General features: G+C 40.5%; 2 protein-coding genes across 2 annotated transcripts; one reads left to right on the top strand and one right to left on the bottom strand.

The window, feature by feature from the left end:
* Positions 1 to 6,469: 6,469 nt before the first annotated feature.
* si:dkey-177p2.18 (phospholipase B1, membrane-associated) lies at positions 6,470 to 35,284 on the bottom strand. Its single transcript, XM_064924590.1, has 16 exons — positions 35,230 to 35,284; positions 34,535 to 34,599; positions 33,212 to 33,302; positions 31,905 to 31,963; positions 28,837 to 28,904; positions 28,556 to 28,599; positions 27,729 to 27,849; positions 26,025 to 26,076; positions 25,608 to 25,688; positions 25,437 to 25,502; positions 23,120 to 23,211; positions 19,576 to 19,657; positions 18,076 to 18,177; positions 16,196 to 16,291; positions 15,624 to 15,695; positions 6,470 to 7,610 (listed from the first exon to the last, which is right to left on the bottom strand). Exons 1-16 carry the CDS (start codon positions 35,282 to 35,284, stop codon positions 7,449 to 7,451), a joined length of 1,308 nt encoding a protein of 435 aa, XP_064780662.1. The 3' UTR covers positions 6,470 to 7,448.
* Positions 35,285 to 35,928: 644 nt separating this feature from the next.
* Positions 35,929 to 37,288, top strand: LOC135505546 (protein sel-1 homolog 1-like). Its single transcript, XM_064924612.1, has 3 exons — positions 35,929 to 36,045; positions 36,128 to 36,256; positions 36,514 to 37,288. Exons 1-3 carry the CDS (start codon positions 35,932 to 35,934, stop codon positions 36,751 to 36,753), a joined length of 483 nt encoding a protein of 160 aa, XP_064780684.1. The 5' UTR covers positions 35,929 to 35,931; the 3' UTR covers positions 36,754 to 37,288.
* The last annotated feature ends 19,257 nt before the right edge of the window (positions 37,289 to 56,545 follow it).

The following is a 56,545-nucleotide window of genomic DNA, read 5'->3' as shown; positions in this document are numbered from 1 at the left end:
AATGTGGTTTGATCTCTGTGGTTACTTGTGTCTGTACAGGGTGAAGTCTGAATTACTATATGCAAAAAGGTTTTATGGTCCTTTCAGGAATTGTCTTATTTACTTCGGTCTCATTCCCCACACAAGCATTTCAATCACAGGAGGTTGATGGCACCTTAATTGGGGAGAATGGGCTCCTAGTGATGGCTGGAGCGGAATTGGTGGAATGGTATCAAATACAGAAAACACATAGTTTCCATGTGTTTGATGCCATTCCATTTACTCCGTTCCAGCCATTATTATGAGCCGTCCTCCCCTCAGCAGCCTCCACTGATTTCAATGCTGCGACATCCCGTTGAGATTGGTTCTGGGAGTGTTAAGTTTACTGTAAACTTGGTATTGTTTGATTGGTCGATTGTGGTTGGTTTTGGGTTGAAAAGTTATACCTTCATTTGTTATAAAAGGAATGAAATGCCTTTGTTCTCTCTCTTATCCTGTATCCAGTCCATGGAGGAAGGTTGTATGATCAATTATAATTTCGTAGGCTTCTAGGCCTCTGGCCGAGTAGGCATCTCTTTGTTCATGCTTTGTCCTGTAAATGAATTCAATATACTTTAAATAATGCCTTGTAATGCTTGTTAATGCTTGTAACTGAAGCTTTATGCATTGTATGTGTATCCATTCATTGTAAAATGTCAATTAAATATCGGCCTTTGATATAGACCATTCTCAGAGGAATTCTTGCTAGTCTATGTCAACTCATTGTCTAATGCTTGCGTGTATATTTTAATTATCTTTATGGAGTCAGATAAACATTTTAATAGGCTAACTGCTTAGTCTTATTACGAGTCACATGAGAGGTATATATAATATCGTATATACTGTATATACACATGTCAAATATCACTGCCCACGACACAGACTCTAAACTCATTATGAGTTTAAATCTTATGTATTTCCTTGGTAAAAATGTTTTAATAAAAGGTTGGGTCACTATCTGTATTTAGGCCTTCTGTCCCACTGAATCTTAGGTCATTTGATTAGTCAAGAGCACACTCTGTTTTGATTATGGAACCATTTGGCATTCAGTTTAATAACCTCTTGCATCATTGGCCTTTTTAGTACTCTAACGCTCTAACGCACAGATTCATGCCCACCAGCCCATGGTTCAATGAGACAAAAGCCGCACCTCCTCTTTTGTGGACTCTGAAACAGATATCTCTTATTTACCTGGATGAGTTGCTAGGTGATAGGTCCCTGAAACGGAATTATCTTTGCCATGACAGTGTTTGACAAAGTTTGATCCATTTTGTTAACTTGTGACCTGATTGGAAGGGGGGGGGGGGGGGTCGGTGGAGGGGTTTGGGGCAGATTGAAAGGGATTATTTTCCATTTCATAACCCATGAATGGGACTCAAACAATATATGGATAACATGAGTTGTACATGTAAATATTTGCGTTCCATCTCCATCATTCACAGAATAGGAGTAAATATTACAGTGCATATTATTACGACTATTCACAAGGTTTGTGTTCCATCAAATGAGCAGGTGCTTTTTGTAAGCCTATGCTACTTACCATCACATTGTTACTGAAGGTCTTTGTTTAGACAATGACTAGTTGTCATGTAAAAAAGCAAATGAATAGAAATACATATAAATGGTAATAAATGATGTAATCTGATGCACCACTACACTTTTTAAAGTCACAATGTTTCACAGCTAAGATTTAATTTAACGGACACAGCTAATGGATAAGACTTACTTGGCCCAGATAGTCTCCTCCCAAGTTGATATGAAAAATGCTTAATAGAATTACCCTGAGCTTGGGAAAAATAGAGTTACAGTCATATTAGGATGAATAGTGGCTGGAGCGTCAATAGATAATGTTATGAAATGAATATATGTCTATAAAGTAGAGATCAAGTAAAAGACATTCATAATGAGATGTGGGGCTCTATTCAATCCGTATCACTGAAGTTCAGCTTTACAGTGTGATTGAAATTTAAAGGTGCAATATGTAGAAATCACTCCACTATTTCCTGGTTGCTAAAATTCAAATAGTTTGAATAATTTAATACTTTTATGTGACAAAACAAGTAGATATTGTGTAGAGAATCATTGTACCATCTTGTACTCCTATGAAATATATTTTTCATAAGCAAAAATGTAGAATTTTCAGCTGTTTGAAGCTGGTGTTTCTCAGATAGCACAGAATCTAGAATGACGTAGCGAAGTCAGCACTTTCCTAATGTGGAGGATAACCTCCTTGCAAAAACAACAGCCCAGTCTAACCAAATTTCACTGAGTGAGGTTAGGTTTTGAAAAAAATAGGTTTTGAGCGATGTAAGTAAAGTAACGGACCCAGAAGTGTTTTTCGGTTGTAAAATTGTGTTGAGTTGTTTAAGGTTCCAAATGTATGTATTTTTTTAACCCATCTATTGACTAAATGAGAGCATAGGTTTCAAGTATCATGCTAGCTAATGTTGGGTGTTAGCCTGGGAGAAGTTACAGGAGAGACGGGCGGGACCAAAGTAACAAAATGTAAACTGATGACCTAGAAAAACATTTTAAAACATTTAAGCACAGGCCATTGTCTCTTTTATAATGTTAGCAAAATATCAACAAGTGACTGAATGTTAGAAAATGATATGACATCATAAGAATTATCCCTTAATCTATTGAGCTTTAAATCGACAGGTTAGTGGTACAAAATAAATATATCTTTATGATTCTTGTGGTCAATTACCTTAGGTCAAGCCATGGAAATGTGATGAGCTTGCCATTTGTAAAGAGAATTAAGGTGTTTAATCTATCAAGACACGAGGAGCGTGCATTACAAGGACAGGCTGAAGCACACTGATTGGTACGAACAGTCATTGAAAATGGGGGAAACCATCTTCTACTACATTCTCATTAAACTGAGATGAGAAAATGATGGATAAATCTGCAATTAGTACCTTTTTGGGCGACCAGGCCAAATTCATATTGAAATTTGTGTTATAGATCTGTCATTCTCATTGAACGCAAGTCTAGTGTTAGATTTATTCTACGTGCACTATTTCTGTTTCCTGTTCTTAAGTTGAATTTTTATGTCTTTTAATTTCGTTTCGTACACCAGCTGAAAATAAAACATTTTTGGTCATGGAAAGTATATTTCACAACAGTTCCGATAGTACAAGTTTTCTCTACACTATACTTGCTTGTTTTGTCGCATAAACTGAAATTAGGCAAACTATTTGATTTTTAGCAACAGGAAATGGAGGAGCAATTTCTGCATAGTGCATCTTTAATACAGCTATTATGTGATCCAATTTAGTCAGATGAATATCTAAAGGCAAAATATTGTGGTTGTCCTGTAACCATTAATTAACCAGCATTCATTTTTTAAATCGACACAAACATGAAATTATGGCTGATAGTACATTTGTTGAAAGTAATGAGCATTACAAACCAGAAACGTGGAGATAAGATATTGTTCACTTCTCATCAGCTGTTACTTCCAACCCAAGGCTGTGTTACTCCCACCCTGCCTGCAGGTACAAAAGTAAGGTTGCGCTCGTTCTGTTCTCGGTCTATTTGATTTCAACTCATTTACCCTAGAAATTCAATTACATTTGCTAATGGTAGAGGATATGTATAAGTTGTTTGTCATAAAATATGGTGTCTCTATCTCTATCTACAGTATCTCTGAGTAATTAGTTTAAAAAACAGTGTACTTTCCTGCTGGTTCTCCCCTACAAAACCAAAAGTAAAAGATACAAAAATAAAACTTAAGAATAGGAAGCATAGAAATAGCACACATAGAATATATCTACAGCTTCTTAGACTTGCTGTCAATGAGAATGACAGATCTATAACTCACATTTCTATGTGAATGTGGTGGGGTCACCAAAAAGTTACAGATTGCAGCTTTAAAGGTAATGTTCCTGCTTCAGCGGAGACTGCATTCACGGTAAACGCTGCATATGTAGGTTCAATCTGAAATTCCCTTTACATTTCTATCCCAGAATCATTAAGCTTCAGCTTTACAGATCGAACAGAGCCCTTACCTTAGATACATGATTCACGAAAGTTATGTCTATTTTCAAATGATTGTACATCCAGCGCTCGTCACACTTTAGATTTCGACTGTTTCTGCACAGACATCTCATTGTGTTAGGAGATGGCACTGTCATAGGATGTATATACAATCATTTACATGTTGGTAATTTAGTAGCAGACACTCTTATCCAGAGCAATTTACAATCAGTAGTCAGTAATACAACACACTGGGTGTACTAGATTTACTACAACAATAAACAGGGGGTCAAAGGTCATTCTCCAATCTCCATGGCAAATCATCAAAAATCTGATGCATCCTTCTGGAGTATAAATGCATGTTTATGTTTTCCTGTTTAGTAAGTATAATCATATTTTTGTTCCTTACTTAATCATCGTTTTGTTTCTTACTTAAAGATACACTTAATTATATTATTTCAATAATGTTCCATATTAAAATGGGAGGGGAAGTTGTTAAAAGTCCTTTATGAAGTGACAGCAGCTATTTTCAGAACAATCCCTTTTTATGGATGTGTATTTTAATATATTGTTGATGGCTGCTGTGTTAGGTAGGTACAATACACTATATAATTTGAAGGAAGAACAAACCTGATGAAACAGCAACTTTTCTACAGTCTTCTTTCAATCTTATAATGGATTTTACATTTGCTTTAATGATTTTTAAAGCAGTTCCTGGCCATGCACCTAAATATGTGCCTGGTCGGTCCGTCAGATCCTCTGGCACTGACCTTTTAGTTGTTCCAGAGGTCAGAACCAAAATGTTTGTTGAGGCTGTATTCAGCCACGATGGTGGTCCTGGCCTTTGGAAAAGCCTGCCGGAGGACCTGAGGGCCTAGGTAACTGTAGACATTTTTAAGAAAGATCTTAAGATGCACCTTTTTAGCCTTGCTTTACATATGGTGCAATACTATACAGATAGTAATACTATCTGTTTTTACCGGAAACTATTCTCTGTGTATGGTACATCAGCCCGAGGCCTGTAATGCATTTTATGTTCTGAATGAAGTAGGTCTACCTAATTTTTGAAATAACTCACCTAATGCCCCCTTCTGGCTCAGCAGCCTGGTCTCATAGACTAGACGTAGCATAGTAAATGTAAATACGGACACTCAAATTAATATAATATGTTATGCTTGGTATGGTATGGTAACATCAGACAGATGGTTACATAAGGCAAAATTGAAAGTAGGTTGGTTGGTCAGGGTGGATTGGTAGGTGTATAACGTAAATGTATAGCAACCCAAAGGTTGCGAGTTCAAATCTCATCACACACAATTTCAGCTAATTAGCAACTTTTCAACAAAATACTACTTTTTAGCTACTTTGCAACTACTTAGCATGTTAGCTAACCCTTACCCTAATCTTAACCCTTTTAGCTAACCCTTCCCTAACCCTAACCTAAACCCTTTAACCTTACTCCTAAACTTAACCCTAACCCCTAACTCCTAACCCTAACTCCTAGACTTGCTAAAGTTAGCCAGCTAGCTAACGTTTGCCACCAAGCAAGAATTTCTAACATATCATACATTTAGCAAATTCATAACATATTGCACGTTTTGCAAATTCGTAACATATAATGCAAATTGTAATTCGTAACATATCATAGGAAATAGGTGATGGACATCCGCAAATTACTACATACCATACGAAAGTAACATATTTACATTTACATTTAAGTCATTTAGCAGACGCTCTTATCCAGAGCGACTTACATATCACACTAAATGGAGTGTCTTGGATCTGCATACAGAATAATGCTAAATGCTCTGAGACCAGGTTGGGCTCAGTGGCAGTATTTTTAAGAGTGGAAAGGGGATAATGAATTGCATTTTATATAGGCCTCCAACATACAGCATACAAGTCCATACATCAATTGCAAATATTTTGCGACCTCTTCCCCGTTCCTGCTGCATGACTAAAATCTTTGATGAATTGGGTGCTTAGATTGTGAATCCTGTTACTCTTTCCACCTCTTTCACCAGAAAAGAAGGACAATTTAATGAGAAGCGAGAAATAGACGTACGGACATTCAGCAGTGTTTGCAGGCTCAAATTTCCTATTGCACAGCACTCCGAGAGCTCAATCAGAGTGCTTTCCTAGAACTAATAAAGGCAGTTTTGCGTCAGAAGTGGACCTGTGTTTGTCCTGTATCAAATGATTGTAAGGTTGTGTTTGCACAAAAACAGGGTTTACAATGAACGCAAGTCATTATTAAATCCACTGAAACACTTACACTGATGGCAATGAAAGTTACGTAGAACCAACCAAGATAAATTGTCAAAAAGATCACAAAGAAGACTATTAGGCCTAATAATCATGGCAAATATGAGAAATACATCAACCTTTATTCATTTTACCAAATTAAATGTAGTATTTGTTATACTAATGTTATAGAAATGACCAGTAAGACACTTTCCATGAGTTGAATTGCCAAACTGTTTATTGCCCTTTAAAGCAGATACACAAGGCTAAGTTTGAATATGTATGAATATGCCAGGTTACCTGTTGAAAAACCAATTATCCCATGCCTATAGCCTATGGGACACCTCACAGTTTACATTTTCACCTAAATATGTTCTTTTCAGAGCCAGCCCATTATACTCTCAATGCAACTCAATGTTTATTATGCGGTTCTTGCTATTCTAGTCTAAAGGAAACAGAAAATGCTCAAATAATTAGCCTCAGAGCAAACCCATTGAAACATCATGATGAGCTAAATTTAGCCATCACCTGGCCTTTTTGTTTGGTGTGGATTGTTATTGTAGAAGGGGTTCACAATTAGATGAATGATGAACAGGCTCTGCCACAGCCCAGGGGAAAATCACAATGCCTATTGACAGTCCCATCCCCCTCTCAATGATAGATAGATAGATTTCTAAAGCAGCTTGTGTCATTCTGTGTGTATTGGACGTCACATATTGCACTGACATATCACGTCCACCTCCAATATCAGATTTCCATTGTTGGTCTTTTTGTCTTCTCAGTCACAGCCATAGAGATAGATAGAGAACTCATAATCGGTGCCATTATAGTGTCTGTGACAGCATGGGCATATCCATTTTGAAGTAGTCAATTTTCTTCTTCACGATTAGCTGATTCCTCCTGATGACCCGGTTGGACATGACTCCAACAGGGTCACCAGGAGGGATCAGCCAGTTGTCTACATGAAAATGGTAGAAGACCTCAATGGCTCTGCCCATGCTTATAAGACCTTTTGGCTACTAGAGGCCTCTATCATTCTCTATGGTCATAGAACACAGGGGTTGGTAGAGGTCCAGGGTCAGTGGGCCCTCTTGTGTTCAATACTTGACAATGCAGGCATGGCAGCAACAAAGAAAACACCCACAATCATTACAACTGCAACCATAATATTGCCTATATTCACCCCACGTATAAGTGTATTATTGTTATAGAGAGGCTAAAGCAGTGATGGCCCAGGACAGAATACCAGCCAGGACCACAAGGTGAGACAGAAGAAGGGTTTCCCGCGTTGGAATAGCCGAACTGGGGACAACGGGTATGGTGGACTGGCCTCTTTTGGCAGGTCGGGTGTAGATGTAGGGGTGATCCTAAACATCCAAAACAGCTTTAGTCACGAAAGAAATTGGTAAACAATAAATTTGAGGTCACTGATAAACAGCTTCTATCTCCAGGCCATCAGACTGTTAAACATTCATTACTAGCCGGCCTCCTCCCAGTAGACTGCTCTGAACCTTAGAGACTGCTGCCCTATGTACATATAGTCATTGAAAACTTGTCACTTTAAAAATCTTTACATATTATTTTACCCACTTTATACAGTGCATTCAAAGAGTATTCAAACCCCTTGACTTTATCCACATTCTGTTGCATTACAGCCGTATACTAAAATGTATTGAATATTCACAACCGTTCAAAAATTTGGGGTCACTTAGACACTTCCTTGTTTTTGAAAGAGTTGCAAAGAAAAATACATATTTCATACTGGCAAATAAAAATAAAATATTAAGTTGGGCAAAAGAACACAGACACTGGAAGAGGAACTCTGCCTAGAAGGTCAGCATCCCGGAGTCGCCTCTTCACTGTTGACATTGAGACTGGTGTTTTGCGGGTACTTTTGAATGAAGCTGCCAGTTGAGGATTTGTGTGGTGTCTGTTTCTCAAACTAGACACTCTAATATACTTGTCCTCTTACTCAGTTGTACACCGGGACTTCCCACTCCTCTTTCTATTCTGGTTAGAGCCAGTTTGCGCTGTTCTGTGAAGGGAGTAGTACACAGCGTTGCATGAGATCTTCAGTTTCTTGGCAATTACTCACATGGAATAGCATTCATTTCTCAGAACAAGAATAGACTGACGAGTTTCAGAAGAAAGTCTTTTGTTTCTGGCCATTTTGAGCCTGTAATCGAACGCACAAATGCTGATACTCCAAATACTCAACTAGTCTAAAGAAGGACAGTTTTACTGCTTCTTTAATAGCACAACAGTTTGCAGCTGTGCTAACATAATTGCAAAAGGGTTTTCTAATGATCAATTAGCCCTTTAAAATGATAAACTTGGATTAGATAAAACAATGTGCCATTGGAACACAGGAGTAATGGTTGCTGATAATGGGCCTCTGTACGCCTATGTAGATATTCCATGAAAATTCAGCCGTTTCCAAAATTCAAAATTCAGTTACAATAGTCATTTACAACATTAACTTATCTAGGGTAGGGGGCAGCATTGGGAATTTTGGATGAAAAGTGTGCCCAAATTAAACTGCCTGCTACTCACCCATAGAAGATAGAATATCAATGTAATTAGTAGATTTGGATAGAAAACACTCTGAAGTTTCTAAAACTGTTTGAATGATGTCTATGAGTATAACAGAACTCATATGGCAGGCAAAAACATGAGAAAAAATCCAACCAGGAAGTGGGAAATCGGAGGTTTGTAGTTTTTCAACTCTTGCCCTATCGAATACACAGTGTCTACGGGGTCATATTGCACTTCCTAAGGCTTCCACTAGATGTCAACAGTCTTTAGGACCTTGTTTGATGCTTCTACTGTGAGGTGGGGGCGAATGAGAGGTGAATGAGTCAGAGGTCTGCCAGAGAGCCACGAGCCTCACGCGTTCACGTGAGATTTAGCTTGAGTACCATTGCATTTCTGCAGACAAAGGAATTCTCCGGTTGGAACTTTATTGAAGATTTATGATAAAAACATCCTAAAGATTAATTCTATATATTGTTTGACATGTTTCTACGGACTGTAACGGAACCTTTTGACTTTTCGTCTGCTCCTAGTGATCGCAAATCGTGAGTTTGGATTGTGTACTGAACGCGCAAAACAAAAATGAGGTATTTCGACATAAATGATGGACATTATCGAACAAAACAAACATTTATTGTGGAACTGGGATTCCTGGGAGTGCATTCTGATGAAGATCATCAAAGGTAAGTGAATATTTATAATGCTATTTCTGACTTCTGTTGACTCCAACATGGTGGATATCTGTTTGGCTTGATTTGTTGTCTGAGCGCCGTACTCAGATTATTGCATGTTTTGCTTTTTCCGTAAAGTGTTTTTGAAATCTGACACAGCGTTTGCATTAAGAAGAAGTGGATCTAATATTCCATGTATAACGGTTGTATCTTTTAGCATTGTTTATTATTCTGTAAATTGATGTGGCTCTCTGCAAAATCACCGGATGTTTTGGAACTACTGAACATAACATGCCAATGTAAACTCAGATTTTTTTATATAAATATGAACTTTATCGAACAAAACATACATGTATTGTGTAACATGAAGTCCTATGAGTGTCATCTGATGAAGATCATCAAAGGTTAGTGATTCATTTTATCTATATTTCTGCTTTTTGTGACTCCTCTCTTTGGCTGGAAAAATGGCTGTGTTTTTATGTGACTTGGCTCTTACCTAACATAATCATTTGGTTTGCTTTCGTCGTAAAGCCTTTTTGAAATCTGACACCGTGGCTGGATTTACAAGTGTATATTTAAAATGGTGTAAAATACATGTATGTTTGAGGAATTTTAATTATGGGATATCTGTTGTTTTGAATTTGGCGCCCTGCAGTTTCACTGGCTGTTGACGAGGTGGGACGCTACCCTAGAGAGGTTTTAACAATGTCTACGCTGTATTTCTGATCAATTTGATGTTATTTTAATGGACAAACATTTTTATTTAAAAAAAACAAGGACATTTCTAAGTGACCCCAAACTTTTGAACAATAGTATACATATGTCATGAGTAAAGTAGTATGTAAACATTATTAAAGTGGCCGGTGATTCCATGTCTATGTATATAGGGCAGCAGCCTCTAAGGTGCAGGGTTGAGTAACTGGGTGGTGGCCAGCTAGTGATTTGTGGTAATGTCTTTAAAGGGATGGTTCACCCAAATTCCAAAAACATATCGGTTTCCTTGCCCTCTAAGCAGTCTATGGACATTAACAATGTCTACACTGTATTTCTGATAAATTTGATGTTATTTTAATGGACATAAAATGTGCTTTTCTTTCAGAAACAAGGAAAATTCGAAGTGTCCCTATTTTTTTCATGGTAGTGTATATTTACACACAATACCCCATAATGACAAAGCAAATGTTTTGAAAATGTATACAAAATAAAAACCGTATTTATATAAGTGTTCAGATCCTTTGCTATGAGACTCGAAATTGAGCTCAGGTGCATCCTGTTTCCATTGATCATCCTTGAGATGTTTCTCCAACTTGATTGGAGTCCACCTGTGGTAAATTCAGTTGATTGAACATGATTTGGAAAGGCACACAACTGTCTATATAAGGTCCCACAGTTGTCAGTGCGTGTCAGAACAAAAACCAAGCCACGAGGTCAAAGGAATTGTCCGTAGATCTCAGAGACAGGATTGTGTCAAGGCACAGATCTGGGGAAGGGTACCAACAAATGTGTGCAGCACTGAAGGTCCCCAAGAACACAGTAGGCTCCATCATTCTTAAATGGAAGAAGTTTGTTACCATCAAGACTCTTCCTAGAGCTGGCCGCCCGGCCAAACTGAGCAATCAGGGGAGAAGGGCCTTGGTCAGGGAGGTGACCAAGAATCTAATGGTCACTCTGACAGAGCTCCAGAGTTCCTCTATGGAGATGGGAGAACCTTCCAGAAGGACAACCATCTCTGCAGCACTCCACCAATAAGGCCTTTCTGGTAGAGTGGCCAGACGGAAGCCACTCCTCAGTAGAAGGCACATGACAGCCGTCTTCAAGTCTGCCATAAGGCACCTAAAGACTCTCAGAGCATGAGAAACAAGATTCTCTTGTCTGATGAAACCAAGATTGAACTCTTTGACCTGAATGCCAAGAGTCACGTCTGGAGGAACCTGTCACCTTCCCTACGGTGAAGCATGGTGGTGGCAGCATCATGCTGTGGGGATGGATTTCAGCGGCAGGGACTGGGAGACTAGTCAGGATTGAGAGAAAGATGAACGGAGCTTAGTACAGAGAGATCTTTGAAGAAAACCTGCTCCAGAGTGGTCAGCACCTCACACTGGGGCGAAAGCTCACCTTCCAACAGGACAACGACCCTAAGCAAGTCTCTGAATGTCCTTGAGTGGCCCAGCCAGAGCCTGTACATCGAACATCTCTGGAGAGACCTGAAAATAGTTGTGCTGCGATACTCCCCATCCAACCTGACAGTTTGAGAGGATCTGCAGAGAAGTAATGGGAAAAACTCCCAAATACAGGTGCCAAGTTCTAAAACCCTTTTTTTGCTTTGTAATTATGGCGTATTGGGTGTATATTGATTATGTAACTGTTCTCTTTAATCCATTTTAGAATAAGTCTGTAACGTAACAACGTGGAAAAAGTCAAGGGGTCTGAATACTTTCTGAAAGCACTGTATGTATATACTGTATTCTTGTCATGGCTCATCCTATGAAACTACTACTGTACACACATTTCTAATCACATACTGTCCATACTGTCTATGTACACCATTCACATACACATACAGTGGCAAGAAAATGTATGTGAACTCTTTGGAAATACCTGGATTTCTGCATAAATTGGTCATAAAATTTTATCTGATCTTCATCTAGGTCACAACAACAGACAAACACAGTCTGCTTAAGCTAATAACGCACAAACAATTATATGTTTTCTTGTCTTTATTGAACACACCGTGTAAGCATTCACAGTGCAGGATGGGAAAAGTATGTGAACCCTTGGATTTAATAACTGGTTGACCCTCTTTTGGCAGCAATAACCTCAACCAAACGTTTTCTGTAGTTGCGGATCAGACCTGCACAACGGTCAGGAGGAATTTTAGACCATTCCTCTTCACAAAACTGTTTCATTTCAGCTACATTCCTGGGATGTCTGGTGTGAACTGCTCTCGAGATCATGCCACAGCATCTCAATCAGGTTGAGGTCAGTACTCCATAAGGTGGATTTTCTTCTGTTGAAGCCATTCTGTTGTTGATTTACTTCTGTGTTTTGGGTCGTTGTCCTGTTGCATCACCCAAATTCTGTTGAGCTTCAATTGGCAGACAGATAGCCTTCTCCTGCAAAATGTCTTGATAAACTTGGGAATTTCTTTTTCCGTCAATGATAGCAAGCTGTCCAGGCCCTGAGGCAGCAAAGCAGCCCCAAATAATGATGCTCCCTCCACCATAATTTACAGTTGGGATGAGGTTTTGATGTTGGTGTGCTGTGCCTTTTTTTCTCCACACATAGTGTTGAGTGTTCCTTCCAAACAGCTCAATTGTAGTTTCAAACTTCAGATGTGCAGCAATGTTTTTTTTTTGGACAGCAGTAGCTTCTTTCGTGGTGGCCTCCCATGAACACCATTCTTGATTAGTATTTTACGTTTCGTAGACTCGTCAACAGAGATGTTAGCATTTCTATAAGTGTTTAGCTGACACTAGGATTCTTCACAACCTCATTAAGCATTCTGCGCTGTGCTCTTACAGTCATCTTTGCAGGACGGCCACTCCTAGGGAGAGTAGCAATAGTGCTGAACTTTCTCCATTTATAGACAATTTGTCTTACCGTGGACTGATGAACATCAAGGCTTTTAGAAATACTTTTGTAACCCTTTCCAGCGTTATGCAAGTCAACATTTCTTCATCTTAGGACTTCTGAGATCTCTTTTGTTCGAGGCATGGTTCACATCAGGCAATACTTCTTTTGAATAGCAAACTCAAATTTTGTGAGTGTTTTTTATAGGGCAGGGCAGCTCTAATTGGAGTCATCTCCAATCTCGTCTCATTGATTGGACTCCAGGTTAGCTGACGTCTAGGGGTTCACATACTTTTTCCAATCTACACTGTGAATGTATAAATTATGTATTCAATATAGACAAGAAAAATACAATAATTTGTGTGTTATTAGTTTAAGCACACCATGTTTGTCTATTGTCGTGACTTAGATGAAGATCAGATCAAATTTGATAACCAATTTATGCAGAAATCCAGGTAATTCCAAAGGGTTCACATACTTTTTCTTGCCACTGTATTCTCTGGTCTGGAAGCTAAATCCCTACAATTCTATCCATTTTGCCATGGGGTTTTGTACTGTATTTAAATGCTGTATTCTCGACATGTTCCTTCTATTATTTCTACTACTGTACATTGCATTTCAGTTACCCTGCTTCTACACACTGCATTTGTGTATATACTGTATTCATTTATATCCTGGATACATCACTCTAATGTACATATTATATCTGTGTAAATTAAAAAAAATTGCATTATTATTTGTGTAGTTTGACATTTCACTGCATTTTTAAGAGCTAGTAACATCTGCTAAACTGTGTACGTGACCAATAAACTTTGATTTGAGTTGTATCCTATTCCTACTTTCATTCTTTTATCGTAACATAATATAGTCTGTAATATATATATATACACACACACACACACACACAGTTGAGGTCGGAAGTTTACATACACTTAGGTTGGAGTCATTAAAACTCGTTTTTCAACCACTCCACAAATTTCTTGTTAACAAACTATAGCTTTGGCAAGTCGGTTAGGACATCTACTTTGTGCATGACACAAGTAATTTTTTCAACAATTGCTTACAGACAGATTATTTCACTTATAATTCACTGTATCACAATTCCAGTGGGTCAGAAGTTTACATACACTAAGTTGACTGTGCCTTTAAACAGCTTGGAAAATTCCTGAAAATTATATCATGGCTTCAGAAACTTCTGATAGGCTAATTGACATCATTTGAGTCAATTGGAGGTGTACCTGTGAATGTATTTCAAGGCCTAACTCAGTGCCTCTTTGCTTGACATCATGGGAAAATCAAAAGAAAACAGACAAGAAAAAAATTGTAGACCTCCACAAGTGGTTCATCATTGGGAGCAATTTCCAAACGCCTGAAGGTACCACATTCATCTGTACAAACAATAGTATGCAAGTATAAACATCATGGGACAACCCAGCCGCCATACCGCTCAGGATGGAGATGCATTCTGACTCCTAGAGATGAACGTACCTTGGTGCGAAAGTGCAAATCGATCTCAGAACAACAGAAAAGGACCTTGTGAAGATGCTGGAGGAAACAGGTACAAAAGTATCTATATCCACAGTAAAACGAGTAATATATCGACATAACCTGAAAGGCCGCTGAGCAAGGAAGAAGCCACAGCTCCAAAACCACCATAAAAAAGCCAGACTACGGTTTGCAACTGCACATGGGGATAAAGATCGTACTTTTTGGAGAAATGTCCTCTGGTCTGATGAAACAAAAATAGAACTGTTTGGCCATAATGACCATCGTTATGTTTGGAGGTTAAAGGGGAAGCTTGCAAGCCGAAGAACACCATCCCAACCGTGAAGCATGGGGGTGGCAGCATCATGTTGTGGGGGTGCTCTGCTGCAGGAGGGACTGGTGCACTTCACAAAATAGATGGCATCACGAGGATGGAAAATTATGTGGATATATTGAAGCAACATCTCAAGACATCAGTCAGGAAGTTAAAGCTTGGTCGCAAATGGGTCTTCCAAATGGACTTTGACCCCAAGCATACTTTCAAAGTTGTGGCAAAATGGTTTAAGGACAACAAAGTCAAGGTATTGGAGTGGCCATTACAAAGCCTTGACCTCAATCCTATAGAAAATGTGTGGGCAGAACTGAAAAAGCGTGTGGAAGCAAGGAGGCCTACAAACCTGACTCAGTTACATCAGCTCTGTCAGAAGGAATGGGACAAAATTCACCCAACTTCTTGTGGGAAGCTTGTGGAAGGCTACCCAAAACGTTTGACCGTTTGACCCAAGTTAAACAATTTAAATTGAGTGTATGTAAACTTCTGACCCACTGGAAATGTGATGATAGGAATAAAAGCTGAAATAAATAATTCTCTCTACTATTATTCTGACATTTCACATTCTTAAAATAAAGGGGTGATCCTAACTGCCTAAAATGGGGAATTTGTACTAGGATTAAATGTCAGGAATTGTGGAAAAACTGAGTTTAAACTTGGCTAAGGTTTATGGCTAAGGTGTATGTAGGTGTATGTAAACTTCCGACTTCAACTCTATGTATATACTGTATATGTATATATAATAGTATCAAATACAAACAAAGGACACTCAGTCACAGCTCAGGTCTTACCATCGGTGGACAGATGAGCTCGATGGGGTCAGAAAAGCTTGACACCATAAGCTTCCCTCCCTCTGGCTGGAACTGGGGAAATTAGATAAGAAACATCTGATGGTGACATCGCTAATGTTTCAACTATTGTGCCTTTCTGTTATTTCTTGTCATGCTCCCTTCCAAATACTCCATGAACAATTACACGTATGCAGTGTATGGAGTTACAATCAGCATGTATATAAAATGGTGTTGGGATAATTCTGACCTTTCAAAAGAAATGCTCATATATCAACACAATTCAATTCAGAAGCAGCTACTGTCCCTCTTCTTTGTTGATGTGTCATGGTTTTGGATTGTAGTATGTTTGACAACGGGATCATGGCATCTTTCATTTTTAGACCTTTCCAGGAATGAAACATCTGCAGTAGGACTAATAACCAGCCTTCACTCAGCCAAAGTGACATAATTAATACCAGTCATTAGTAGCAGACTGAATGGAGAAATTGTATGAGCAATGCTCATGACCTTTTACCATGCTAGCTAGATATTAGCATCTTGTTAGCATCCTGTTAGCATTATGTAGCGCTCACCATGTTGTTCCACAGCCCCTTAGCTAGCTCCTCATGGCCCTTTATGGTGAAGTGAAAGCAGTCATGGGTGAAAAAGGTCATGTCGATCTTGCCGTTCTGTTCGGAGAGACACAAACATCACAAAAGTGACAGGTCATGGGAATAATTTAAACTATTCTCACATAAATGTCTCTGTGAATGTGTTACCATGCATTATTTTCTCACTTAGTCTTTTTATATACAGTATCAGTCAAATGTTTGGACACACCTACTCATTCTAGGGTTTTTCTTTATTTTTACTATTTTCTACATTGTAGAATAATAGTGAAGATATCAAAACTATGAAATAACACATATGGAAGTAACCAAAAAAGTGTTAAACAAATCAAAATATATTTTTCTTCAAAGTAGCCACCCTTTGCCTTGATGACAGCTTTGCACACTCTTGGTATTCTCTCAAACAGCTTCATGAGGTAGTCACCTGGAATGCATTTCAGTTAACAAGTGTGCCTTGTTAAAAGTTCATTTGTGGATTTTTTTCCCTTAATGCATTTGAGCAATTTAGTTGTGTTGTAACAAGGTAGGGGTGGTATACAGAAGATAGCCCTATTTGATAAAAGATCAAGTCCATATTATGGCGAGAACAGCTCAAATAAGCTAAGAGAAATTACAGTCCGTAATTTATTTAAGACATGAAGTTCAGTCAATGCACAAAACTTCAAGAACTTGAACATTTCTTAAAGTGTAGTCGCAAAATCCATCAAGCTCTATGATGAAACTGGCTCTCATGAGGAACGCCACAGGAAAGGAAGAACCAGTGTTACCTCTGCTGCAGATTATAAATTCATTACAGTTAACTGCACCTCAGATTGCAGCCCAAATAAATGCTTCACAGAGTTCAAGCAACAGACACATGTCAACATCAACATCAACTGTTCAGAGTAGACTGCGCGAATCAGGCCTTCATGGTCAAATTGCTGCAAATAAACCACTACTAAAGGACACCAATAAGAAGAAGAGACTTGCTTGGGCCAAGAAACACAAGCAATGGACATTAGACTGGTGGAAATCTGTCCTTTGGTCTGATTAGTCCAAATGTGACATTTTTGGTTCCAACTGCCGTGTCTTTGTGAGACGCAGAGTAGGATGATCTCCTGATGTGTGGTTCCCACCGTGAAGCATGGAGGAGGAGGTGTGATGATGTGTTTTGCTGGTGACACTGTCTGTGATTCATTTAGAATTCAAGGCACACTTAACCAGCATGGCTGCCACAACATTCTGCAGAGTTACGCCATCCCATCTGGTTTGCGCTTAGTGGGACTATAATTCGTTTTTTTCAACAGGAAAATTACCTATCACACCTCCAGTCAGTGTAAGGGCTATTTGACCAAGAAGGAGAGCGATGGAGTGCTGCATCAGATTACCTGGCCTCCACAATCACCCGACCTCAACCCAATTGAGAGGTTTGGGAAAAGCATCCTATGAAAAACAGTCACAAGTGGTCAGCATATTTGGGAGCTCCTTCAAGACGGTTGGAAAAGCATTCCAGGTGAAGCTAGTTGAGAGAATGCCAAGAGTGTGCAAAGCTGTCATCAAGGCAAAGGGTTGCTACTTTGAAGAATCTAAAATAGAACATATATTTAGAAATGTTTAACACTTTTTTGGTTACAAAATGATTCCATATGTTTTATTTCATAGTTTTGATGTCTTCACTATTATTCTACAATGTAGAAAATAGTTGAAATAAAGAACAACCCTGGAATAGTAGGTGTGTCCAAACTATTAACTGGTACTGTATGTATAAACTATGTGAGATAATCACACATAGCTCATAAATATATATATATTGAAACAGGCTTGAAACAGCAAAAGGATTCCAGATTAAAGCAAAGAGACTTTACCGGGAGGCGAGGAGGGTCTGCTTGTTTCATGAAGGGCTGGAGAACAACGGCGAAGTCCTCCCTGAAGAAGCTATCACTGTGGAGGAGCTGCTCCAGACGTTTCTGGAGAGTTAATGAGGTGTGTGTTAGCGTAGGGCTCGAACAGAAATATGCACACTGCTGTGAGGTCAGACATTGAAAAGACGTATTTTCCAGACGTTGAAAATACGTTTTTTTCCGGACATTCAAAATAAGTATTTTTACAGAAGTTGACATTGATAAAACTACATGTCAATGAAGAAATCATTATTTCACATTCCAAAATGTTCATTAAAATTTAAATAGGAAAATGGAAATAACTGAAGATTGCAGTACGGAATATTTATTATTGCTCCCATCTGTCACATGTATTTATGTTAGCTTTTTCCAAAGCTTAAGAACTGGTAGTGGTCAAGTTTAACGTTTCCAGACCAACAGAAAGAAACACACAGAAGAACACTTCAACTTAACAATCTCAGTAACGGTTTCAGAAACTTTTTTCTTGTTATGACTGTGATATGTGGTTGTTTATCTACCTTAGTAGAATGTCACTCTGGATAAGAGTGTCTGCTAAATGACAAATGTAAATGCAAAAATTAACACTGGGTATTATTTTAATGAGCTCCGCTTTCCAAACAAGACCACATTTGGTCAGTCCGGACCTTATCTGAACCAATCATAGACGTCTACGTTTCACAAGTTTGGACAGTATAGCACAGTACAGTAGAGCACAGTAGAGTACAGTAGAATGCAGTTTAGTACAGTACAGTACAGTAGGGTATAGTCAGGTACAATACATTACATTATACTGTACTATACTCTACTGTACTGAACTATACTACTTTTCTTTACTGTCCTGTACTCTGCTGTCCTGTACCCTGCTGTGGTCTACTGTTTTGTACTCCTATACTATTCTGTCCAAACTTGTTTATGTTTGGTCAAAATCAAGTCCAGTCCAGATCAAATCTGAACCAATTATGGACTTCAATGTTTGGGCCAAATCAAGGCCAGTCCGGACCAAACTATAGATGTCTGTTTGGGCCAAATCAAGTCGGGTCTATCCCAGACATCTGTAGATGGTGGAATGAAATTGGATCAGATTTGGTCCGGTCCGTACCGGACCAGAAATGAACGGCTGGGGACGTTGAAAACACATCTGTGAATGGGGTGGAAATCAAGGCCAGGGGAGACTAAGCAAATTTACACTACTTTTCAATGTCCATGGATGTCGGTCAGTGCCCTCGGGCTACGTTTCAAATACTCAAAGAATCTGTTAAAGATCTTTTAAAGAGTCTGCCTGGAGTGCCAGATGGGAGGGTTTTGCAGGTTTGGGTCTTTTCTATTAGTTTATTAAACCAGACAGGTTCAAACAGGCACAGATAAAGTAAATTAATAGATCTTTTCCATTTTTGAAACCCAGGTCTGCCGATACTGATAGGTTTCTGTGCTGTAGGTGGTGGCATTAACCGCTAGGCCACCCACCTGAAACTCTAGGTTGATCTCCACTAGCTCCTTCAGTTCAGGGGAACCAGCCCCGGGCTTGATCAGGCAGGAACAGAATGATCTGGAACAAATGATGGGTCAAGAATCAAGGTCATGTTCAATAGGCCCAAAATGTGGTACCTTCTACAATTCTACCAATAAGAAACGCTGAGAAACGTTTTGCTACGGTGTGTTCTAATGAGAATGACCCGAGGATCCAACTCGGTTACATAACAATTCAGGGCATCCTACGGATCTTTAAAATATTGACGTGGGGTGCCACATAAGCGACATCATCATACACAATAGAGCGAGTTGATCACACCAATATTTAAAATCTGCCACGATTGCCATAATTGGCCGGCCTTAATTTGTTCCCTCCTTAAAGGAACATAAACATTGGGAAGAGACAATAATACCATCAGAAGTTGCCCTGCCGTAACCTGACAATGCCATATTGCAGAGTCTACCTTTGATGCTTATTGGGAGCCCCTAGAGCCCTCAAACTCAACTCTGGACCTCGAAGCCAGTCCCACTCTATTGTTTTTGTTGTTGCCCTCTTATCAGGGACTGATTTAGACCTGGGACACCAGGTGGGTGCAGTTAATTATCAGGTAGAACAGAAAACCAGTAGTCTCCAGACCTCGTAAGGAAAGAGTTGAAAATATTTTCAAGATGATGTAGGTGCAAGGGAAGAGTGACTGTGTTCATTATGGTTTACATTTCAAGGAGATTTGGACAATTGCCTCAAGGAGGGGTGAGGCGAGAGGCTTGAGGATGCTCTAAATGTACACCGTAGTAAGCTGAGGGTGTCCTAAAATGTACACCGTATTGCAGGGGTGTCAAAGTCAAATGGACGGAGGGCCAAATAAAAAATTTAGCTACAAGCCGAGGGCCGGACTGTTCGAATGTTCATTGAAAAATTTTTAAATGACGCATATAGTCTAGTGAACCTAATTGAACCTACTGAAAACCTAACAAATATATTCCAATATGATCAGATAAATAAAGCAATATTTTCTTATGGCTCTGTCAGTAATCTTTAATTTTCAACAGACACAAAAGACAAATTTCCTTTATATAAAAATCCCCATAACATGAACATTAAATGAAAGAAACCGGTATTCAAGGCACCATCAGTAGCCTATATTTTCTATTTTAGCAAAAGTGGGCTAAATTTACTTCAAAGAAAAAAACAATAATAGCAATTTTCTATCATCCACTCAACTGAAATATTTTTAAAATATAATTGGATTGAAATACAATAAAATAAAGTGCAAAAATCTATTAATCAAAAACAACACTTTGTTTAAGGAGAAGTAACATGCAGTGAAAACAAATATTAAACTTTAACTTTTAAACTTGAACTGAGTAAAAACTCTAAATATGTGATTGCACAGTAATGTTCACTTGTTTGAGGTTGAGGGTGATACTTGGTGGTGTCCCATCTTTTCCACAAGTTCATCAATGTTCGGGGTAAGGCTCTGAGCTGAGGAAATCCTCAGAATTGAGTGGAGGTGTTCAGCAGTAAGTCGACTTCTGTGTGATGTTTTGTTCAGGTTCATCAAAGAAAAAGTTGTTCACACAGGTATGTGCTGCCAAACATAGACAACGTTTGAGCAGCCTGGATGCGCAGCTGGGGCATTGTGTCGGGGAGGAAACGGGCGAACTCCGCAGCACCCACTGCCGCATATTTTGCCCTCAGTGCATCATTGCATTGGAGGTCAATCAACTCCATTTGGAGGTTTGGTGGTGAGCTTTCCACGTCAACAGCAAATGGGTTACCGAGCAGTTCCAACCTGCTTTTTTGTGCTTCAAAGTCAGCAAATCGGCGTCGAAAGTCAGCGGCAAGCATACCTATTTTATCAGCCAACTGTGCGCTCGGGAACGCACTGGTAGAGAGCTTCTCTTTCATGGTCTGGCAGCTGGGAAAGTGGCTCAAATTTTCTTTCCGCATCTGCGTCTCCCACAGAGTCAGTTTGGTTTTAAATGCCTTCACTGTACTGTACATATCAGAGATGACATGATCCCGACCCTGCAGCTGCAAGTTCATTGCATTCAGATGACTCGTAATGTCACACAGAAAAGCCATTTCACACAGAAACATTTCGTCTCGGAGTTGTGTTGTGTCTTTCCCTTTGCTGTCCAAGAACAGACAAATCTCCTCACGAAGCTCGAAACATCTTTGAAGCACCTTTCCCTGGCTTAGCCATCGCACCTCTGTGTGATAAGGCAAATCACCATGCTCCGTTTCTAACTCCGTCAGAAATGCCTTGAACTGGCGGTGATTCAAACCTTTGGCTCTGATAAAGTTAACTGTGCGCGTGATGATGCTCATTACATGCTCCATTTTCAAGGCTTTACCGCACAACGCTTCCTGGTGTATGATACAATGATAAGCTGTCAGCTCACCTGTCGCGTTTTCCTCTTGCATCTTTTCCCGTATCTTCACCACCAGTCCGCTCCTGTGTCCACACATCGCAGGTGCTCCGTCGGTTGTCAAACCCACGAGTTTTTCCCAAGGCAGCTCCATCTCATTTACACATCTTGACACCTCTTCATACAAATCATGCCCCGTAGTTGTGCCATGCATAGGACGTAAAGCCAAAAACTCCTCTGTCACGCTTAGGCTGGAGTCCACTCCGCGGATGAAAATTGACAACTGGGCAATGTCAGAAATGTCGGTGCTCTCATCCACAGCCAAGGAATATGCAATGAAATCTTTTCCCTTTTTCACAAGCTGCTCTTTTAGATTGATGGACAACTGGTCTACTCTCTCGGCAATGGTGTTTCTGCTCAGACTCACATTTAAAAAGAGTTGCCTTTTTTCTGGGCAAACTTCGTCACAAACTTTAATCATGCAGTTTTTGATGAAATCCCCCTCCGTAAATGGCCGGGCTGATTTAGCGATCTCTTCTGCCAAAATAAAACTGGCCTTGACAGCAGCCTGGCCTTGTGATTTGGCTTTTTGAACAGAGCCTGTCGAGATTTGAGGCCTCGTTTTAATTCCTCTGCCTTTTGTAGCCTTTGTTCCATGTCCATATTCTTGTTTTTGTCCGCGTGTTTCGTTTCATAATGTCGTCTCAGATTATACTCTTTCAGTACCGCCACACTTTCTCCACACAGAAGACACACAGGTTTTCCAGCTACCTCCGTGAACATATACTCCGACTCCCACCTTGTTTGAAACCCCGGTTCTCAGTGTCCACCTTCCGTTTTGCCATTTTTGATGGGTATCTGAAAGTTAATTTTACTGTGATGCTGACGACTGCTGTGCCAATAAATATTGAAATGAAGCAGCCTACTGCTCGGTGCGTCACCGTTGCATTGTGGGAAATGTAGTATTGGTGCGTGTAAAAGATCTGCGGGCTGCCGGCTTGCTGCGGTCTGCGGGCCGGTTCTAATAATAAATCAAGATCATCCCAGGGGCCGTAAAAAACCTTCTCGCGGGCCGGATGTGGCCCGCGGGCCTTGACTCTGACATATGTGCCGTATTGCATAGCGGTTGCATTCTAAGGTCAAAGGTCAAAGCCAGGTCACTCACCGTTGGAGCAGGCAGCCTGGGGTGGGCCTCTGGACCTGCCTCAAGGTTTCCATGGGCAGGATTTGAACTACATTCACAATCATACGGGGAACCTAGACCGCAACCATAGAATTAGAATCATTCTATTTCTATGACCGCAACAAAGAGAAATGCAAATGTTGCCATGTTAACACACACACTATAATACATTACACAACGGGTGGTTCTAATCCTGAATGCTGAAGGCTGGTTAAAACCACATTCCAGCCGGTTCCAGAACAAAAAGACTGAACGACTGGGTCGCGTCTCTGGCAACCGAACCAATAGAACGAACGAGTAGCAACCATAGATTTGTGTCGGGATAATTCTTGTGGAATGATAAAATAGTATGAATAAATGAATCCAAATAACATTTTTAATTGAAATATGTCAATCATTGTTTGAATAACCCGTTGTATGATAATGCACGAGAAGCCGGTGTTTGAAGGATACATTGGCAAAGTCTTGGCAATATCTCCTCCAAAAACCAGCTTTGAGGGCATTATCAGTTCTTAATAACTTTTACCCCAATTTCATGGTATCCAATTGGTAGTTACAGTCTTGTTCCATTGCTGCAACTCCTGTACGGACTTGGGAGAGACAAAGGTCGAGAGCCGTGCGTCCTCCGCACCAGAGGAAACACTGTACACCTGGTGATCGTGTCAGCGTGCATTGCGCCCAGCCCGCCACAGGAGTCGCTAGAGCGTGATGGGACAAACCTTGCCCTAACCTGAACGGCGCTGGGCAAATTGTGCACCGCCCCATTGATCTCCCAGTCGCAGTAAGAGGCTGGACTCGAACCAGGATCTCTAGTGGCACAGCTAGCACTGTGATGCAGTGCCTTAGACCACAGCGCCACTCGGGAGGCACTTTTATACAAATAATGATTAACATATTTTCACTAAAAATGTCATATTCTTATCCCTTGCTTGCTAGCTAGCCAACTACGACTAATTTACAGTCACGTCAAATAGTGCAGCCAGAATAACAGCAAAGTCGCTGCATTTGCATAAGCTGTTTTCTAGTGACATTTATTTGGATAAATCCATAACAATGAGCTAATGAGGTGCAATTTTACCTGGCACAGAAAATGTGCTCACTCATCAGGACACTGTTGTTCAGTGTCCTAGCCAACAACACACTAACACAATCACTTCAAACTGATGTTGGAAAGACTGCAAATTAGCTGTGTTTCGTTTTTTATTTTTTTCCAAATCCATAAAAATTATACCAGCTGATTCATGATTTCGATTGACTGAGAAAAGCTGCCTGCCTGTCTGTCTTATTCTGACTCCCGACAGATTCATTACTATGGTACAGCAGGAGATGGAATTAGAATATTGTAACAATGTTGCACATGTCAGAGTGACAGACTGCAAGGTTTATACAAATCTCCGTTGTTGAAAACAGGGCTGTATCCAGGCACTCCGCGGTTATAGCACGCTAGGACTGATGGTTTGGTTAGCTAAACTCACAAGTTTGTTTGTTTAGCTAACAAGGCAACTAATGTAGTTATCTAGTAAACTTGATAGCTACTTCAGTGGATGTTGAACACATTTTTACCTGCAAATCAACACATTTCTAGCCGTACATGTGCTAAATTATAGCCATGGTATAAAACGGATAATTAACTCGGGGCTCTATGCTTTCTCTGGAAAATAATGCAACTCTGTGGAAGGTTAGTTCCACTCCACTAGCGCATCTTGGAACACACCTTCCACGTCATTCATTATTTTCCAGAGAACGCATAGCCCCTCGTTGATTATCCCTTACCTATACTCTACCATTCTGAGTGTTAAGTGTTGTAAATCATAATTTATAATGTGATATAACAGTATTCTATGTATTTTCCCTATTTATTCAGGGAAGACCCATTGAGAAGTATACTTTAAATGGGCAATCTGCAGTTGCTACGTCCAATTAATGATATGTACCCACTTATTATAACTTATAAATACCTCCTGAGCTTAGTTCAACTTTCGTACCCCATCAGAACCCAAAATATGAGCTTGTTTTTCCCCCATGTTTAAAAACAAGGTAAATGTAAACAAACACTATAGCCTCAAAACATAGTTAAAACTATAATTTGTATATCATAGCCGGTCAGAACTGGCATCCATAGCTCTGTCTATGAATTTGAGAGTGATGGCATTTTTCCACCGCCATCCCTCATCTTTTTACCAAAACAGGGGCGGGGAGTACGCTTTCTTTGTTGTTTCAACTGCCGATTGCCGCTTTAAGGGATTGTAAAAATACAAAAAAATTCATAGATAATATTTGTGAGCTCTCCCGATGTTACCTCGTTCATTAGCATTTCCAAGGAGTTCGTCATGTAGTGAATGTAATTGTCCACTGAGAAAAGAACCTGGGAAGGAGATTGTTGAAACAAGCGCCAAAGTAAACACCTTTGCTCTTTCTTTATGATATTGCACATGAAGTTGCATAGCCTGCATATTACAATGACACAGACCTTATCCTTGCAGTAATCACAGATGTCGTTCATGCCTATGAGAATGGTCAGCAGCTTCCAGTCCTGATCAAAGTTCAGGCCCTGGGTAAAGAAAGGGATGAAAGAGGGGATACATTAGTCAGTCAGTACTTCATTTACCACTGTAAAATTGCTATTCAAATCAATAAAGCATTCTTAGACATTGGTTGGAAAAGAGAGTTGCTGATCTCAAATGTAATCATAATCAAATCCCGGGTGGGTGCCAGTCTGTTTGTCTAGCTGTTTTATTTTGGCAAGATAATGATTCCGCCAAAGGAACCTATGCTACCATTTCTTTTCAGTGATAAGGTCTAAATAGCACAAGTTGTTATCAGACACGTTTGAATATAACAAGGTTTTATCCTATACAGTATGTTGGAGACGTAGGGGGGTTCTTACCTCATAGTTTCTCAGTGTGTCGATGAGATGTCTGGTCTGCCCTGGTAGATTACTAAGGGACAGTTACGCAACATTACAATACACATCATAACACTGAGGCAAAAAGCACCAGCTACAGTCTGCAATTGGGTCATTCATTTTGGGATTTGAAATTGATGATAGCCATTGATTATTGCGGAAATGTAACTTATAAACACTGAGGAGCTTAGTTCAACTGTCTTACCCCACTCAAACACCAAAATAGAAGCTTGTTTTAACGTTGTTGTAAAGCAAACACTGTATAGTTTCAAAACTAGGTAAACTATCATTTTGAACTCATGGTTGGTCAGTCTTGGCATCCATAGCTCCAACTCGAGTTATGAGTATATAGTATATATGAGTTTAAGCGTGGTTACATATCTCCAGCCCCATCCCTCAGCTATTAACCAAAACAAAGGGCAGAGTGGTCAGTTTGTTGTTGTTTTTTAAATCCCAGACTGTAGGTTTAAGCATGTTAAATGTAAAATATGTCTCCAATAGTATTAATGACGTGAATGAACATTTGCACATTTTATTGAATACCAGAAATACTGAATTTACAAGTGGCTGAATCAGATAAAATGTGTTTGTTTGTAGAATGTGTTGTTTAAAAAATAAAAAAAATGAACAGCATTTTGATATTTCATGAGTTGTGCATAACATAAAAATCATACTGAGTGTGTCATAAAATCCTTTTGATTGTGATATTAGTGAAGGTCAAAACTGTGACACAATGTCCTGTCTTAGCATGGAATAGGCAGATAATATTATCAGGAGGAACACTGGGAAATATGAGTCTTTCAGAACATTATCAGAGAAGGGTTAGTCAAGGCTAGTATCACCATAGAGTTGGATAGAGAGCAACCCTGGACACTGCCTTAATTCCAATCAGGTCAGCAGGAGGAGTCAGCCAATTAATTATAATCCTGAGCAAACATTCCATATCTGTGGCTGTAAATGGCTATAAATCACCAACCTTGGCTTTATACCGGTTCAGACAATATACAATCCAGCACAACAGGTGGTGATGTGCACCTTTTCAGTTTATTTACAAACTGCCAATACACTCTTGGAAGTAGAAAAATAAGCAAATGACTACTTTAAAATGGAGATAGACATCAATGTCTCTGTCCATGTCGTCACAGAAGTCACCATTGCAAGGATAGGAGGTGTGGCATCTTTCCGTATCTAGAATTGCCACATTCATTACTTATTTTCAAAAGTCTGAATGAAAAACTTTAAAACGAACAACCCAAATATCAGATTATTTTTGAGCTGTTACAGAATGAAATGAACAATAAGTACACAGACAGAAATGAGTAATGAAACAAAATAAATGAGTGTAGCACAGGCAGCTACACATAATATCGCTGAAATCGTCAGATTGTGTATGTAACTCTGGCCTCATCAAGAAACGTGGTGTGACAACAACGTGATTTCGAGGTATGGCTACACGAGACTAGTGTAACTCAAATGTGCAGTGTAATTTAACTAAAATCTGCAGCCACTTAAAAGTTAGTTTAGATATGCTATGAGACATCAGACCACTGTGTTATACAAGCATTGTGCCAGTACCATGGCACAAACTTGCTTTTTAGTGCACGCAGCTCTATGCATCACTTTCATTGGTTAAATCTCTGGCAGACAGACAGTATATTTGCATATTTCACCATAGTGGTTTCTTACAAGGTGTTGTGTCCGGTCACGGCCAGGTTGAATCCTGTTTCGCTGAGGGGGGCTGAGGTTCCATGGACAGTCTTGGCCGGTGCAGCACCAAGCACATTGGGATTGAAAAGCCTTACGATATCTAGAGCACATGCCAAGGAGGGTTCACACAGGGAAAGAAAATCATATATATATATATATATATACCAAAAATCAATCAAATAAAAAAGGCCAGCACTCACTTATATATACAAATATACATATATTTGTATATACTGTATAAGTGAGTGCTGGCCTTTTTTATTTGATTGATTTTTGGTTCCAAGCACCCTTTCTATTGGGTTACACAAGAGGATTTAGAGCTGAGCACATTCTCTTCCTTTGTCTCCATCTCTGGGGTGAAGTTTCCCCTCCATACAGATCTAGGATAAGCTTCCCCTCGCCAATTCTAACCTTAACCATTAGTGTGGGAAAAGCATCTAGGGGCAACTTCCCCCTACACCTTACGCTCACACAGGTAGTACTTGAAGGATGATAGGACACTGTGCATTCTATTGTCAAGGTAGATGTTCCCTCTAACCATAGATCAAGGATCTGCTATTACTTCAAACCTAACCATAAGCAGGCAAAAACAATGCAAGATAAAGCCTGAGTGCCAGTATTGCAGTTCTATTACACCCACTCCTTGTTATCTATGGCTTTACAATTATAGAAATTAAGTTGGCAAGAGCACAAACAGATCTGGGACCAGGCTGCCCAAGCTCCGTCTGGTTAGAATTAATGTGTGCCAATGAATGACTAACGTTCCTACAAGGCTCAAGGTGGTATTTGAGTCGAAAGGCACTTACTTGCCAGTGTAATGACATCTTGGTATGATCCGTGGCCCCCGATGCTGCAAGGTACAATACATTTTCCACTATAGGGTCATTAAGTTGTCATTCAAAACAATTGCATTGCTTCCAAATTATGACAATAATTGACTGATTATTATTAGACAGAGAACTACCATTCAGAATACCCAAATAACGGATAAGAAAGCATACATTACTATGTAACGTTGTCATCCTGATACGATTCTTATTCTCATCATTCTTGTCATATTCTCATCTAAAGACAATTAATTGGGTACCTCCATGACACGTGACGGAACTCGATAGGAATCCCAAGGACGTTGGTGGCATTGGCACCTATGGCGGTCTGAATAGAGAGGGCAAGACAATCCATGTAGCAATTCATCAAACAATCAACCACAAGGTGAGTCATATGATTATACCTATTAATAACACTTTCCTTTCAAGTGAGACAGTAGCCACAAAACTGTTAATGGCAAACTACAGCGTGTTAATCGAAACAGTAACTTCCAGTATGATACAGCCATGACTGCAATGAATGGTCAAAGATTATTCAACTATGACATTGACGTACAGTGCCTTCGGAAAGTACTCAGAACCCTTATTCTAAAATGGATTAAGAAAAATATGAAATCTACACACAATACGCCATAATGACAAAGCGAAAACAGGTTTTTCAAATTTTTGGAATTGCTTTAACAATAAAAAACAGAAATACCTGATTTGTGTAAGTATTCAGGCCCTTTGTTATGAGACTCAAAATGTATCTCAGGTGCATCCTGTTTCCGTTGATCATCCTTGAGATGTTTGTACAACTTCATTGGAGTCCACGTCTGGTAAATTCAATCGATTGGACATGATTTGGAACAGGACACACTGTCTAAATAAGGTTCCACAGTTGACAGTGCATGTCAGAGAAAAAAACAAACCATGAGGTCGAGGGAATTGTCCGTAGAGTGCATAAACAGGATTGTGTCGAGGCACAGATCTGGGGAAGGGTACCAAAAAATGTCCCCAGCATTGAAGGTCCCCAAGAACCCAGTGGCCTCCATCATTCTTAAATGGAAGAAGTTTGGAACCACCAAGACTCTTTCAAGAGCTGGCTGCCTGGCCAAACTGAGCCATCGTGGGGACAAAGGCCTTGGTCAGAGAGGTGACCAAGAATCTGATGGTCACTCTGACAGAGCTCTAGAGTTCCTCTGTGGAGAAGGGAGAACCTTCCAGAAGAATAACCATCTCTGCAGCACTCCACCAATTAGGCCTGACAGAAGACAGAAGCCACTCCTCTGTAAAAGGGACATGACAGCCCACTTAGAGTTTGCCAAAGGCACCTAATGTCTCTCAGACCATGAGAAATAAGATTCTCTTGACTGATGAAACCAAGAGTGAACTCTTTGGCCTGAATGTCAAGCGTCACGTCTGGAGGAAACCTGGCACATCCCTACGGTGAAGCATGATGGTGGCAGCATCATGCTGTGGGGAGGTTTTTCAGTGGCAGGGACTGGGAGACTAGTCAGGTTGGGGAAAAGATTAAAGGAACAAAGTACAGAGAGATCCTTGATGAAACCCTGCTCCAGAGAGCTCAGGATCTCAGACTGAGGAGAAGGTTCACCTTCCAACCACACAGCAATCCTAAGCACACAGCCAAGACAGCGCAGGAGTGGCTTTGGGACAAGTCTTTGAATGTCCTTGAGTGGCCCAGCCAGAGCCCGGACTTAAACCCGGTCTAACATCTCTTGAGATACCTGAAAATAGCTGTGCAGCAACACTCCCCATCCAACTTGACAGAGTTTGAGAGGATCTGCAGAGAAGAATGGAAGAAACTCCTCAAAAACGGGTGTGCCAAGCTTGTAGCATCATACCCAAGAAGACTCGAGGCTGTAATCGCTGCCAAAGGTGCTTCAACAAAGTACTGAGTTAAAGGGTCTGAATACTTATGTAAATGTGATATTGCATGTTTTTTATAAATTAGCAACAATTTATAAAAACCTGTTTTTGCATTGTCATTATTTTAGGTTATTGTGTGTAGATTGAGTAGAGGAAAATTATTAAATCCATTTTAGAATAAGGCTGTAAAGTAACAAAATGTGGGAAAAAATGTTGAAAAAGTCAAGGAGTCAAGGATTATTTTCCGAAGGCACTGTACGTGCCAAAGATTAGCAAATTCAGCTATTATGATTAAAGCAATCTGCCCGAACGATTAGAACATTCTGAGTTCAATGTTAACTTTTTTTTTCTCTCACTGGCCTGAACTGAATTTCTAATGGCCCTGACCTGCGGTGGTTTAATGGTTTAAATGCATTGAGGACTTGAGCCCACAACAGCTTTAAATTAATTTGTTCTTTGTGTTGGTCCAGTCCAGACAGTTCAGTTAAACTCATTACAGTAACTACTTTCCATATATTTCCATGCAGCGTTGAGTGAAACTGCTCCATTATGCTAGACGGCATGGTTTCGCATTTACTAGTTTCAGTTTCAAAAAGGTGACACACCAGTTGCTTTAAAGGGGAAATACAGGATTTGAAAAACAACAAAGCAGCCACCCCATCACTTGTTTTTGGTAAACAGCTGAGGGATAGGGATGGAGTTCATAGACTGAGCTGTGGACACGAGGACTTAAATTCATAGACTGAGCTGTGGACACAAGGACTGACCATCCATGACATCAACGTTATTGTTTTAAAGGCCCAGTACAGTCAAAAAAATTGATTTTCCTGTATTTCATATACATTTCCACACTGTGAGGTTGGAATAATACTGTGAAATTGTGAAAATGATGATGATGCCCTTCTAGTGTAAGATAAAATAATGGTTTTGTTGAGATGGAGTTTTTCCAAACATCTGCCAATAACAGCTAATCTTCAGTTTTCCCTTCCCCACTCAGACCTTCCCAGACAGTCATTTCAAAATTCTTGCTTGACGAATTGGTCTTTGCTAAAATGTTCTTATATATATTTTAATTTGTTATTTTTTTATTACATTCAAAACCATCACAGTAAGGTCTTTAATTGGTTCCCAGAAATGATTAGATATTGAAATACAATTGTCTGCATTGGACATTTAACCATGGTTTGAAGCTATACAACGTTTGTTAATAATTTAATTGTTTAGAAACAACGGAGCAAAATGAGCTTCTATTTTTGGGTGGGGCACGACTGTTAAACTAAGCACATGAAGCATTTGTAAATTATATTCTTAAAGAATCAATGGCTATTTATTATTCATTGCAGTCCACAAATGGATGTACTAATCACGTACCCCTTTAAGTAACACCCACAGCCCCAAAAACTGGTCAAGAGTCAAGTGTAAAGTGTTTGTGTTAAGACAAACTCAACGTTGAACTCACCGTCAGAGAATCCCCCAGGGCAGCAATGACTTTAATGTCCGCTGCCTTTACCATCTCAACTAAAGAGCAAGAAGAGAGACAAAGTCAAGAGAGAGGACACATTGGTGGATATTGAGAGAGAGAGAGAGAGATTTATAATGACCGGCCATAATGCACAAGTTGCTGACCCAGATGGCCTCCTACACTGTCCACATATCATGTTAGGTTGTAGAGGGCTAATATAAGAGGTGTGTCACTGTGCTTGCCTCCTTTCTTGTCCCTCGCTGGGATTGGACCGGGGACCATGCTTGACAAGCGGTCACATCTTTGTTTATTACACTAGAAAAGCTAGCGATACAATAGCATGATTCGATTTCAAGCTAGCGATTTGATTTACAGCTGGGGAGGGAGATCATGAATCCAACATCATTACACTAACAACATTGATTCAATTGTTCAACTCCCACAAGGAAAACATACACCAGGGTTCCCCAACTGGCGGCCCGCGGATGATTTTATCTGGCCCCCCGAGTTTACTGTGCAAAAACAATAATAATAATACAAAATATATATATTAAAATATTGCTTCACGCAAAAGACTAAAACTCCAGAAAATAACCTCCAAGTGATTCAAATTTTGGAATCTGTTCCAAAGTATTCCCAAGTATACATGCATAGCGGAGAGATATACAGTGCATTCGGAAAGTATTCAGACCCCTTGAATTTTTCCACATTTTGTTACTGTACAGCTTTATTCTAAAATGTATTAAATTGTTTTTGCCATCTCATCAATCTACACACAATACCCTATAATGACAAAACAAAAACAGTTTTTTATACATTTTGCAAATCTATAAAAAAAAAAAAATAAAAAAAATGAAATATCACATTTACCTAAGTATTCAGATCCTTTACTCAGTACTTTGTTGAAGCACCTTTGTCAGTTATTACATCCTCGAGTCTTCTTGGCACACCTGTATTTGGTCTGAATACTTTCCGAATGCACTATACGTGATCATATACAAATGCAAGCAAGGTTTGAAAATATTACATTTTAGTCAAATATAATATTTGTTGGGCGTCTTTGCAATCAATTTAGTCTACAAATTATTTGTAATTATGTTCCGGGCCCCTGACCATCCACTCAAGAAAATCTAGTTGATGATCTCTAACATACAGTATTTACTCAGAGAGAAGGCAGTAGAAGATGTCTCTAAGGACTGGTCTAGGATCTGCTCCCAAAACCCTAGCCTTGCAATAAGACTGGCCTGGGATCAGTTAACATATTGACTTTCTAAATCAACTCTAATGGGATGGTCCCATCTTACCTGATGAGGGGACAGCGGGCGAGCGACTCATGTCAGGACATTGAAAAGGAGAATGTGTGAAGTTCACCGGTCTGGTTTTCTCTGGAAACTCCTGAAACAAGAATGAGAGTGAAGGAGAGAAAAGAATAGATACACAGATAGAAAGTAGAACGCAGTAAATATGTCTGTACATATTTCTGATTATAATGGGGGAAACGATGGTCCCCTGGCACCAATACGAGTTGCAAGGGAACAAGAATCCACAACAGACCACAAAGATGTTCCAACCTCTAAGATACAACTGTGTGTGTGTGTGTGTGTGTGTGCATGTGTGTGCGTGTGTGTGTGCGTCAAATGCTATCAATACCGAACAAACATCTACAAACATTCAGATAACCTGACATGACACTGAATATGAACTTGAATAACAAACAACCGAGGTCATGTAGTCATAGCAGAATCAGTCAGTCATGTCATTAAAGAGAGTTCACCCAAATTACAAAATTGGTTTTCCTAACCTGTAAGCAGTCTATGTACAAGTTATGACAGCAATCCATGCTTTGGTGTAGTTTCCCTGGCAGTGGCTGGCACTGTTACCAAATGCTAATGTTTTAGCATGTGGCAAAAATCCCATTCAAGTCATGCGACCAAAATGAGCATTTTTCACACATCATGTTCAAATCATGCTAATATTGGTTCAATAACTTACATGTGATTTTTGGCACAAATGCTAAAATGTAAGCAATGTGGAAACAGTGCCAAGGAAACAAACCAAAGCATGTATTGCTGTCATACCTTGTCCATAGACCGCTTACAGGGAAAGGAAACCAATATGTCATTTTGCAATTTGGGTGAACTATCCCTTCAACTGTAGCATGATGTACAACTACACATACCAATGTGTAAGTGATGTACACAAAGACCAATGAAGTATCTTCAGGTAATTCAAGTCAGGTAACAAATGCTTAATTAACAGACTGTAGATCAACATCTAGCATAGGTCTCCTTGATGTGAGATGACATAACACACTTATAAGCACTAAATAACCATTCAATCAAAATGCCATTGATGAAAGAGAATTTAAACTTGTTACATTCACTGCTATGAATGTGTTATGAAGGCCTTTACATTACCAAAGGTTACCGAAGGCGCATACTGAAAATAAAAGCTCTGGGGTGAAGTTTCCCTTAGATACAAATCTAGGATCAGCTTCCCCGCCCCCAATCCTAACCTTAACCATTAGTTATGTAAATGTACAACTGCTCCAACATCAGCGTCTAGGGGCAACTTCACCCTAGACCAATCCTACACCAAGATGATAAAAGGGTCAAATGGGACAGTACCTTGTGGAGAGCCTCCTGGCTGTAGTGTCGTATGCCTTCCTCATACTGCCACCACCACTTGTTGCCTTAGAAGGAGACAGTATCCATGAAGGGGTGTCTTCCCAGCAGGGAAAACTGGTTGGAATGATGTCATTACAACAACCAGAAACTGGTTGAAATGACATCATTATGATGTCATTACAACCAGTTTTGCCTGCTGAGTTTGTCCTGGTGCTTACATAACCCAGCCAATACAAAGACCAAGAGAAACTGAAGTCAGGTTATGAAGAAAGCATATTTTTTCTGTTGTGATTACAATCTACTTCTGTAGTCTTCATCATCACTGCTGCGGGCTGCCAAACTTTTATACGTCTAACTTTTGAAACCAAATATCCCTGATGTTCCTTTTTAAACAGGTCCTCCATTATCTAAACCAACATCGACCTACCCAAGCCAGGCCCCTCTTTCAGAAAAAACTGCTCGCCCCGACAATGTGGCCACAGTAACTGACATGTGTGTGGAATGTGTGTGTGTGTGTGTGTGTGTGTGTGTGTGTGTGTGTGTGTGTGTGTGTGTGTGTGTGTGTGTGTGTGTGTGTGTGTGTGTGTGTGTGTGTGTGTGTGTGTGTGTGTGTGTGTGTGTGTGTGTGTGTGTAAAATGTGAAATATGCACAGATAGGGACTGCATGCTGTTCTCCTGCTGGTTCCAGCACTTACCTTTGGCAGAGGAGACTAGCGCACAGGTTGCCACGGCAATCAAAAGCCACCCCATAGTGGCATGTGGTGTGTAGGGACAGCACAATGTGATGCACGGCCAGAGGGCACGGCCATTATATGAGGCCAACCTTATCTCCCCCACCCAAAACAGCTGAGTGACAAAGTCCGGGCCCAGTTATACAGAAAGCATAAAGGATCTGTCATAGAGCTAGTAGCACAAGGGAACTGACCTCCACACACAGCCAATTAGCCATTATTATAGACAGGACCGGCTTTAGTCTTTTGGGGGCCCTTAGCGCAATTTGGTTGCGATGCCCCCCCACCAAGTAGATACTTTTTTATTTTTTTTTTTTCCTGCAATTCTACACATTTTTGCCATGGGGTGTAAAGAAAATGTTGCACTGTTAAAGCAAGCTTTCTGCAGTTCTACACATTTTGCCATTGGGTGGAGAGACAATTTGGGAATTTTTTAACAAATGTCATGGAATTCTACTCATTTTGCCATGGGGCACAGAGACATTTTTGCAGTTTTAAAGCAAATTTCATGCAATTCTACACATTTTCCAACATATCCCATTATATGCTACAACAAAGATCATGTTATATGATCCCATGACATTTGGTTTGAAAAACTGGGCCCAGGTTATACAGTGTCTAGGATAAAGCTGGGGGAGTACCATTTCTACGGGTACGGGAACTGACATGGACTACGAGACCGCTGTCATCCACTATAGGCTGGCCTCGGAGCAGCAGCACAGCGCTCAGGCCATGTTCAACTTGGGCTACATGCACGAGAAAGGCCTGGGCATCAAACAGGTGGGCACACGAACATAAACAAACTCATTCATACACACATGCAACCCTATAAGTTTAACCCCTTACTTTCCCCCTCCTGTAGGATATCCACCTGGCCAAGCGTTTCTACGACATGGCTGCTGAGGTTAGTCCCGAAGCTCAGGTGCCCATCTTCCTGGCTCTGTGTAAACTGGGCCTGGTCTACACCCTGCAATACCTGCACGACCTTAACGTGAGTGTACAGTACAGAGCACTTCCTGGATCCGGTGCCTCTGGGAGTTTCATTTCCCTGGTCATTTCCATTTCAACTCATGGGGGGCGGGCAGGCTCAATGTTTGAGGCTAACATAATTTATTACATTTGTACAGGATTCATGGGATTGTACTGTTTGTTCAATGTAGTCAATGCTCTCTCTCTCTTTCTGCTCCCTCCGACCAACCCTCTCTCTTTTTCCCCTCCCACCCTGTATCATCTCTCTCCCCCCACCAGATGAGTGAGTTGGTCAGTCAGGTGGACCTGGACCAGCTCCTGGGCCCTGAGTGGGACCTCTACCTAATGACGGTAATCACCCTGCTGCAAGGCACCGTCATCGCCTACCGCCAGAGACAACACCAGGCAATGCCCACGCAGCCTCCTCCTCCCCCAGCCAGGCCTGCTCAGGAGCAGGCCCAGCCGGAGGCCCAACCTGAGGCCCAGGCCCAGCCCGAGGCCGAAGAGGCGCAGCAGTGAGCGATAGAGATGGAGTGGGAAGAGGGAAAGGGAAGGTGATATCCTCGCCCATACCCTCTTCTCTGGGGGGGTTGGTGGGGTGGGTAAAGGCAGACTAACTTGCTCCCATCTTGGGCACCACCTTTTCCCTCCTGACTCCGGGATGTTGACCACAGACTGTAGGCTACTGAACAGGCCAGACTCGCCCTACTTAACTCTCTGTCTCTGTCAATGCTCTCAGACCTTCCAAGTTGAAGAATGAAGAAAGGAATTGGTGAGAGGGAGAGTGGAGCAGGTTGATGGACAAGGCCATGGAACAGAGGCTGTAGAAAAGACAATATAGACTCGAAACCTCTTAGTGTGTGACTCAGGGTACCGGCAGCAGAATCACTTCTCAGAACTAGCCACGTGGGGCGATCAAGGCATCTTCTTAATTATCGTCCGATTTGGGAATGAAACTGTCTTGTTTTGTGCGCTCTAGTTGCGATTGGGCTTCGGAAACAACAGACAGATTTTTTTTGCGCTTTTCCTTTTCAGATTTGATGTACGAGTTTAAGGTTACAACTCATCGGAAAATAAGATTCCAGATGTCTACATAAACCTTGCAATACCAACATATTTGTCAGGTGGCAGCAATCAGAACAGGGCACGTGAAGTCATCTTCATCTCCTTGTCTTTAGCAAAATATTTTTCACAAATACGCTTTGTTAGGAACATGTTTTATAAGCATGTTCTGTTCATAAACAATGACTATTTAAAAAGCTAGTGTTTTCCAGCATGCTTTTGTCAGCACATTTGCTTGATTAGCAAGCGTTAAAGCTTTTTTTGAGCAAATATTTATTTAGCGAACATGCATTGTTTGTCTTTCAATGTAGACGTTTTCTTCAGGATCTTATTTTGTTAGCGAATATCCTTAGTTAGCACAAATGTTGAACTAATGAAGTAAACATAAACATGCTCATTTATTTGACATCCAGTTCAAAATCTTTCAGTACGTAGCTGAACTTTGGTCAATTTACTTGTTTGAGTGGATCAAGTAATGAAAGATATTGTTGTCAGTCATTTCAGCTCTGCTATGGTATGGTCAAGGATCAGAATGAAGGATAGAGAATCCTTTGCTACCCCTTCACTAGCTACCCCATTTCCTTCCTCATTGCAGCGCATGATTCTGTGTCTCAGATAAAGTTTGATTCTTGATATATCATCCATATAGCCTAATACAGTTAATATCCTTAAGATAGTATTATAGGGATATTGTAGAATGCTGATTCCCACCATAGATGCTCCCTTACACCAAAATCCTGAGTGAATGCTAAGTTGAAGAAATCTGTTGAAGAAAACCCTTCAGTCTCTACGCCTTATGTGCCTGATGGTGGTGCTCACTGCTAAACTCTTAAAGGTACACTTAGTAAGATGACATCATCATTAGACAATGGCAACAACAGAATTCAAATCTGCCAAGAATACAGTTATTAAACCTACGTGACAATTTGCATCCTCTCTTGTAGCACGCCCACATTGGGAATAGCCAATAATGTCATTCTTGGCAGATTTGTATTCTCTTGATGATGTTGGTCACGTTCCCCTGCTCTGACGTTGCATGCATCAACCAATGGTTGCATACCACGTCTTCGACGGTGCCGTCGGGCACCAAATTGCGATAACATAATGTGGTTAGCTGATACGTAATGCCTATCCAGGGGTTGTAAGATCTGGCATGTGTCAAAAACGTCTGAGTATAAGGAACACGACCTTTGTCTGTAAGTAGGAAGTTTGCCCATTTTGTATGATGATGTCAACTTGCTGAGTATAGCTTTAACCTCATTTTATTTTATTTTACAATTCTCTGTATTTGTTTGTAGTCTGTCTACATTGACAATTTATTATGTTATTGTAGGTACATTTTCAGATGGCTCCATCTACTAGTAATTGGTAGTTTGTGGCACCATGGTTAATTTTCTCCTGTTTAAACTGTTTGATTTGATAAGTTGAACTGCAACAGGAAGACAGATGGTGGCCTTTTTGTCAAGACTCATTAGAAGAAAGCAGTGACTTTTTCAAACTATTTGACTTTGTTATTTTTATTTATTTTTAACTTTATTTTACTAGGCAAGTCAGTTAAGAACAAATTCTTATTTTCAATGACGGCCTAGGAACAGTGGGTTAACTGCCTGTTCAGGGGCAGAACCACAGATTGTGTACCTTGTCAGCTCGGGGATTTGAACTTACAACCTTTCGGTTACTAGTCCAATGCTCTAACCACTAGGCTACCTTATACATGGTTCCACTCAGGGGCATAATCGTGGTGGGACTATAGGCCACACCCCCTCAACAATAGAGCAGGTCGTTCCTTCTCCAGCTTCTGCTTTGATCAGCTCAAGGGCTCTGTATCAATCAGAATCTTAACATATATGGCCTCAGATCTTCGTATTTGAGTATATGGTGGCAATGGGAAATGCTGTGTGCCAAGGTATAAATCATTAGAGTACTTTCAGCAAGATGAGGTATAATACCCCTGAGAGAAAGAGAACATTTTCACCATGCATGTACTATTTCCAATGGAATATGACCCCTATTTTATTGCCTACGGAGGATCTACCCTTTGCATAATGTACAGAGAAATACACATGTTTATTAGCAATACATAACATTCAATGTAGGAACTTACATAAGATGTAAAGAGAATGATTCCGATTTTTTATGAGAAGATGTTTCAAGTAAGATCACTCACCATAACATACCAATGATGTTCTCCATGCTCAGTTTGGTTTGAATAGAATATCAACACAAGGTACGATATAATAGGTTACACACTGTTTCCTTGTCTGCAATGAAACATTGGCCCAGGTCGTCAAACTACTACAATGGGGATCGTAATAAATACCAAAACTCCCCACTGTACACTGAGTGTACAAAACATTAAGAAACCTGCTCTTTCCATGACAGACTGACCAGGTTAAAGCAATGATGCTTTATTGATGTCACTTGTTAAATCCACTTCAATAAGTGTAGATGACGGGGAGGAGACAACTGAGCCTTGAGACAACTGAGACAAGGATTGTGTATAATGTGCCATTCAGAGGGTAAATGTGCAAGACAAAAGATTTAAGTGCCTTTCAACGGGGTATGACAGTAGGTGCCAGGCGCACCGGTTTGTTTCAAGAACCGCAGTGCTGCTGGGTTTTCATGCTCAACAGTTTCCTGTGTGTATCAAGAACGGTCCACCACCGAAAGGACATCCAGCCACCTTGACACAACTCTGTGAAGCATTGTAGTCAACATGGGCCAGTATCCCTGTGGAACGCTTTCCACACCTTGTAGAGTCCATGTCCTGACGAATTGAAGCTGTTCTGGGGGCAAAGGGGGGAGTTCAACTCAATATTAAGGTGTTCTTAATGTTTTGTACACTCAGTGGTATGTTATGGTTACAGTGACTCTTAACTTGATTTTTCTGTCTTGGCTGACATAGCACTGTCATAATAATGACATTACAGGTTATCAACGCATTGGGAAGTTGATGACAACTGACTATACAGCTGTTACAGAAACCAATTTAGGAAAATGTGTTTGTTTTTGGTATTCCTTAGCCATCTGCTTAAGTGTAATGTCCAGGGCATTGGGTAATTATTTTTCAACAAGGAGTTTTCTATTCCTGAATTAAATTCCAACCCACTCCCTGAATTGAAAGAAATGAAATACATTGAGCCCCCAACCCTAGGTATGTATGTAAGGACAATGGTAAAGTCAGCTGTTGGAATTCTGCTATGTTGTAAGGACAATGGTAAAGTCAGCTGTTGGAATTCTGCTATGTCATGCTCATGATATTGCGGGGTAGACCTGAGGACATTGGTGTCAGGTAACTTATTTTTGGACAGTGTATAAGGAAGTTATTTACTTCATTTCATATCAATAATATTTGAATTTAGTATACATTTTTGTTTCGGTTTAAACAGTTGGGAATGAAATTGACATTCTGTACTTCTTAAACGTATGGACTGAACAATGATTCAACCCCCCAGACATATGCACATTACTTTATAATCAGGCATAAGCGGTCACTTAGGGCCCCTGGCCGCTATGGGGCCCCCGACCAGTCGGTGTCTCAACTTACTTAGGATAGTATAATTACACAAGATGCAAGTTCAAAATTTGGTTGTGCATCAGCAGCTTTTCTCTTCTTTAGTCTGTCAGACAGTCACTCAACTAGTCATGTCAGCTAACCATTTTTAGATTGATAAATCAGTCAGGCCAGTTATCAAAACTTGTAGTAATCATGACCAAATGACCATGCACTTGCCTCAAATTTTGGAGATCATTAGGGTACTAGGGGGTAACTGCCCCTCCCCCTGTAATTCACCACAAGATGTCACCCAATTATTTTCCCAACATTTCCCTAGCTCCCACTGCTCTTGCTAAAAAAAATGTCCTCTGTGTCATCACAACTGTTGGAGATATTTCAACAAAACAATTTTGTAGATATATTCCAATGAAGATAGATCTATACAAGTAGAAAAGCCTTAAGATAAATAATCCACTTGTTTAGAAAGAGAGAAAAATATATAATTTTTTTGTAAAGTAGTAATATGTTGGATGAGTGTGTTGGGGGCAATATTTAGACAATGACTAGCCCGGTTAGCGCTAGTTTATGCTAACTTTCTAGCTAGCAACTTCACTAGCAGTAAATGCTAGCCAGCTAGCTAGTTAGCATAAGCAACCAGATCGTCTGAGGTAAAATACGTGAAAAAAGATAACGTAACTTAATTGCAGTTGCAAATGTTTCCACTACTGATGGATGGCTTTACAGTTAATGCTACTTTATAGCCTTTTAGCTATTTTACACAGAATTTTATGTTATATAGCTAGATAGCAAACTACGTTTTTGAGTTTATTTTAATTTTTGCAGGGACCGTGCACATTAATCAACGTTTCAATAGTGCCGGATTTATCCAGCTTGGTAAAGTTCTACCGCAGTTCCTAGGCATGTTTTAAGAGAGCTTTTCAATTGGCATCTCTCCCCCTGTTTTCAGTCACAGGTGGGGACTGTATTAGGTGTGAGCAGTGTAGGAGGTGGGCTCATGAGTTGTGCTCCAATTTTACTGGGTTTAGTTTTATTTGTGACCTATTACAAATTAGAATTGTGCAATAACAGAGCACAAGAGTTGCCACAATGTTACACTCAATTAATTGGTTAAGTTAGGAGTTATTATTATTAAATGTTATATTCCAATGTTATTTAATGTTATCAGTTATATTACATTCCAATTCATATTATTTTATGAATTAAAAACAACTATTGAAAAGAAAGAACAAAGAAAATGAATGTGCAGGTGAGTACCAAAGAGGGACTTAAAAAGAGGGACACATTAAATCTCCCCATAGTGCAGATATTAATGGTGACATGTGCAACACCATTGCCCCGCATACTTTATTTAAATAATTACAATGATTACAATTACAATAAAAACACTCCTTTTCTAAAAACAACATTTCATGAAACACCTATAACATGTGCATCAAATGTTGCTTTTTTGTGTCAGCAATTAGACATTGTTCTTAGGAGGGGCTAGTTACCCCCTAGTACCCTACAGACAAAATTATGTTATTTCCATCCTCATTATGTAAACAAGGCTGATTTCAGTAAAAAATGTCTCAGTTTAAACAAGTTTTGTTTAGCTAATAAGATGCTAAACAGGGTTAAGACACTTTTTTTTGTCAGAGGGGGCACTATTTGGCATGACAGGTCATTAAAAAAAATTGTGGCACTCCGGTACCGCTAGCCATACGGTAGCAAACAGTCTATGATTTGGGTGACAGGTCTTTGACCATTTTTTTGGGCCTTCCTCTTCCACCGCCTAGTATATAGGTCCTGGAAGGCAGGAAGCTTGGCCCCAGTGATGTACTGGGCCGTACGCACCGCCCTCTGTAGCGCCTTACGGTCGAATGCCGAGCAGTTGCCATACCAGGTGGTGATGCAATCAGTCAGGATGCTCTTGATGGTGCAGCTGTAGCTCTTTTTGAGGATCTGGGGACACATGACAAATCTTTTTAGTCTCCTAAGGGAGAAAAGGTTTTGTCATGCCCTCTTATCGGCTGTCTTGGTGTGTTTGGACCATGATAGTTTGTTGGTGATGTGGACACCAAGGAACTTGAAACTCTCGACCCGCTCCAGTACAGCACCGTCGATGTTAATGGGGGGCCTGTTCGGCCCTCCTTTTCCTGTTATCCACGATCAGCTCTTTTTTCTTGCTCACATTGAGGGATAGGTTGTTGTCCTGGCATCACACTGTCAGGTTTCTGACCTCCTCCCTATAGGCTGTCTCATCATTGTCGGTGATCAGGCCTACTGTTGTGTCGTCAGCTAACTTAATGATGGTGTTAGAGTCGTGTTTGGCCATGCAGTCGTGGGTGAACAGGGAGTACAGGAGAGGACTAAGTACACACCCTGAGGTGCCCCAGTGATGAGGATCAGCGTGTCAGATGTGTTGTTGCCTACCCTTACCACCTGGGGGCGGCCCATCAGGAAGTTCAGGATCCAGTTGCAGAGGGAGGTGTTTAGTCCCAGGGTCATTAGCTTAGTGATGAGCTTTGTGGGCATTATGGTGTTGAAAGCTGAGCTGAAGTCAATGAACAGTACTCTCACATAGGTGTTCATTTTGTCCAGGTGGGAAAGGGCAGTATAGAGTGTGCTTGAAATTGCGTCATCTGTGGATCTGTTGGGGCGGTATGCGAATTGGAGTGGGTCTAGGATTTCCAGGATGATGGTGCTGATATGTGAGCCATGACCAGCCTTTTAAAGCACTTCATGGCTACCAACATGAGTGCTATGGGGCGGTAGTCATTTTGGCAGGTTCTTTGCTTTCTTTGGCACAGGGACTATGGTGGTCTGCTTGAAACATGTTGGTATTACAGACTCGGTCAGGGAGAGGTTGAAAATGTTAGTGAAGACACTTGCCAGTTGGTCCGTGCATACTCTGAGTACACGTCCTGGTAATACGTCTGGCCCCGCGGTCTTGTGAATGTTGACCTGTTTAAAGGTCTTGACCTCATATGGAGGATCTACTCCCGGGATCATCAACTAGATTAAGCTGTGGGTATGGATGTTGATTTGATGGATTTTCAAGGGGCCGGAACATTATTACAAATCATTTGTCGACTGCAAATTGACTGCAAGAAGCCCAAAGACATATAGTAACATATCTCTCTCTATTACACGTGGGAATACTTTGGAACAGATTTCCTCAAATAAAATCAGATTTACTAGTGGGAGGGTTTTTCTGAGAAATCATGGGGGGGGGCAAATAAAGTCACCCGCTGGTCGCGAGTTGAGGAACCCTGATCTACTCGTTGCTACCGAATTTGTATGCTAGCTACAAGTTGGCTAACAATAGCCACACCTCATGAACAAGGTAAAATTACTTTTATATTGGATATTTGGTGGATATTTGGTGGATATGCGTGCCATGACTATGAAGACACTATACTCTGAATTAGTGGAGGATGGACAAAAATCCACAGCTTTCTTTTTTGTTATATATATTTTGATGTTTTGTTGTTGCTTTAAATCTTCAACAGCTCTTACACAGAGTGCCATCACTATGAAAATGATATATTTAGATGGGGTGGCACTGGATTTTTGACCATACTTATCTAAATCAGCAGGCGGAAGACAATTAAGTGGTAATGCACGAGAAGTCGGTGTTTGGATAATGTATTGGCATGGGGGTTGTTAGCCCGGGGAAGATGTATTGGCATGGGGGTTGTTAGGCCTGAGAAGAAGTCGAGGGCCAGAAAACCGTGTCAAGATATCCTCCAAGCACTGTCTTCGAGGGCATTATCACTTTTATACATTGGGTTACCAACATATTCAAATAATGATTGACATATTTCCTGTAAAACTTTATTTTCGTGTATTTATTCATACTATTTCATCCTTCCTCAAGATATAGTCCCAACACAAATCTAGGGTTGCTACCCAAGCCGGCTGATCATTTGTTCTATCGGTTCAGTTGCCAGACACAATCCAGTTGTTCAGTCTTTTTGTTCTGTATCTATCTATTCATTTGAAATGTTCCTTTGCAATAATGGCTGGCAACTGTCACACTGGTATAAATGATTCGGGAGACAGGCGCAGGAAAACCATAATAGTTTTTTTTATTATGCCCAAAATTACGGCGTGCCGTGTAAAGGCACGGGGACAAAGACCAAACAAACACAAAAACACAGGGTTGAAATCCAAACAAAAGAGCGAGGAGAACCTTGAATAAATAACACTAGCACATGATGATTATCACACGGTATGAGACCCGTAATCATCTGCGCAATCCACAAGGGCACACAGCACAGGTACTCACACGCACTAAAGGACATAGTAACAATAATTCGACAGCACCATGGTGAACAAAGGGCACATATATACAAATACAATCAGTGGGAATAGGGGCCAGGTGTGCGCAATGAAAGTTCCAGAGGGATCCGTGACAGCAACGTTCATGTCCCTTGCTTACAGTCAGAATAACAAGTAGCTGCATTTGCATTTGTTTAAGTTGTTTGCTAGTGACATTTATTTGGATACATCCATAACAATGACCTAATGAGGCGTGATTTCGCCTGGCATAGACAATGTGCTCACTTGTCAGGACACTGTTGTTCAGAGAAGCTAGTCAACACACTAACACAATCACTTCAAACTGAAGCTGGAAGACTGCAAACTCGCTGCACTTCCTTTCATTTGACCTTTTTTCAATGATGCCAGCTGATTCATGATTTTGACTGGCTGAGAAACGCTGCCTGTCTGTCTTGTCCCGACACGTTCATTACTATTGGACAGCAGAAGATCAAATTTGAATATCAAAATAATGTTGAAAATGTCAGAGAGACAGACAGGTTTATACAAATCTCCGCTGTTGAAAACTAAATGTTAGTCGAAAAGAAATGTGAAATAATGTCTAGATGCTTTCTATAGTGGATATCAGATGGAACAGAGTAAATAGGCATTTTAACATCATGGATTTAGCCAGTGGTGACTTGTGGAAAAGACACCGGCTGGAATGCGGGTATAACCATATTCTAGAATATCACACAATGTCTTGCAGACAAACTGCTTGCAATTCCGAAAAAAGTATTACATGTTTTCTATGTTGCTGCAGTCCTATGTAAATACAGTGAAACACTGTAACATACATTACCATCCCCTGGGAAAATCATTATATTAGGTCATACATCACATGCACCCAGTCATTTATTCAGTTATTAACAATATACAGTACAACTGAAAGCAAATAACAGTTCAAATACAATAGATTTGAAATATAACTCGAAGTAGTGTCTTGACAAATCCAATCAGCTGCCAGTCTAAATTCTCGTTAACCCTTATTGTAGTTAGGCAAAACCACGTAACTCACGTGGAGTCAGAGCAAAGACTAGTATGGCATTGTCACTCTTTGTTTTATATATATTTTTTATTAACAACAAAACAATACATAAAGCACATGAGGGAACACAAGCATACATAGATTACAAACAATAGACAAACGAGCTAGGGGGTACAATATCACATTACAATTACACAAGGACCTTAAGGGACATGCATATACTTACAATTCTAACAGCTTTTTTGTTAGTAGAGCATTTAACCGTCTACAGTTCAATTTCTTTTTGTAGGGTATGAAAATGTGGTTTTCTGTTTGTAAATTTACATTTGTGTATATGAAATTTGGCCAAAAGAATAATGAAATGAATTACATAAAAATGTTTCCGATTATTTCTATTGTATGTAAAGAATCCAAACAGTACATCTCTCCACAATAGTGTAAAATCTTCATAAATGTGTTCAATTATAAACCTACTGATGTCTTGCCACAGTTTTCTTACATGAATACAATGCCAAAAAAGATGCAAAACTGTTTCTGGGTGGTCATTGCAAAAGGAGCAATTTGTGTAGATGTTTTCCTTAAACTTCTTCATATAGTGGTTGGCAGGATAATATTTCTGAATAATTTTAAAGGAAACTTCCTTAATTTTGTTAACAAGTAGGTATGTGTGTGGCAACATCCAAACTTTTTTCCAACAGATATTATCAATAAATCCATTCCAATAAGGCATGACATAAGGTATAGATGCAACATCCTGCTGAAACAACTTTTAAAGATAAGTCCCTCTGTAGTCATTGATTTAGTTTCTTCTGTTTTTTTTAATAAGAGGGTTAAAATGTAGTAAGCCTCTAGACGTCTGATCCTTTGTAATGGTTATGCCTAAATATGTAAGTTCTTCTTTTACTGGAATACCATAATATGAAGGTGTCACACAATCTTTGACAGCTATGAGTTCACATTTATTAATGTTAAGATATAGACCAGACGCTTTGGAAAAGGATTGTATCGATATGGGAATTTGGTTAGCATCTTTCAGAAAAAGTGTAATATCGTCAGCCAGCTTGCTTATAATAATTTCTTTACCAACTATGGAAATACCTTGTACAGGACTATTATTTAAAGAAGTTGGGTAATTAATAAGAACAGGTACGGAGAGATAGGACAACCTTGCCTAATTCCTCTCTTTAACCCAAATCTAGGTGAGGTGCCATATTTCAATTTGATAGGGGAATGGCATTGTCACTCTTCATCTAGAGTTGAAGCTCACTGACGTCACTGGTACGCCATTTCCGGTCACAACTTGCAGACTTGTTTACGTGTTGCTGTGCGTTTTGTTGCCAACCTACTTTGCTACCTAACAACTTTAGGGTTTTTACTTTTTAATTACTGTTTATATTTTTGCTTTTTCCCTCAACTTTTTCACTCCGGACGCTTTATCTGGACATGGTTCGTCAGGACCTCCAACAGCCGAAGCTAAGTAGTAACACTAACATGATGCCTTCTAATTGCAGTCGCTGTACTCATAATACACAGGAGAACGATCGCCTTACGGCGAGGATAGCTGTGCTTCAAGCCCAGCTTCAGACGCAATCGTTATGCAAGGGTAATTTCAGTGTAGGAAAGGATGAAACAGCGTCTGTGCCACCAGTAAGTATAGATAGTAACGTTAGTATAAATCCTCTCGCACGGTCCCCGCAGCCGGACAACTTTCTCACAATTTCTGGAAGGAAATGCTGTAGGAATGCTCAACCGGTGTCGCTCATTCAGCCGAAAGAAACTTTCAACCGGTTTTCCCCATTAAGCAGCGAGTCGGAGTCAGAGGCCGAGCCTTCTCTTGTCTCTACTCCTCCCGTTACGGAGTCTGAGACGCCGAAGCTTCCCACCATTAGCTCTGACAAAACTCTAGTCATTGGCGACTCCATTACCCGCAGTATTAGACTTAAAACTAATCATCCAGCGATCATACACTGTTTACCAGGGGGCAGGGCTACCGACGTTAAGGCTAATCTGAAGATGGTGCTGGCTAAAGCTAAAACTGGCGAGTGTAGAGAGTATAGAGATATTGTTATCCACGTTGGCACCAACGATGTTAGGATGAAACAGTCAGAGATCACCAAGCGCAACATAGCTTGATGTGTCGGCATCGAGTAATTGTCTCTGGCCCCCTCCCAGTTAGGGGGAGTGATGAGCTCTACAGCAGTCTCACAACTCAATAGCTGGTTGAAAACTGTTTTCTGCCCCTCCCAAAAGATAGAATTTGTAGATAATTGGCCCTCATTCTGGGACTCACCCACAAACAGGACCAAGCTTGACCTGCTGAGGAGTGACGGACTCCATCCTAGCTGGAGGGGTGCTCTCATCTTATCTACCAACATAGACAGGGCTCTAACTCCTCTAGCTCCACAATGAAATAGGGTGCAGGCCAGGCAGCAGGCTGTTAGCCAGCCTGCCAGCATAGTGGAGTCTGCCACTAGCACAAATCAAATCAAATTTATTTATATAGCCCTTCGTACATCAGCTGATATCTCAAAGTGCTGTACAGAAACCCAGCCTAAAACCCCAAACAGCAAGCAATGCAGGTGTAGAAGCACGGTGGCTAGGAAAAACTCCCTAGAAAGGCCAAAACCTAGGAAGAAACCTCGAGAGGAACCAGGCTATGTGGGGTGGCCAGTCCTCTTCTGGCTGTGCCGGGTAGAGATTATAACAGAACATGGCCAAGATGTTCAAATGTTCATAAATGACCAGCGTGGTTGAATAATAATAAGGCAGAACAGTTGAAACTGGAGCAACAGCACGGCCAGGTGGACTGGGGACAGCAAGGAGTCATCATGTCAGGTAGTCCTGGGGCATGGTCCTAGGGCTCAGGTCCTCCGAGAGAGAGAAAGAAAGAGAATTAGAGAGAGCATATGTGGGGGGGCCAGTCCTCAGGGAGGTCCTCAGAGAGAGAGAAAGAGAGAGAGAAGGAGAGATTTAGACAACGCACACTTAGATCCACACAGGACACTGAATTGGACAGGAGAAGTACTCCAGATATAACAAACTGACCCCAGCCCCCGACACATAAACTACTGCAGCATAAATACTGGAGGCTGAGACAGGAGGGGTCAGGAGATACTGTGGCCCCATCCGAGGACACCCCCGGACAGGGCCAAACAGGAAGGATATAACACAGTCAGTGTTCGCCTGAGCAATCTCACTAGGATAAAGACCTCCTCCATTCCTGTCATTATTGAAAGAGATCATGATACCTCACATCTCAAAATAGGGCTACTTAATGTTAGATCCCTTACTTCAAAGGCAATTATAGTCAATGAACTAATCACAGATCATAATCTTGATGTGATTGGCCTGACTGAAACATGGCTTAAGCCTGATGAATTTACTGTGTTAAATGAGACCTCACTTCCTGGCTACACTAGTGACCATATCCCCCGTGCATCCCGCAAAGGCGGAGGTGTTGCTAACATTTACGATAGCAAATTTCAATTTACATGAGCTTCTCGTCATGAAATCTATACAGCCTACTCAATCACTTTTTATAGCTACTGTTTACAGGCCTCCTGGGCCATATACAGCGTTCCTCATTGAGTTCCCTGAATTCCTATCGGACCTTGTAGTCATAGCAGATAATATTCTAATCTTTGGTGACTTTGATATTCACATGGAAAAGTCCACAGACCCACTCCAAAAGGCTTTCTGAGCCGTCATCGACTCAGTGGGTTTTGTCCAACATGTCTCTGGACCCACGCACTGTCACAGTCATACTCTGGACCTAGTTTTGTCTCATGGAATAAATGTTGTGGATCTTAATGTTTTTCCTCATAATCCTGGACTATCGGATCACCATTTTATTAAGTTTGCAATTGCAACAAATAATCTGCTCAGTCCCCAACCAAGGAACATCAAAAGTCGTGCTATAAATTCACAGACAACACAAAGATTCCTTGATGTCCTTCCAGATTCCCTCTGTCTACCCAAGGATGCCAGAGGATAAAAATCAGTTAACCACCTAATTGAGGAACTCAATATAACCTTGCGCAATACCCTAGATGCAGTTGCACCCCTAAAAACTAAAAACATTTCTCATAAGAAACTAGCTCCCTGGTACACAGAAAATACCCGAACTCTGAAGCAAGCTTCCAGAAAATTGGAACGGACATGGCGCCACACCAAACTGGAAGTCTTCCGACTAGCTTGGAAAGACAGTACCGTGTAGTACCGAAGAGCCCTTACTGCTGCTCGATCATCCTATTTTTCTAAATTAATTGAGGAAAATAAGAACAATCCGAAATTCCTTTTTGATACTGTCGCAAAGTTAACTTAAAAGCAGCATTCTCCAAGAGAGGTTGGCTTTCACTCCAGCAGTGATAAATTCATGAACTTCTTTGAGGAAAAGATCATGATTATTAGAAAGCAAATTACGGACTCCTCTTTAAATCTGCGTATTCCTTCAAAGCTCAGTTGTCCTGAGTCTGCACAACTCTGCCAGGACCTAGGATCAAGAGAGACGCTCAAGTGTTTTAGTACTATATCTCTTGACACAATGATGAAAATAATCATGGCCTCTAAACCTTCAAGCTGCATACTGGACCCTATTCCAACTAAACTACTGAAAGAGCTGCTTCCTGTGCTTGGCCCTCCTATGTTGAACATAATAAACAGCTCTCTATCCGCCGGTTGTGTACCAAGCTCACTAAAATTGGCAGTGATAAAGCCTCTCTTGAAAAAGCCAAACCTTGACCCAGAAAATATAAAAAACTATCGGCCTATATTGAATCTTCCATTCCTCTCAAAATTTTAGAAAAGGCTGTTGCGCAGCAACTCACTGCCTTCCTGAAGACAAACAATGTATACGAAATGCTTCAGTCTGGTTTTAGACCCCATCATAGCACTGAGACTGCACTTGTGAAGGTGGTAAATGACCTTTTAATGGCATCAGACCGAGGCTCTGCATCTGTTCTCGTGCTCCTAGACCTTAGTGCTGCTTTTGATACCATCAATCACCACATTCTTTTGGAGAGATTGGAAACCCAAATTGGTCTACATGGACAAGTTCTGGCCTGGTTTAGATCTTATCTGTCGGAAAGATATCAGTTTGTCTCTGTAAATGGTTTGTCCTCTGAAAAATCAACTGTAAATTACGGTGTTGCTCAAGGTTCTGTTTTAGGACCACTATTGTTTTCACTATATATTCGAAAACATAATGTTAACTTTCACTGCTATGCGGATGACACACAGCTGTACATTTCAATGAAACATGGTGAAGCCCCAAAATTGCCCTCGCTAGAAGCATGTGTTTTAGACATAAGGAAGTGGATGGCTGCAAACTTTCTACTTTTAAACTCGGACAAAACAGAGATGCTTCTTCTAGGTCCCAAGAAACAAAGAGATCAGTGGAATCCGACAATTAATCTTAATGGTTGTACAGTCGTCTCAAATAAGACTGTGTAGGACCTCGGCGTTACTCTGGACCCTGATCTCTCTTTTGAAGAACATATCAAGACCATTTCAATGACAGCTTTTTTCCATCTACGTAACATTGCAAAAATCAGAAACTTTCTGTCCAAAAATGACGCAGAAAAATTTATCCGTGCTTTTGTCACTTCTAGGTTAGACTACTGCAATGCTCTACTTTCCGGCTACCCGGATAAAGCACTAAATAAACTTCAGTTAGTGCTAAATACGGCTGCTAGAATCCTGACTAGAACCAAAAAATTTGATCATATTACTCCAGTGCTAGCCTCCCTACACTGGCCTCCTGTCAAGGCAAGGGCTGATTTCAAGGTTTTACTGCTAACCTACAAAGCATTACATGGGCTTGCTCCTACCTATCTCTCTGATTTGGTCCTGCCGTACATACCTACACGTACGCTACGGTCACAAGACACAGGCCTCCTAATTGTCCCTAGAATTTCTAAGCAAACAGCTGAAGGCAGGGCTTTCTCCTATAGAGCTCCATTTTTATGGAATGTTTTGCCTACCCATGTAAGAGAAGCAAACTCGGTCTCAACCTTTAAGTCTTTACTGAAGACTCATCTCTTCAGTGGGTCATATGATTGAGTGTAGTCTGGCCCAGGAGTGGGAAGGTGAATGGAAAGGCTCTGGAGCAACGAACCGCCCTTGCTGTCTCTGCCTGGCCGGTTCCCCACTTTCCACTGGGATTCTCTGCCTCTAACCCTATTACAGGGGCTGAGTCACTGGCTTACTGGGGCTCTTTCATACCCTCCCTGGAAGGGGTGCGTCACTTGAGTGGGTTGAGTCACTGATGTGATCTTCCTGTCTGGGTTGGCGCCCCCCCTGGGTTGTGCCGTGGCGGAGATCTTTGTGGGCTATACTCGGCCTTGTCTCAGGATGGTAAGTTGGTGGTTGAAGATATCCCTCTAGTGGTGTGGGGGCTGTGCTTTGGCAAAGTGGGTGGGGTTATATCCTTCCTGTTTGGCCCTGTCCGGGGGTGTCCTTGGATGGGGCCACAGTGTCTCCTGACCCCTCCTGTCTCAGCCACCAGTATTTATGCTGCAGTAGTTTATGTGTCGAGGGGCTAGGGTCCTGGAGTACTTCTCCTGTCCTATTCGGTGTCCTGTGTGAATTTAAGTGTGCTATCTCTAATTCTCTCTTTCTCTCTCTCTTGGAGGACCTGAGCCCTAGGACCATGCCTCAGGACTACCTGACATGATGATTCCTTGCTGTCCCCAGTCCACCTGGCCGTGCTGCTGCTCCAGTTTCAACTGTTCTGCCTTATTATTTTTGGACCATGCTGGTCATTTATGAAGATTTGAACATCTTGGCCATGTTCTGTTATAATCTCCACCCGGCACAGCCAGAAGAGGACTGGCCACCCCACATAGCCTGGTTCCTCTCTAGGTTTCTTCCTAGGTTTTGTCCTTTCTTGGGAGTTTTTCCTAGCCACCGTGCTTCTACACCTGCATTGCTTGCTGTTTGGGGTTTTAGGCTGGGTTTCTGTACAGCACTTTGAGATTTCAGCTGATGTACGAAGGGCTATATAAATACATTTGATTTGATTTGATTTGGTCATCTGAAAAAGTATTTTTTGCAATGCTCTGACGATAACTCTACTCCCTTCCAAGATTAAGAAAGTTCAGGAATGAGGCCTCCAAAACTGGGCCAACAAGGAGGAGGAGAGCAAGGCCAAGGGCGACTCTCCCACACACCACAACGTTCTGTATTGGAATCATAGAGTCCAATGTGCAGAAGGGGTCATCAAGAAGAGGTAACTTTCCCTTAAAACAACACAGAACATGCCTACTGTCCTCGTACGACAATATTCTCCCAGGAAAACCTATTTTTTTAATCAATTCATTTCTGCCTCTTACTGGTTGACCATAATAAAGGTCATACCCACTCCACATATTTCTATATATTTTTTATACAATTGTCAGATATTCTATTAGTTAATACACTTTTATAACATTTCTGAAAAGTTAGATTTTTGGCATCATGTGGCTACTCATACAATTGACGTCACATTGATATCAAATTTCTAGCGCTTGTAAGGATCTGTCCTTCAAAAGTGGGTAAATCTTTTTTTATTGGACTGTTTACCGATCTGTACATACAAACACATTCTGTGATAGCAAATCGAGTCTCAAAATGATCAAATGGCCAGGTTCAGTTGTTTGGATGATTTCAAAACTATGTAGAGTTTCAAACAAAGCAAAGAAACGGAATGACAATGTGATTCATATGACAACAGAATATTCCAGCTACAGTCCCAGAGGGTGGCTTGTCACTAAATCTGGACTGTCATGTGTGTGCCATGTACAATCACAACCTTTCTTTCACAGATCCCTTTTAATTCATTCCATGCTTACTTTGCAACTTCTTTACTCCACATGTTTTACCTTATTATATAGTTTCCTTATGTCATTTCCTTATTTGTTGTGATTCATCTGTATTTCTATCATTTCAGATTACTTTGGAGTACGTGACATAGTTGTTTTACCGTGCCACTTGAGGGAAGAGGATTTTATTTTTAAAAAACATAAAGAGAAACATTTCCACAAATACAGGGCAAGCCGTTCGAGCTTTGTCAGGCAGATTGCCATCACAGGGTGTATGCCCTGACATTACCACAGATGTTCCCACAGGCGATCAGAGACAGCCAGCAGCTGAATAGGTCAGCGCTCTGCGTCCGTGTGATGGTAAATGTAGTAGCATGACTTAACCTAACAAGAGACCATGTTTCTATAGACCCGGGGTTCTCAAATTAGGGTGTGAGATACTGCAGGGGGTCTGAGGCCAAGTCTCAAAATATATAGTATACCTTGTTATTTGTACGTCATTTTTTTTAAGGAATATTACTGATTACAGATCAAACACATTTTTGCCAAGGGATCCGAGGAATACGTTTAGAGGGTGTAATACAAAACAATGTAATATTACTAATCTACAATCTAATTGATGTGCTTAACCCTGGCCAACATGGGCCTGGGAGGCTCACAGGGATATAGGGTTTCTCAGTACTCCACTGATAATCAATTATTTCAACTCAACACAATTTAGTAAAAAATTAAAATCACTGTAATATAAGCTTTAAAACTGCTAAGTTTGCTCTCTCCCTCGTGGAACAATGTGCAGGAAATTAGCTTTAAAAAGCTACCTTTGAATTCTTTCAATGTATGCCCTTTTTATTTCAGTAGAGTTATGTTCAGATTATGAGGGGGTCTCTCGTAACATACTTCAGAAACAACAGGTGCTGACTAACAGCGAAATGCTTACGTGCTGGCCCTTCTCAACAATGGAGAGATACATCAAATAAAGGAGATAATGGAACATTTAAAAAAGGAATGATGAATGTAATAATAAATACACAATGGGTAACAATAACTTGGCTGTATACACATTGATGTGCAATTGAGGTAGATACAGTTTAAGTTGGAAGTGTTCATACACTTAAGTTGGAGTCATTAAAACTTGTTTTTCAAACACACCACAAATTCCTTGTTAACAAACTATAGTTTTGGCAAGTCGGTTAGGACATCTACATTTTTCTACCAATTGTTTACAGACAGATTATTTCACTTAAAATTCACTGTATCACAATTCCAGTGGGTCAGAAGTTTACATACACTAAGTTGACTGTGCCTTTAAACAGCTTGAAAAATTCCAGAAAATGAATTAATGTCTTTAGAAGCTTCTGATAGGCTAATTGACATAATTTAAGGTGTACCTGGGGATGTATTTCAAGGCCTACTTCAAACTCAGTTCCCCTTTGCTTGACATCATGGGGAAATCAAACGAAATCAGCCAAGACCTCAGAAAAACCATTGTAGACTGGTTCATCCTTGGGAGTAATTTCCAAACGCCCGAAGGTACCACATTCATCTGTATAAACAATAGTATGCAAGTATAAACACCATGGGACCACACAGCCATCATACAGCTCAGGAAGGAGACGAGTTCTGTCTCCTAGAGATGAACGTACTTTGGTGCAAAAAGTGCAAATCAATCCCAGAACAACAAGGACCTTGTGAAGATGCTGGAGGAAACGGATACAAAAGTATCTATATCCACAGTAAAACAAGTCCTATATTGACATAAACTGAAAGGCTGCTCAGCAAGGAAGAAGCCACTGCTCCAAAACCGACATAAGAAGCCAGATTACGGTTTGCAACTGCACATGGGGACAAAGATCGTACTTTTTGAGAAATGTCCTCTGGTCTGATGGAACAAAAATAGAACTGTTTGGCCATAATGACCATCGTTATGTTTGGAGGAAAAAGGGGGAGGCTTGCAAGCCGAAGAACCCTATCCCAACCGTGAAGCATGGGGGTGGCAGCATCATGTTGTGGGGGTGCTTTGCTGCAGGAGGGACTGGTGCACTTCACAAAATAGATGGCAACATCAGGAAGGAAAATTATGTTGATGTATTGAAGCAACATCTCAAGACGTCAGTCAGGAAGTTAAAGCTTGGTCGCAAATGGGTCTTCCAAATGAACAATGACCCCAAGCATACTTCCAAAGTTGTGGCAAAATGGCTTAAGGACAACAAAGTCAAGGTATTGGAGTAGCCATCACAAAGCCCTGACCTCAATCCCATAGAAAATATGTGGGCAGAACTGAAAAAGCGTGTGCGAGCAAGGAGGCCTACAAACCTGACTCAGTTACACCAGCTCTGTCAGGAGGAATGGGCCAAAATTCACCCAACGTATTGTGGGAAGCTTGTGGAAGGTTTCCCAAAATGTTTGACCCAAGTTAAACAATTTAAAGGCAAAGCTACCAAATACTAATTGTGTATGTACATTTCTGACCCACTGGGAATGTGATGAAATAAATAAAAGCTGAACTAAATCATTCTCTCTACTATTATTCTGAAATTTCACATTCATAAAATAAAGTGGTGATCCTAAAACAGGGAATTTTTACTTGGATTAAATGTCAGGAATTGTGAAAAACTGAGTTTACATGTATTTGGCTAAGGTGTA

This window comes from Oncorhynchus masou, chromosome 19 (genome assembly GCF_036934945.1).
Source record: "Oncorhynchus masou masou isolate Uvic2021 chromosome 19, UVic_Omas_1.1, whole genome shotgun sequence".
NCBI classification, from domain to species: Eukaryota; Metazoa; Chordata; class Actinopteri; order Salmoniformes; family Salmonidae; genus Oncorhynchus; species Oncorhynchus masou.
This window is presented reverse-complemented; position numbering and strand designations above follow the sequence as displayed.

What these genes read in the sequence shown, in the direction of transcription:
- LOC135505546 (XM_064924612.1), top strand. Translation starts at nt 35,932, where the DNA reads ATGGACTACGAGACCGCTGTCATCCACTATAGGCTGGCCTCGGAGCAG. An exon ending in AAGGCCTGGGCATCAAACAG is followed by an intron (nt 36,046 to 36,127) that starts GTGGGCACACGA and finishes CCCCTCCTGTAG; the next exon opens with GATATCCACCTGGCCAAGCG. An exon ending in AATACCTGCACGACCTTAAC is followed by an intron (nt 36,257 to 36,513) that starts GTGAGTGTACAG and finishes TCCCCCCACCAG; the next exon opens with ATGAGTGAGTTGGTCAGTCA.
- si:dkey-177p2.18 (XM_064924590.1), bottom strand. Translation starts at nt 35,284, where the DNA reads ATGGGGTGGCTTTTGATTGCCGTGGCAACCTGTGCGCTAGTCTCCTCT. An exon ending in GTGATTACTGCAAGGATAAG is followed by an intron (nt 25,503 to 25,607) that starts GTCTGTGTCATT and finishes TCTCCTTCCCAG; the next exon opens with GTTCTTTTCTCAGTGGACAA. An exon ending in CCAGGCTGCCTGCTCCAACG is followed by an intron (nt 19,658 to 23,119) that starts GTGAGTGACCTG and finishes CATTTGTTCCAG; the next exon opens with ATCATTCTGTTCCTGCCTGA.